General features: G+C 37.7%; 3 protein-coding genes and 1 long non-coding RNA gene across 9 annotated transcripts in view; 3 read left to right on the top strand and 1 right to left on the bottom strand.

The window, feature by feature from the left end:
- The window catches only part of ANKRD28 (ankyrin repeat domain 28), an 81464-nt gene extending 76680 nt beyond the window's left edge, over nucleotides 1–4784 (top strand). For both annotated transcript variants that reach the window (XM_072412454.1, XM_072412453.1), the window contains exons 25-28: nucleotides 789–871; nucleotides 1237–1319; nucleotides 2171–2262; nucleotides 2975–4784. In XM_072412454.1, the coding sequence (XP_072268555.1) occupies nucleotides 789–871; nucleotides 1237–1319; nucleotides 2171–2262; nucleotides 2975–3252 (536 nt within the window). In that variant the 3' untranslated portion in view covers nucleotides 3253–4784. The remainder of the gene's footprint in view (nucleotides 1–788; nucleotides 872–1236; nucleotides 1320–2170; nucleotides 2263–2974) is intronic.
- Nucleotides 4785–17433: 12649 nt separating this feature from the next.
- On the bottom strand, nucleotides 17434–40949 carry BTD (biotinidase). Of its 4 annotated transcripts, none has more exons than XM_072412457.1 (6): nucleotides 40842–40949; nucleotides 35243–35379; nucleotides 27825–27993; nucleotides 26378–26603; nucleotides 21134–21283; nucleotides 17434–18938 (listed from the first exon to the last, which is right to left on the bottom strand). In XM_072412457.1, exons 3-6 carry the CDS (start codon nucleotides 27830–27832, stop codon nucleotides 17772–17774), a joined length of 1551 nt encoding a protein of 516 aa, XP_072268558.1. In that variant the 5' UTR covers nucleotides 27833–27993; nucleotides 35243–35379; nucleotides 40842–40949; the 3' UTR covers nucleotides 17434–17771. The 4 variants fall into 4 exon arrangements, with proteins under 4 accessions (XP_072268558.1, XP_072268559.1, XP_072268560.1 ...); XM_072412458.1 differs by lacking the exon at nucleotides 40842–40949 and adding an exon at nucleotides 37054–37284; XM_072412459.1 differs by lacking the exon at nucleotides 27825–27993.
- On the top strand, nucleotides 30976–35947 carry LOC140331429 (uncharacterized). Of its 2 annotated transcripts, none has more exons than XR_011920928.1 (3): nucleotides 30976–31161; nucleotides 31242–31389; nucleotides 35263–35947. It is a non-coding gene; the product is annotated as an uncharacterized lncRNA (long non-coding RNA). The 2 variants fall into 2 exon arrangements; XR_011920929.1 differs by having other exon boundaries at nucleotides 30985–31161; nucleotides 31269–31389.
- A 101-nt stretch (nucleotides 40950–41050) lies between the features above and the next one.
- HACL1 (2-hydroxyacyl-CoA lyase 1) lies at nucleotides 41051–59658 on the top strand. The gene is made up of 17 exons (XM_072412456.1): nucleotides 41051–41176; nucleotides 44738–44842; nucleotides 47357–47397; nucleotides 47529–47609; nucleotides 48068–48140; nucleotides 50304–50381; nucleotides 50641–50735; nucleotides 51208–51320; nucleotides 51659–51794; nucleotides 52245–52350; nucleotides 52975–53058; nucleotides 54054–54155; nucleotides 55181–55335; nucleotides 55756–55914; nucleotides 56005–56112; nucleotides 56919–57105; nucleotides 58012–59658. Exons 1-17 carry the CDS (start codon nucleotides 41105–41107, stop codon nucleotides 58042–58044), a joined length of 1728 nt encoding a protein of 575 aa, XP_072268557.1. The 5' UTR covers nucleotides 41051–41104; the 3' UTR covers nucleotides 58045–59658.
- Nucleotides 59659–67278: the final 7620 nt, after the last annotated feature.

Below are 67278 nucleotides of genomic sequence, written 5' to 3' on the forward strand. Positions count from 1 at the left end.
TCACTAGTGTGTCAACATATTTTTATTAAACTTTAGCAAGAACTTGTGCATTCATGTTAGTCTTCCTGGTAAATGTGTTGGACACAAGTTATGCAGCATCAGCAGCAAATAAAGTGAAGCTAAATGTTAAAAATTAGAAGCTTGCAACCAGGCAGGTTTTTGATTCCACCTCCTTTCTGGGGAAAAAAAAAGTAAATTAAAACTTACCTGACTACAATTTTTTCAATACACTCCCCTGTCCTGGCTTAGTTGGGGGCCCCACCTCTTGTAGGATACCAGATACTTATCAATCTTGATTGACCAGACGCAATCACCAGAGATGGGGGGTGGGGGTGGGAGGAGATGGCGGCGCCTGTGATGGGATGTGGACAAGTGAGTTTATTCAAAAAATTGTAATTGGGCAGCTGAGGTTATTACGTCACCTGCCCAGTTGCATCCATTGTGGTTGCCGCCACAGGTTGTGTTTGAGCAAGTTGGTTTTCTTCCACCTCAGTCAAGTTTTGTCAGTTTTGTGTTGATAGGCAAATTACTGTGCTTTTGACATCAGTTTGGGACACGTCTATAATTTAGGTTTCATTAAAGGTTTATTTGACCTGAAAATGACAATAAATTCTGCCAGTGACCTGCTTCAAGCTGCTTTTTATTCTGTAGACGTGTACAAGCTTAGCATGTCTGACACTTAAACTGCTTATTCCATAAATTCATGATTTATGTAATTATCACAATATCTTATTTTACATATGTCATCCAAATAACATTCTGTTGTTGGTTGTAACTCTATTTTTCAGAGGTGTTAGTTAGCAGTGCTAAAGCTGATCTCACGTTGCAGGATAACAGTAAAAATACTGCACTTCATTTGGCATGCAGTAAGGTAAGTCACTAAGAAACTGCCTTTATCTCCATCCCTCTGCCTTCTGTAGATTTTGTAGAACATTTCTGTGATCCTTCCTTTATTTGAAATAGCACTAAATATCAAATATAACGCTCATAATTATAAGATCTGTTTTAAGTTGGATTTGTGCAATTAGTGGGTTTTTTTTCTGGTTGGGATAAAGAAGGGTAGAACAGCTATCTGTGTCTAAGCTGATTCTGCCAGGTACCAGATCTATGATGGGGGATGCTAAGGTTGCTTTAAAATATATCTAGGGTGCATGTCAATGTCTGCAATTTTTTTGCATTACCTAACCTTTTAAATCCTAGTCATTTTTTTTAATATAATATTTTTATTCTTTATAGGGTCATGAAACCAGTGCCTTGTTAATACTAGAGCAAATTACTGACAGAAACCTCATCAATGCAACAAACGCAGCTTTGCAGACGTAAGTGGTCAGCCAGTAAAGCTGCAGATGGACACTGTCTGTCTTAAATACACATTGCTCTTTTTTATACCTAGGATTATGGAGAGGTCAACATTGTAACAATGGTAAATAAAGGCAGTCTAGTTGCTAATTGATGCCTTAACAAATTAGACACTGCAACCCTACGCAATCACTAGGTTTTTCATTATTGATTTTAGTGTACGAAAATGAATGTTTTCCTTATGGCTTAGTCGACATGCTTGCTCATCAACATATTCCTTGTAAGCTGCAGCACCAGTTTGCTGCTACTATGCTGTTCCTTTTTTTGTAGTCACAATCTGTAGCATGACAGGAGCACTTCCAAGATTGCAATGAGCAGTAGTTCACTGTTACGTTATGATTTGCTTCATGGTTGTCTTGAATCAGTTGTCTGCTGAACTGATGCGACCCATACTTAAAACACCAAAAACTTTCAGGATTCAGGAAAAAAAGAGCTTATTTGGATGCAGCAAGTCATACGGTCACTAATACCAAATAATTGTTCAAAAACAGGTTTACACTTTTTGGTGACTATCTTTACCCTTTTAGTTGGCAACAATGATTAATGCTTTAATGTTCAGACCAAATTTAACATCGCCAGTAGATCAGTTGTTGTGGCAATTCAATAAATATTTTGTCTACACAAGTAGCATATACGTACAAAATGCGATTTTTAACTAGTTTTAACACACAACCATAGGGTCATATCATAACTGACATTTGTCATGTCAAAGCTGCCAGAAAGGGAAGCAATAATTTAAAAATTGTAGACAAAGATAAACAATACAATCTAGTTCCTTTGGAGTGTAATTTTATGTGTTTCTTTTCTGTAGACCTCTCCACGTGGCTGCTAGGAATGGGTTAACAGTTGTAGTCCAGGAACTCTTAGGAAAAGGAGCAAGTGTATTAGCTGTGGATGAAAATGGTACGTTTCTTTCACTTCATGTTCTAGAGTGCATATAAAATCGATTTCCTATAATATTCACTATGTCAGAATGTAATAAAATCCATTTTTTCCAAGTGAATTTAGAATACCCTAGCACTCTGTGACCTGCATGTTACATCACATATAGCATTTTCAGTTTCTTGTTTTTCTGCATCCCCTTTAATAAAACTGAAATAGTACCAAAGCTGTAATAACTACTCTTTTAAAGCTGCATAAAGAGCAGCAATGAAAATCCATTGTGCTAAAGTCTGTATAAATACTTGGTCACCTTCGATACTGGCTGGTCCCAAAATCTTCTTTGCATTCATGGACCAATCCTATTCATTTAAACCAACAGCTTCTACATAGATATCATTAGGATGTGTCCAAACATGCTTAAAGACTCTTGTTGGAAGAGAATCCAGCTGGGACTGTGATTTTTCTTTTTTGCTAAGCGGATAGTTGAACTGTTGACTTGAGTAATTTTCATTTTACCATGGCTGACTATAAAGATTTTAGTCCTTTAAACAGCTCCTGTGGGGTTCTGGGGGAATGGTTTCTGCAATGAAGGTAAATATTCTTCTGTTGTGTAAAGAGCAGGGACAACTGTAAAATGCTCTTTAGCATTTAGTCTTTCTAAGTAATAGGTTTGATTGTTGATCCGTGATCTTCTAATATTTTTTTTTTCTATTTTTCCTTTCTCTGACTGCAGGCTACACACCAGCATTGGCTTGTGCTCCCAATAAGGACGTTGCTGACTGTCTGGCTCTGATATTAGCCACCATGATGCCGGTCTCATCATGCAGCACAATGCCAACTCTGACTTTAAACCACTACACCAACCCCTCAAAGACAGTCACTTTTGACTCATTGCCCCTCATGAGAAGCGAGCACAGTTCATACTGCAGCTTCAACAATATCGGCAGGGAAGATGGTTATCCATACACGGAGGACGACGAGCTCAATGACTCTGACTCTGAAACCTACTGAGGGTTCTGTTGGAGCCCAGATTTTAAATAAATTCACGTTGTTCTACCAGACAGAGTTCTCATCTCTGTGCTGCCGAGGTGGCCACAAACATATGTTAACTTATCGAGTTTATAAGAAAAAGTGGGGTGTTTTTTTGTTTTTTTGTTCTTTACCCTTTTAAAGTAAACACTGATGATTTGACTTTTCAGTTATTTTAATCTGACCACTTTTTTGTTGGATAAGAAACATTTCTACACCCCAGATAATGTCTTCTAGAGTTAGGTTTGGAGCCTGTGATGAGGACTGTTCTCATACAACACATAGGCCAGGATGAGGCCCTTTAAGCAGTCATTACTGTTTTATTTAATATTTTATTGTCTTTGTGGAAAGAATCTTTTATATGGCAGGGTCTAGCAGTCCAGATAGTGGGTGACTTTAACCATTGTACAGAAAACACTATAGTGAACGTTGTATAAATTGAAAAAACAAAACTTTTTTTGATGGCAATAAATTAATTTGGTACATCTGGCATTGTGTGTACATCCGTTTGCCAAAGGACCAAATAATTTTTTTTGTTTTACAAAGTGATTTAAATTGACTGGAAGCCGATAATCAAGTATCTTCATTTATAAGTCTTGTTTCAGTTCATGCCGAAAAATGTCAATTTTTCTGATATTTTTTTTTTCTTGCGGCAGTCATGCAGGAATAATAAAGAAAAAACTTAGACTCATTGTTTCATTATTACTTGTTAGCAACATACTTTTAATACAAGAAATTGTTGTATTGGGAATCAGTCGTTACCCATTTAATGTATCTATTCTTTTTTCTTATAACAGTATTGATCTACCCTATATTAAGGAACACTGGGGCCAGGACAGCCCCTGCTGTATATTAAAATATATACAAAGGTATTTCAGTATACATAGTGCACCTTTTGCCTGTGCACAAGGGGAAAAAAACATTCATGTTTTAAAATGCAAGGAATATCACATGGCTTAGTTTTACCTAGTGCCCATTCCACTAGCACAGACCACAGATGTCTTTATTGCTTACAGGTTAACTTCACTTCAACTCCTTTCCTTCTATTGTATTTTAAAGGAGTTTCCAAGAATAAAAAGTAAACTGAAATGCAGTTTCCGACCCGAAATCCCGATGATTTGGGCTCACAATTTCAGTGGTAATCTGTTATCATTGAACATGAATGAAAAACCTGGTTGTAGTAATGTTGATGACATTTGTGTGACCTTTGGGTACCGTAAGGTGCTGGACCTGATTGAGCTGCCCCATAGGAAGGGTAACTCATGTAATTATCTTAATAGCTTTATCACAGCAAAGCATTTATATTTTTCAGTTTGATTATTCTTACCTCAAATATAAAGGAACTGTCCCCCCCCAATGAAGATCTGTCAGCTGACCTGGAAGATTGCTGAGAACTGTGAAGTGTGGTGTATATATATTTCTTTTGAATATCATCTTTTTCTGTATATTTCATAAAATTACCAAATTCACTGAAATGTATATTTTTGTTGTAATAAAGCTATTTCTATTTCAAATGTGATAGGGTTTTTTTTTAAATGACCAGATGTTTATCAGAACAAAGCCGTGTTTTTATTAATCATTTAATTGTCTTAGAGGCAGAACTCGGTTGAATTGCCCTTTTGTGTGGTTAACTCTACCCAATCCTTGATATACTTCTGTCCAAAGGATTGGACACATTTTTTGAGAATCCTCAGACACAAATTATCGCTTTCTACAAACAGAATGGGCCCAACTTGACTTTTGAATCCTGGTATTCAGTTCAGGAGTCTGTGAACAACTTTCCTTCTAAACCCTTTTTTCCCTATAAGTAATTTGCTTTGTGAAATAATGATGGTAGTTAAAAAAGCAGATCGCCATGTCCATATGACAATTTGTTTCCCCAAGACCATCCTTGCTTTCTCTGGGTAGAATTTGTGAATATTTGTGATACTTCCCAATTAACACCTCATTCATGTCAGCAGACATCCTGAGGAATGTCATTTTCAATGCTCATTGACAGAAATGTACGGATATTATCATTATTTTAGGACTACAGATGTTCTAGTTTTCGTAGAAAAAGAACTGCACTAATAATGCTAGTGTAGATGTGTTAAACACTACTGTCAGTGTGAGCCTTTGTTACGATTACTTTATCTTGGAAATAAGAGGATCTATAGATTTAAGCGGACATTGCTGGTCTGGTACTAAACTATACAGCTTGTGTCTGTTCTAATTCTCTGACAGTAATGTCTTATGAATCCCTGACCCAGAGTTAGAATGCAGTTTTGGTTTTCAACTTATTTTCACACAGTTTTATACATGTTTGATGTTTTGGTGTCAGTTTGTCACACCTGAAACAATTTTACATCCAAGCAATTGGCATTGTTTACAATGAAGTCAGACGTCAACAATGACCGCTAATGTCCTCTCCAATGTTTCTGTTTGTAACAGTCTCACATTCACTGAAACATTATGTTGTGGAGAATCTTTCAGGCCTTTTATTTTTTTTTTTTTTATTTTTTTTTTTTTTTAATGGCACTGACATTGTCCACCAGGGAATATTTTGATGAATGTCAGATTCACTGCATTATAAATAGATATCTAAGTATAGATTTTTAAGAGCTCTTTACAGAGTTAGGTTTTTAAGCTCTTAAATCATTATTCAGATCCATATTGACAGCGTCAAACACAGATCCTAATATATGCTGGTTGTTGCTTTAAACAATATTACCAGACTGCAGCTGAAGAGTGCTTTGGTAGCTTTAAGAAAGCAACCTCTAGCTTTGTAGAATCCTGTTGTACACATTTTGTTTTTCAGACTAGCATCAAGCTAATGTGAATGAAGTTTTAAAGAGAAAACAGAAATGAGTTGGTGCATTTGGTCCACCTGAAAGCTCCCCAGTGATTGTAGCTGTCAACTATCAACTGTCAACTATTTCTTTAGTAAGAGTTTGGCATGAATTCAGTTTCTCAAGGATCTTACTGAGTACGCATTTGTAAGTTTCTAAATGCCTTTTTTATTGGCTGGTACTATATAATGCACATAGTGATCACACTGACTTTACTTTTAGGTATAAGTTTCACTTGGGTCCCTGCGCTTTAGGTTGATGAAAAAGGATACCCAAAAGCAAGATGGCTTATACTCTATCTCAGTGTATTTCAAGAGAACATGACCTTCTCTTTGAGCCAACTCTAATCAGCTTCCGAGTTTACAGAATTGAGTACTTATAAATGTGTACGTACCTCTGTATTTTATAAATGAAACTGTACTAAGGAAGTATGGAGGTTGCCAGCAATGACATTGTCAGCTCAGAATACCTGCTGTCCTCATTTAGTGTGGAATATTTTATCAGTCAGTGAGTTAGAAAAGGTATACAGATCAGGATTTCTTTTTTTATTCTGACTTTCCTGCTGATAAAGCATGGTCTGTGTAGATCTTAGTACTGAAGCAAATGAATCGGACACCTAGCATTTTCACAAGGATGTCATGAAACATTCCCTATTAATGCAATAGCGGCTTGGAAAGAACTTGCATTCCGGTCATTTTTAAATATCAATATTTTATCATTTGATTTATGGTATTGTTACTTTTTGTTTGTTTTGGGGTTTTTTTTTTTTTTAACTTGGGCTGTTTAAGCTTCATGGAGGACAAGCAGGAGCCGCCCCTCTATTGCAACCATTAGTTAAACAAGAAGTTGTTAGTGGTCAGTCATTATCTGCCACGGTGCATTGCTTTAATTTTATGAATTGCTAATATGGATTCTAGATTTTTCCCCGAGACCATACAAAATTATCATATAAAGAATAAAGAAGAGTCTTCATATGATTGTACTTTCATATTTGCACAAATTGTTTCAAACTATTTTGTCAGAATGCTCAATATAAGAGACAATTTCCTATATTTACCCTAAAGAATATTTCAGGTTAAATTATGTATTAAGCATCCTAAAATGTGGTACAGAATTTCTCTGTTGATAGAGGCTCATGGACACTAATGTGGTTATTTGTAGACTGAACACATAACTCATTTATATTAACACATTTCATACATGTCTTTAGGATTGGACTCCATTTTTTTCTATTTCTACAGGTATTTGTATGTTCCAAACTTTGAAAGGGGTTTTATTACTTCTTTTTGGGGAAAAAGTTGAAAAAAAAAACTTCTTCTTCATATTGAAAATATGTTTTAATTACATATTTCTGGCTACACAGCAGTATTCAAAGCAAATAAAGTTACCGATCTTTAATACAAATGAGAATTCTGGGCTTTTTCTCAAATTTGACACTAGATTTTTTTCTTTGTGTTGAAATAAAATCAGTTCTTTTTAATTTTGGTAATGTGAAACTGGAAACCTTTTAAGTTGTAAATGGTCGGCTGGTTTTATAAAGAACGTGTGAATACAAGACAGTATTTTGATCTCTTTAAAATGTTTTGTGAATTTTTTTTTTTAAGACAATATCGGCATGTAAATAGAAATAGTGACTGCTTGAATACTGTATTTACCTGCACTCTTTCAGTACATTGAAATTACTGTATATTTTATGGAGTATAATAAAATGTGAGTTATGTTAATATTTGTGCCATGGTATTATGTTGACATATTGATTTCTCAACACATACTGGTGCTGCCGTACATTCTCTGACTGGGCACAGAACACTCATGACTGTGAAAACCCTTCTATGGTACTTATGCTTCTTGGCTTTTGATCGGTAGTTGACTATTTGTCAAAGCAGACCCTAAAGTAAGGTAAATGCTTAATTGTAGTGTTTTTCTTTTTATATATTTTTATTAAGTTGAAATGTCTCTTTAAACTTGATTGAAAAAAAAAAGCACCGCACTCCCCCTTCTTGCTTGTCAAAGCCTTTTTTTAGGTAAAGAATGAATGTCTAATTACTGTTTGTCACCACCTAAATCGGGTTTTCTTAACCAGGGTTCCTCCAGATGGCTTCCTTGAGGTGTTGCTGATTGCGTGTGCCTATTTCTTGTTTTTTTTTTTTTTTTTTTTTTTTTTAAAGTGACACAGACAGTTAAACCCGAACTGTCCTAAGAGTGTTTAAATCAGTTCTGATTACCCTAGCACAGGGGTCGGCAACCTGCGGCTCGCGAGCCACATGCGGCTCTTTGGATGGGAAGCTGCGGCTCTTTCTCTCATCCTATGTGAAACTATGTATCTGTCAGCCTCGCTTTTCACTGCACCCCTCCCCCGTGACACTCACTGTCCTCAGTCTGTCGGAAGCTCACGAGTCATTCCGAGCTTCCGACGGACTGATGACGGGGAGGGGTGCAGTGAAAAGCGAGCTTCCGACGGACTGATGACGGGGGGAGGGGTGCAGTGAAAAGCGAGCTTCAGTGACTAGTGCACGGGGGAGGGGTGCAGTGGGATGACAGGGGGAGAGGTGCAGTGAAAAGCGAGGCTGACAGATAGATAGTTTCAGATAGGATGAGAGATAGATAGATAGATGGCTGACAGACAGAATCGGTCCCTGATCCTTGTTTCTATGACAATTTGGCGTCTTCACCAGTGCTTTGGCTGTGACATATAGTTTGTTGTTTCAATAAAAAAACAAAGTAAAGGTAGGTAACATAATAAGTATTATATTTTTAACACACATATTACCGGTATACATATTTTTAACATACAAATAAGATACCGAACTACTTTTTTGAAGTCAATTAGAATTGTCAAAAAAGAAACAAAGTAGTACTGTTGGATATTACCGCGAAAGTGTTTTTATTAAAATATATATTTAATAAATTACCTATTTTATTATTTATCTATTTTATAGCTTTTATTATTTAAAAATTAGCGTTAAAATAATAATTATAAGTGTAAGTACCTATAAATTGTTATTTAATAAACCTTAATAAAGTACAAGTTCGTGCTGTAAGTAAATGTTTAAATGGTTTAATTTTTTACTTACATAATAGGTAATTATCTAATAATGCCATATATATCTAATTTGTTGTGAAAAACACTACTTATATATGAATAAATAGATATTTTTTCTTATGAATAAATAGATTAGTTTTTTTATCAAAAAACTTTATTTATGCGAGTACTATTTATTGTTGGCAAGAAAAAATTTTGCGGCTCTTTAAAAACTTCGAAATTTGGTAAATTGTAATTTTTGGCTCTTCCGACTTAAAAGGTTGCAGACCCCTGCCCTAGCATGCTGCTACTGACTGTAGATGGCACTATAACCCATTGGTTTTCTAGGTGATTTTCAATGAAAGATTGTCTCTCAGTAAATAATAATTTTAAATAAGGTCTTGCCAAAAATATAAAAAAAAAACAATTAGCATCTTGTGATGTTTGACTAACATCTGATGAGCATTTTAAAATGACTCAGGGAATTTTGTCCACATGATGAACCTCTAAGTTGTAATTTACTTTAATTTATTTGGAACGTCAATATGCAAGCCTTGTGTATATCTGATGAAATAAACAATTCCAGCATTTATAAGGATGCCTACAGATCAAATATAAATGCCAAATGATTACAGTTGGTAAACTACACAGAGCCATTTGCTGTATGTTATTGTTGGAGAACATTCAATATGTAGTGGGTGTAAGGAGTTCTATATATTCCCGAAGATTTTCACGATAACCATTTATCTAACATCAGATTTTTAAAACTCTTACAGAAAATGTATGTTACAACCAGGACCGAGCAAGCCTAAAATATATGTAACATGGATCCTTCCTCTCCACTACATCTCCCAACAGCGGTCAGACATAGCTGGAAACATTTGATGGGGGCAGGCTAGAGTGCAATACCACCAACTGCTGCTGATGGGGGAGTGGTGGGCCAGACAGATAATCCTCTGTTTCTGTGGTGCCCCCAAAGAGACACCTAGCTAGACATCAATAAAGGGCAGAGAGGATGTTTTTGTCCATTCCCATCCCCCTGTAGATGGATTTGAAAAGGCTCAGATGCTGTACAAAATCCCTACTATGAGGCAGGGAGTGTAAGATGTGTGGCTGCTCTCCAAAATCCCAACAATCTTGGTTCCCAGAAGGGCAAGTTCCCTGATCTCGAGCCACATATTTCTGCTTAAAAACAGAGGCTCCATACACCTCCATATGCTGTGATGTAGGAAAACAGGATGTTTTCTCCCAGGTGCAAAAGAGAGGTTGCCAATATTGGATACAGTGGCGATTGGGAAAGTAAGATATTCAAATTGGCGAATACCTTCTGGTATACCTTCCATGTGGGGCCTATTGTGATTTCGGAGGATAGAGATCTAGTTGGGACCAAACCAGGGCACTATCTGCAGTGATTCCAAGTTAGTCAACACTTTCAGTCTGACCCATTGTTTGGGCTGGCATTCCGCAGCTAATCTGCCACTCTGACCAGGTAAGAGGCTGCGTTATACATATAAATGTCCTGGACTCCCAGCCCTCCCAACTCCGGATGGAACACTTGTCTATCACCCTAGATAAATTGGATGATCCTTGCATGTGCATTTGTATTTGGGGATCCAGATGGGAAATCCAGACTTGGAGTAATTTATCTTGGAGATTTACAGGGAGCCATATTCTGGCAGTTAATTTATAAAAATAAGGTAAGGATATGATTGTTTTGGTGACCACAAGCAAGATGTCATCTGTAAAGGCGGTGATCTTTTGTGATGTTCTCCCCAGCACAAGGCTCATTATGTCAGGGTTGGCTCTGAGCGATCTGAGCAATAGTTCCAGGGCCAGTACAAAAGTTACTGGAGACAAAAGATACCCCTGACACAAGCGGTTATGGATGCGGAAAGGCTCTGACAGGAATCCAATAATGCGCACCACTGCCATGAGGTGAGGGTACATTGAATGTATCCAGGACATCATGAGATTCCAATCCGCCCTCTCAAACACCTCCTCCGCGTTTGTCAATATTAGGAAAGCTGGTGTGCAATGTACGATTACTAAGTGGATCCAATTCAACAACTTTAAGGTGTTACTCTGAGCCCCCCTCAATGAAAAATCCCACCTGGTCAGAGTGGACTAACAGGTATGACCCTCTGCAAGCTCATTGCTATGACTTTTGTAAAATTAAAATGTAAATCTTGGTTTAGGAGTGAGATTGGCTGGTAACTGTTGCAGACGGAGGGGTCTTTCCCCTCTAGAATCACCGTGATGTTGGCATTTAACTTTGTTGTAATTTTGTTGAATGCTTGTACCATATGAGATAGTAATGTTCCTGAAAAGTCTTAAAGTATGGAAGGGTGAACCTGTAAGGACCTCAAAGCTTTCCTGTAGGTGGACTGGTTTCAGCTCCTTGTATCTCTTCGTTACTAAAGGGAGACTCAAGGGCCTCTGCCTCCTCCATTTGGAGCCGGGGCATTTTGACCCTTTCCAGATACAACCAGGCCGCCTCCATCATTGAGGAACCCAGGACTGCTTAGAATCATTAGCTATGTTATGCAATACCCATATAAAAATTACAGAACTCAGAAGCAAATCTGGCGCAGCTTCCTGCCTGATCTGCCACTATGAAGTAAATGAACGTCTGCTCTCTGGCCTCCTAATGCTCAAACCAACATTCTGCTACACTTGTTCCCATATGAATAATATGCCCGTCTACATTTTGCCACCATGGGCAGCCAAGGGATTCCTAAGAGTCCAACTCTTGCTCTGCATGCGACGCGATCCCTTTTATGTAAGCATTCCAATTCACAGATTCAGACGAGTAGGTCCAAAATCTCCTGCTTCCTAACTTTCTTTAGTCTGATACCATATTTAATAAAATTCCTTCCTGAGCACTGTTATATGAGCCTCCCCAACCAGAAATGGGTCACTCTCAGGTGTAAGGTTCTGTCTGAAGTAGTTACTAAGTTTAGAGCAAGGTAAGCGTTTGACCTCGTCCATACCCTCAGACAAAACAGCCATTTAACCCTTGCAGAACAGATGAAGCCCCACTGGAAGGATAAGGTTTTCTCCAGCCTAGAGTTCAGCATTAAAGAAAGTTGGAAAGTTAAATAGTAAAAGACAGCTTATCCTTCAAAGTTTTTAAAACATTTATATAGAATAAAAAATAAACCCAACTTATAAACTGACTGTATTTGTGTTTTTTTTACTTATAACCAATAGGTAAAATATCACCATAAACAAGGAAAATGGAAGAGAAAATGTAAAAAAAAATTCAATTTAGTGTCCTTGAAGCATCGTGAGTAGTTCCTCCCACACAAACTATTACAGGTTTTTAATATTAAAAAAAAGAAGAAACACAAAACAATATGGTGCCTACTAGATGGATCGTGTTTAGAGGCAAACATATAAATAACTAGATACTTGACGTGCTCTTAGTTCTGCTCAGAACACTCCACTCTTCATTACTCTTTTAGAAAGCTGCGAAACTGTCTTTTTCAGTGTTATTTTTTCCCTAAGTATTGTATACTCATACAAGAGATGACTAATCTGTACTTTATAAAGTAGAGGACTTGGAGGAGAATACATTTTAAGCCACTCAGGACATCTGACAGGGAACAGTTCTTTAAAGGCAAAACTGCAGTCATTAAAGTGTATGTGGTGGAAAAAACATTTACATGAACATTTTTCTATGTTTATCTTTTGAAACAAGTACAAAGAAATATCTGTTGATATACCAAAAATGTGGTATATTGTTATAATTTACTGTTTGAGATAATGGGCCTAATTTATTAAAGTTTCCAAAGACTGGAGAGTATACACTTTTATCAGTAAACCTGGGTAATCCAAAAAATCTGCTGGATCACCCATGTTCACTGATGAAAGTGTATCCTCTCCAGCCTTGGAGAGCTTTAATAAATCCGGCCCAACAACACAGTGCTTCTACCTATGAGTAAAGAATAATGAGATTGTGAGTCACTTCATCTGTAATGTTATCAATATTTGTTGATTATACTGCCACCGCTTAAAAAACCTATGCAAATATTTATGTGGAAAGACAGAAGTTTTTAGGCTGTGAAGATCAAACCGAAACATTGATGTTCAATTCAATTGAAAAATCATAAATACAAAAAAACTAGGTGACACTAAACAATATAGATATTTTCTAACTGCTAATATGACTATATGTAATTTGTACAGTACAATGCAAGCCAAATATATCCCTGAGCCTTGTTTTTGGGCAAAATGCGCTGGGTTATTTAAAAAGATGGCTGCAATACTTTGGATTTAATGGATACTCATCTATCTCCAAAGGCATTGGTTGAAATTTGGGCATTATTAAGTTCCTGTTGCATGCATCTCAAATCTAGATGTTATTGTTTAGTGCCACTTAGTGGCCAAAAAAGTATTTTGATGTAATTTGATGTTTGAACGCTTTTTCTTAGTGTGTTTTTGATCTTCAATGCCTAAAAACTCCACTGTCTTTACACTTAATTATTTCTTTGCAGTGATCACCTATCCTGTCTATGGGTTCCCAGAAAGTCCATGCCCAAACAGTTGTAGGAAAGGGTACTTAAAGCGGAACTAAACTAAAAACAAAAAAATTACACCTTTATTCCGCAGGTCCCTCGATGGCACTGGTCCTTCCCACGATCCGGTCCCACGTCGTCCTGGAGTTCTTCTTCGACCCGTTGAAAAAGGAGGAAGTGCCAGGCGCCGCCATCTTCAATCTTCACTTTCTGAGAATCCTCTGTTTCTGGGGTGCCTCCTAAGAGACACCTAGCTAGACATCAATAAATGGCAGAGAGGATGTATCTGTCCGTTCCCATCCCCCTGTAGATGGATTTGAAGGGGCCCAGATGCTGTACAAAATCCCTACTATGAGGCAGGGAGTGCAAGAAATGTGACTGCTCTCCAAAATCCCAACAATCTGGGTTCCCAGGAGGGCAAGTTCCCTGATCAGGAGCCACATATTTCTGCTTAAAATGTGGGGTCTGTGAGATTGGCTGGTAACTGTTGCAGACGGAGGGGTCTTTCCCCTCCTTTGGAATCACTGTGATGTTGGCATGTAACTTTGTTGTAATTTTGTTGAATGCCTGTACCATATGAGATACTAAATGTTCCTGAAAAGTCTTATAGTATGGAAGGGTGAACCTGTAAGGACCTCTACGCTTTCCTGTAGGTGGACTGGTTTCAGGACTGGTTTACACTCTCAGGTGTATGGTTCTGTCTGACGTAGGTAAAAAGGTTAGAGCAAGGTAAGCATTGGACCTTATTCATACCCTCAGACAAAACAGCCATTTAACCCTTGCAGAACAGATGAAGCCCCACTGCAAGGATAAGGTTTTCTCCAGCCTAGAGTTCGGCATTAAAGTTGGAAAGTTAACTCTTTTAACCCTAGGAGGAGCAGTCAGAGCCTCCTAAGATGCGTAACATAGGTATCCCGGGAGGCTCTGAGCTCCCATTAAGTTTGATTGATGCGCTGATTAAGACTTTAGGTGGTGGTGCTAAAAAAACAAAAACAAAAAAAAAAAAAACTTTTTAGCTTAGATAGAAGGTTTATCTACCCTTATATGTAAAGTAAAAAATGTTGAGTTTAGATACACTTTAAGGGTAGTGTAAATATAGTTCTGGGGGTGAAATGAGCTCCCACAGTACCCTGTGCAATAAATTTACAATCCTGTAAACTATGCCACAAGAAGTAAAAAAATCTGTTTCTTGTAGCGGCCTGCAGTGTCAGCAGAGACAGTTGTGTCACTGACCATAAAATAAAGTATGGCTAGATCAAGGAAAGGGGGTAGGAAAGTTTTAAGCACACTGGCTACACGAAACTATTGCTTAGGATAAAAAGGTATAGCTGCAGTAGTATTAATTATAATCATAAATATAGTGTATAATATATTACAACAAAAGTATAAATGTTCTGGCATGCAGCTACCCTATTACCCCAATACAAACTCCTTTAAACTCCACCTATTTATAAGCTTATTTTATACCAAACTACAAACCTCAGAAATTTTGACTGCATTAGGCATACAGTAAAAAATTAGTCTGTAGCAAAAGTTCTCTTTTTCTGTAACAGACTCCCTAAAGCTGCCCCCACTTGTACCATAGGTGTGCTCTATGTATACCCACTAAAAAAAATACCACAGTACACAGGGAGTACAAGACAGGCCCTGGCCTTCACCCCTAGCTTCCGCTTTCTCCTTACAGCAATTCCCAGCTATCAAAAGAACAGACAGACCTAAAGCAACATTTTAGTTCCACATCCAAAAATTGTGAGCAGGCAGGGTTCTTATTGCAGAAGGGACAGGCAATATCTGTGAATTTAAATAAAAAATTGTGTTTAGGCCAGTAAACTTATTTTATTGCAGGAGGGACCTCCCCTGTCCCTTCTGCAATAAAGGACCTGCCTGTTCAGTTTTCTAGTCTTGTTCTGCTTTATTGTGTAAATACAGTACCCGGCTCTACCCACTGCCATCTAATCACATTTACAAACACTTAAGATTTGAGAATCAAAAATACAAAATAGGATTTTTTTTAATTTAATTTTTAAAAATGTTTTTTTTATGTATTTGCATGATTTTATTTATATGCAGTTAAAAGGGAAGCACTTCAATGTCCATACCATGTCAGTTAAAGCAACCTCTTTAATTTTTCCTATGTTTTTTATTTCTATCTTATATAAGTAATTTTTGTTAGTTTATGCAAAATTAAAAATAAAATGTATACTGTTTATCCACAGTAACACTTAAAAAATGTGATCAAGCTTTAAATGTGAAAAAATGTAGTCAAAGTAAACAAAAAAAGCTTTTGTTTTACAATTTTTTTGTCTATATATTACATAAAAAATGCATGGCAATATCAGCAAAAGAAACCTTTTTATTCTTTTAAACCCTTGTTTTATTTTATCTTAAATACCAAAGTTTTTCTCTCAATCAACAGGCGGGATAGTGGGAATATAAATTCAGGTACATAAGCGGTATACAGGTAGAAAATTTGAAGTGGTAAATTAAGCTATTAAGATAAAACCATGAAATGTAAACTGTGCATTAGTACATTCTATCATGTCACCAGGAGAGGGTAAGTGCAAAGAAACTATTAGGTTGTAATTTACATGAGAGCCTAACAAGTGAAGTAGAATGGGTGGAAATGATTCATGTTCTCTAAACAGTTATCTTAGTCACCCACCATTTCTGCTTTTATGTTGCAGTTGGAGACTGAAATGTAAAAATCATCAGTGTAAATGTCATGTTTTCATTTGTAACACTGACTACATCGAGACAAGTGAAGGATGCAAATTACACAACAGAGGTCACTGAAAAACAGAAAACCAAAAAAGGACTTTTTGAAGATTGTTGTATTCTACATATTTGCATCTAGAATTTTCCAAAATTTTTTTAGTTATGAAATCCTGATCCTGATGCACTGCAAGTATAAAAAGTCTTAGATATAATCTAAAAAAACATAACTTATTGGTGCAGATAACCCCTCCAACATCTACTGACACTAAGCTCCCCTTCATATCACAACCTTACCTACCTATAAAATACTGGAGATCTTCACCCTGCAATGTTTCACTGTAATATTTACAGATCTTCAAACTACATAAATTAGATCCACCTTATAATGTCACCTAGGCAAAAATTCTCAGCCTTAGATAATCTTTGTCTAAAGCAATATTCACAATGTTGTTCCAGTAATACCTGTAGTTGTGGACCTAAAACAATACAAGAAAATTAGAACAGAGAGTGCCTAGATCAGTGTTTGTCAACCAGGGTTCCTCCAGAGGTTTGCTAGGAGTTTCATAAGCAATAAGCACTTTGTTCCTCTCAGGTCAGTTTAAATAACATCAATGATCTTTTTTACTATCTGAAAGGGTGACATTCTTCCCACTGACCCCCAAGTTAATGTACTGTGAGCTGTGGATATGGTTACTTTAGTAGGGATTCTTTGAAGTTCTGAAAGTTATTTCAAGGGTTCATCTGTGTTAAAAAAAAGTCAGGAAACACTGATCTAGAATATAATTCACATATGTTACATTGTTGGTGGGTACATGTGTGATGTTAACTTTCCAGATTCACAATGTTCCTCTCCTAAAATGTACACACTCCACATATAATTCTTTCAATGATGATATCCAAGCACCTCCATGTCCCATTACAGTTGTCAAATCCATGAATGGACCCATTTTCATGCTATGCGGAATGCTTCATTGTCATATAAAAACATATTCAGAAAAGCCTGGCCTCTTTAGCTCACTTTGAGTATCCCTGAGGACCCTGAAATCCCTTGGCATATTCCAAAAAAGGCTTTGACACTTCCTGGTAGTAAAAAAAATGTTTTTCAATGGATTTCCACTTTATTTTAGAATCATAATTTTAGCCATTATACTAGCAATATTAAACAATAAATTACATTGTAATTACAATAGTTTAATACAAGTCTGTAACACCATATTAGTTTTTTTAAGGCTATATTTTTAAATGTTTCATCCAATAATTCTGCTGTTTTTTAATGCTCAGCTATTTGAATCCTTATGATTTCAATTATAACAAGAGTACAGCAGTCACAATAGTAAATGCTGAATTTTCTAATGTATAAACAGCTGAAATATGGCTGAACTGGCAGGTGAATAGTTTATAAATAAAACCCCTTTGGGATCAGTCCCTTTCATAGTATCTCCCGTACAATGCTGCTGTCACCAATCCTAAATCCATTGTCTTTTTCCTCATGTAACAATGGTTATCTTTCCAGCCCCACCAGTCAGGTAGCTGTAAGTTGACTCCCGATGTAACAATCATGGGGAATACATACTTAGTGCTGAAATTGCCCCAAAGCTTAAAGGTAAAGACACCATTTGCATCAGTCACTTCCTGTCCACACGTTGTGGCATTAAGACTCCCACATTTTACCAGGGCACAAATCTGAAGAGAATATTGGCCATGAACAGTGTGAAGACCATCAAATACCCCCAGAGCATACAACTCTTTAGTTGAATTTTGTTTCTGATATGTCACATAGCAGCAGAGTTTCCCACCACACACCTGTATGGTTCCCTGACTTGTATTCAGAGGGACAAATGTAAAGTTGTCATACATCATCTCGGCATTAAATGAACCATATTCCCCTGCTGCTCCTCCTCCACAATGCCCGTTCCTATCCTCTGAATGACATGACTGAGAACTGGTATAGATGACATTGTCTTCAAATGTCTCGCTCTTCAAAACAGAGCCCCAGTCTTCATCTCCTTGACACAGCTCTTCTGATGGATCCACTGGAACCTTGGCAATGATCAATTGACCATTTTCACTTCCCATGTCAAAGTGGTAGGAAGAGCTCAATGGACTGAATATTCCACTACCAGACATTCCCAAAGTTGTGTGGTGAATGTTAGCTGCTAGGATATTAATGTTAAACCCGGTGGCAAAGGCTCTATGAATCTGAATGGAAGACAGAAGTGGCAACTGGTTCATCCAAGCTGTTGGGTACACGAGGTGTTTTACTTTAAATTTTTCAATAAGAGTCACAACTGGTTCATAAAATAGGATATCAAAACAAGTAAAGAGGCCAAACCTGGCAAAGGGGGTATGAAATATGACATGTTGGACATGTGGAGGGATGTCAAAACCATACTCAAAATACAAGTTTTGTTTAAAGTATCTGGCTATCAATGTGCCATTGTCACTAAACACAACATTTGTGTTGAAGTGGTACCTCCCATCAGGTGGGCACTTGGGGTCCTCTTGCTCACAGGGCACTTTTGTTCCTAGATTTGCCACCACAAACATCCTTCCTTCCTTTGCCATGCAACTAAGCCGCTGGAGGACCTGGGTGAGATAGAGGAGGACAAAGTACATGAAAAACAAGTAATGGTTTGTCAGGAATGTGTTTAATGTAGTACAGGGTAATCTGGCTAATATTTAAACTAAAATCTAGATAAATGACATATCTTCTGCATGGAAATAACATCTTTGTAAAATAATCTGATTTGTGTTTAAAACACATATGGACTTCAGATTTCAAAAGAAATTACTGATGAAAAGATGTCAGAAGGTAAAAATCTAATCTTTGTTTATATTTTAATGGTCAAGAATATTGCCCCCTGGGATAACACTAGTAATAAAGAAGAATACACGAGAATGAAACCATCTTTGTGTCCTCTAGAGAAAATTCTGGTGGTACAAGTGAGGGCAATAGAAGAATGAGGGGGCCAGGGAAAATACGAATGGTCAGACAAGTCTTCTGTACTATAGTCTTGTTTGCTGGGCTGCTGCGTTCCTCCTCATAAATACAGAATCATCAAATGATTCAGCCAAAAAAGTGTTACAACTGTGACTATGAGCTCATGTCTAGGAGCCCCTTAAAGCTGAGCTCTAGTCTTGCACCATTGTATAGGGCTCTTCTGTACTGAAAATGCTTAGTCTGACTTTACTGCACACTGTGACCTTCTCAATGTAGAAGTAGGAAATTAGATAGAGCCTTCTTCATTTCCATCATCATCCAACTCATCCCTCCTCCTCCTGACTGTCCCTGGTTTTCCTCTTTCATTCCCTGGAATTCAGCTTTTTTCAACTATAGAAGCTGCAAGGATGGCCATTACCTAGGATTGTCTCCTTGCAAACGTGGTCTGCCTAGGAACTACAGCCCTGCATTCACTTAAGTCAATTTGATATTTGCACAATGTCTTCCAAGAGCCAGCCTATTGCTTGCATTGGGACAGATACCTTTTAGGAGGTGCACTGAAAGCTGTAATGTTTTCTCAGGAAACTACTTACAGCACTTAGCCAGTCCTTATTTGCCTGCATTGCATGCAGATTGCAAAAGCACTAATGGCATTACTGAATCTGAAATAAGATATGCAAGAAAACAGAACAATTGTATTCAAACATGTTATTAGCATGTTGATGGTGGGGGAAAGTATGCAGATTAAAATGTATTTTCAATTTATGGGCATAGCAAAGCCAGCTATAGCCCATCAAAACTGCAACTGGAAGTACAATACAAAGTGGATGCTTCATCAGTGTTTACATTTACTTCACTAAAATAATGGATTTACACCAATTTTTAATCATCAGGGGCCACACTAGATGTATTAGGAATATACATATCTATCTAAAGGTTAAAGATTCTCTAATGATTACACTTAAAAAGACGTCTCAAAAATGCTGGCGCTCAAGAACTAAAAAGTACCTAAGATCCTTTCACAGAATATGAGAGCTTGTCTGTATCTCTTTTATCTATATTTACTTAAACAAAACCAACAGCGCATACTCAACATCCAATTAAACTCATTGAGCTTGTAAAGTACTTACTCCCTTTCATGTTGATAATGATATCAGCAAGCATGCTGTCACCAAATCAAAGCTTGTGAAGTGTGTTTACAGCCTGTACAATACCAGGCTTTTAGTCTTCATAATATGAGGCAGCTTTCTACAGTTCCCTGTTTTCCTAAGAGAAAACAACGATGGCAGACAAGGTTTTCCCCTTTACCCTATTTAATTGTATACATACAGGGAAAGTGATTTCCTATTAACCTGGTGATGCCAAGCCATTGTATAGGTCTCAATAAGTACCTACAGTCAGGAGATGACAGTCTCAGATCTTTCAGCAGAAACCAATATGACTACCAGTTGATGTCAAGAGGTTCTACAAATCAGAAGTCCTTGTTCCTTATGATAAACCTACACTGACACTACCCTGTGGTGTCTTATCCACTCCTGTCCCCAACCCTTACTTGTCACATAAAGAGCCATGTTTACAAAGAAGATCTTTTACCCTAAGGATGGTTAAAACGTGTCTGACCATACAACTACTCTCCAGCCTAACACTTCTCTAGACTTCGATAATTCAAGACAGGTCACTTACAACAAAGTCACTGGAGTCATTCTGACCCATATATATACATTTTGAACAGCTACAGGAGTAGGGAAACAAAGGTGTTTTCCATAAAAACCACCAAAACCCATTTCATTCTGTTCTCTCATAGAAGAGAAATGAGGTTGGGTGACTTCCCTATAATCACCTCTGTATCTTGGAACTTATTTGGCTCCAGACAAGGATTCCATGTCAGTGAATAGGAAGAAGGAAGGAGATCCAGGTATGGGTAAATCGACATCCTGCTGTAGTTAAAGCCATGAATTCCATCTTCAGGAAAGACAATGATCTGGACACCCTGGAACCACAGACAAGGAAAATTAATATTCAGAACATTACAGAAGGAGGTGTATATTATGGATGAAGCATAGACATGTCAGAATAATTTACAGAGAACTAGTTATATAAGAATCCTGGAGGACTAAATTGTGAAGATGTACGATGTTAGTCATTCAACGCTGCTAAAAATGGTGGCGGTAATATTATCAACATGCACTGAATAGTAGGAGCTCACAATCCAATATTGCTAAAAGTTATAAGTCATTACCATAACAGTCTAATAACATTTTTTTTGGGGGGAGGGGGGTACCATTACAGGTATTTCTGTGGGATGTGAATGGAACTGTGTTGCCAGATAAAAAAAAAAAAAACATTCAAACACAGTAAGAACATGCAAACTCAATGTAAATACCGTGTTTCCCTGAAAATAAGACAGTGTCTTATATTTTTTTTGGCTCCCAAAAACACACTAGGTCTTATTTTCAGGGGATGTCTTATTGGGCACGTGTGCAGGCTTTTTACTTTCAGTTTGGCTCAGGAATAGACACGCCCTGCAGCCAGCATCAAAGACACACACGCTGCAGCCAGCATCAAAGACACACACGCTGCAGCCAGCATCAAAGACACACACGCTGCAGCCAGCATCAAAGACACACACGCAGGATCAGATATCTGGAGCTGTCTCGGTGAATACTTTTTTAATTTACTGGTATGAATGCTTTTATTTTCTTTTTCTCCTAGGTCTTATTTTCGGGGTAGGTCTTATATTAGGGCAGGTTTACAAAATAGTGCTAGGTCTTACTTTCGGGGTAGGTCTTATTTTCGGGGTAGGTCTTATATTAGGGCAGGTTTACAAAATAGTGCTAGGTCTTACTTTCGGGGTAGGTCTTATTTTCGGGGAAACACGGTAATGTCATGACTGAGATGTGCACCTTGACCTTAGTGGTGCAAAGCCATTTAATGTCCATGCTGCCCACACATCTGGTGAACTGAAAGGTCAATCTGATCTGATATTTACAGATGTTCAGATCTGTCCCTGTATCACTAGCCTCAGGGTAGCTTAATAATAAATGCAATAGAATTTACCATCCCTCCTTTGTAATAAAGTGATATAAGAATGATGCACATACAATGATGATGTGACTCAAGTTCATGCTATTTGCCTTACTTTTTTTTCATTAACAGTAATGTAATCTTAACCGCTAAAAAAAAACCATTTAAAGAAATAGCTCAAGCAATGATAACACACACATGCACATCTGAATCATCAAAAGAATTACTTTTCCCCTTCCTTCTCTCCCACTGCTCAGTATATCACTGTACAGATTTACAATTAAAGAGAAACAGTCCGAAAGCAAGAAGCTTCTGCTGATTTTTTTTCCTCCTTAAAAACCCCTAGAAATGTCTCACTAGTACCATGGAGATATCTGGTGTTAAATGCGTATTTGTAAAATAAATACGTTATATGAAATATATAAAAAGTACATTTAAAAAGTATATAAGACCCAGAAACTAAATTTTTTCTATAACTAAAACAATCAGTCCCAGGATGGAATGATTACATCAGACATACTAGGACGTCTGAATAAGTTTCTTTATTTGTGTTACTGCGGAGTTATTCATCCTGATTCTTTGCTCTATGCGATAATCATTTTTTTACTGGCTGGGGACCATGGTCTGTTTCTGTTGATGACAAACATGTAACATTTAGCTGGGCTTATAGCACAAAGTACAATATGCCCACATTAAAGTTCCAAGAAAATAGAGCTGGGAACATAAAATCTATCCATGTTATGAGCCAAGTATAGATAAGTTATTTCTGAATTTCATGCTAACTGTGGCATTTTCCAACAAAAAACTGATGAATACAAAAATATCAACAGTTATTCCACACCACAAGAGTAAATATAGCATGTCTTTAGCAAGTACACGATTCATGCTGCTGAAAAAATAGCTTTTTCATAACTTTTACATTTCTTATTTTTACATTATTGGTATTGGTTGTGTTTAGGAATCCTCATATTCAGCCCTAAAAGGAAGCTGTCATTTTTTTTTTTTCTTTTTGAATAAAGATTGAGATATATATATATATACATATATATATATTTTTTTTTTTTTTGAGCCATATCTTCAATATAAATACAGTACAAAAAAAAAGAAAATTAACAGCAGGCAAACAAAATTCTCAACAAAGTTCTCATAATGTTCATTGGTACAATAATAATAACAGCATTTTGACACTTGACTCCATCTGAAATGTTTTAACTCAATTTTTGAAAAATTGTTTAATTCTAAAGTAGGAAAAACAGAACAGAGAAGAATAAAGCAGTAGGAAGGTATAGAAAAAAGTCAAGTTAGTAGGTTAAGACATGTGATAAAAAGGGTGGAGGGTATCGGGGCTGTATATTGATTTCACTCGTAGTTGGGCCATGCCATCATTGAGTGGCTCTGAGTGGCCAGTTCCTCGTCATTAGGGGCAGCCTGTTGTCATAGAATCAAACTGTATTCTGTGGTAGTACTGAACTGTATCCAATAAAACCATGTTTGTGTGAATTTCTCTGCGTTTCAGTCTCCGGTCACTATCATTACTTCCATAGCATAGATGTCTGCCACACGTTGTAGCTATTGGCCAAAAGTCGGTGAGGTATCTGTTTTCCAGTACTCTGGTATACGTGCCTATGCAGCATTTAGTAGATGGCTTACCAAGGACCGTTTATATAGTTTTTGGATGAAATCCGCCACATGTAACAGTAAGGAAGCTGCCATTCTGGACTTTCTTTAAAGGTGCTCTGGGATGGTCCACCTTATTCACTATATAGGGTTATTGGAAAAATGAGTTTGTGGAGATAAAGTTTTTTAGCCTTTATTTAGTGAAAAATCATAGTGTACATCCGGCAATATACAAACACCATCACTTATTTTACACATTCTGTGCTAACTCATAGGCTACATTGATTTCAATAGAAAATTTAATAATGTAGTAATAATGTAATTATTGTAATAATGTAGTAATGTAACGTGCAATATTTGTTGTTGGAAAGGAACTTTCACAATCCTTTCCGATGACTAACAACTGCACAATGCATGAATATACAGCATATACAGCACTTCTACTAAGATCGTTCGTCGTCCATGGATCCGCCAGGACGTCGTTTGGACGATGGATGACGGGCATGGTACACACGCCAGATTCTTGTCCGATATCGGCCCTGAGCTGATTATCCGACGAGGACTATTGCACGTGTGTGCGTAGCCTTAAGGGCTTATCCCTCATCTACTACTTTGCTTCCTATAATTAGATACATACTTTAATATAGAATATTTATTTTCTTGTTTTCCATTTATGGGTGATTTTGTAATGAGCCAAAAGCATGCATATTACTATGGTAGGGACATTAGATTGTAAGCTCCATTGAGGGACAGTTGGTAACATGACTATAGACTTTGTAAAGGGCTGCGTAATATGTCGGTGCTATATAAATACTGTGTAATAATAATAATAATATTAGGTTATGTCATCTGAATCTATTACAAGTCTATTGGTTCAGATAGGGACAGTGAAGTACAGCACTACAAAACAGTAGGCACAGCGAATACATGTAATTTGCAAATATGGCTGGCTTTGACATACAGTTAGGTCCATACATTTTTGGACAGAGACAACTTTCTAATTTTGGTTCTGTACATTACCATAAATAATTGTAAATGAAACAACTAAGATACAGTTGAACTGCAGACTTTCAGCTTTAATTCAGTGGGTGGAACAAAAAGATTGCATACAAATGTGATGAATTAAAGTCTTTTTTTACACAATCAATTCATTTCAGGGGCTCAAAAGTAATTGGACAAATTAAAATAATAATTCTAACAATACGTGGTTGAAAACCCTTTGCTGGCAATGACAGCTTGTAGTCTTGAACTCATGGACATCACTAGATGTTGGGTTTCCTCCTTTTTATTGCTCTGCCAGGCCTTTACTGCAGCGGCTTTCAGTTGCTGTTTGTTTGTGGGCCTTTCTGTCCGAAGTTTAATCTTCAACAAGTGAAATGAATGCTCGATTGGGTTCAGATCAGGTGACTGACTTGGCCATTCAGGAATATTCCAATTCTTTGCTTTAATAAACTCCTGGGTTGCTTTGGCTGTATGTTTTCCGCCATGTTTTACAGATGATGTGGTATGCTTTGGATCATGAGCTGTTCCACGCCTTCTGTCCAAAGAATGTTTTTCCAGAACTTTTTTAGATTTTTTTTTAGCAAAGTCCAATCTAGCCTTTCTATTCTTGAGGCTTATAAGTGGCTTGCACCTTGCAGTGCACCCTCTGTATTTACTTTCATGCAGTCTTTTCTTTATGGTAGACTTGGATATCAATACGCCTACCTCCTGGAGAGTGTTGTTCACTTGGTTGGCTGTTGTGAAGGGGTTTCTCTTCACAATGGAAAGGATTCTGCGATCATCCACCACTGTTGTCTTTTGTGGACGTCCAGGTCTTTTGGGGTTGCTGAGTTCACCAGTGCTTTGTTTCTTTCTCATGATGTACCAAACTGTAAATTTGCCACTCCTAATATTGTAGCAATTTCTCGGATGGGTTTTTTCTGTTTTTGCAGTTTAAGGATGGCTTGTGTCACCTGCATGGAGAGCTCCTTTGACCGCATATTGTCTGTTCATAGCAAAATCTTCCACATACAAGCACCCCCCTCAATCAACTCCAGGCCTTTTATCTGCTTAATTGATAATAACATAACAAAGGAATTGCCCACAGCAGCCCATGAAATAGCCTTTGAGTCAATTGTCCAATTACTTTTTAGCCTCTGAAATAAAGTGATCGTGTTAAAAAAAGGCTTTAAGCTAGGTACACACGTGCAATAATAGTCGTTAGAAAACAAATGAATAATGATTATGCACGATTATTTTGAACAATTTTATTGTGCCCAACACATTGGTATCCACCCAAAAACAACCGGGTGGTTACCAAAAAAATGTGTATGTTTAAGGATGGTGACAATTTAAAATACAAGACTATTTAAATGTTGAAAGGTATTTAAGACTCTAAAAAACAGAAATCTACTACAAGTGACATCAATATAAAATGCTTCAAAATAATAAAATGACTCACCTTTTTTGAAGCAATATTCACCTGCTGTTCATAAATATCTAGGTTTCTGAACATAAATTCCAGAGCCGATTTTCGGTCAGACAGAGCTGTAGGGTTGGAATTTAGTATTGAATGGTGTTCATACACTGCAGCCACATAATATTCTATTCCAAAGCCAATCTGGACCATTAAACAGTAAAGGAATGCTTGGATCATCAGTCTGATAATTACAGAGGCCATCTTAATACTATATGAGAAAAAAATAAGAATAAAAAGAAAAATAAGAATAAAAGAAAATAAGAACAAACTTACTTTTAAACGCATTTTTGCTTATAGATATAAAGTCTGCAGTCATCTGTGGCTTAAGATTGCAGCTGAGCACTTAGGGCTCCTATACTGAAAAATTATATTTCTGATTTTCTATAGTAGTCCAAATCTGAGCCACAAATATGCTGATATTCATTTATAGAGCACTAGCCTTTGTGGTTCTCTGGGGGATGCAGGAAATCATATGGTAATATAACATAAAGCTGCAGTCTCATCTAGTGGCACTGTGAAAACTGAATGATAAGAACTATGAAAACCCAGATTATAAACTTAATCAAGAGGATTTTCTCCATTTTCAGCAGTAAAGTCAACCGCCCTACAAAACAAATAATGGATGTTTTTAGGCTGGGAATATCCTCTTCCTTGATGCTTCATAAAGCAAGGAGCACTCTCTATCATCTGCATTAACATCAAGGGCAGACACCGTGGTCTGTGATGTCCTGTACTTACAGTATAACCTTAGTGTTCTTGATTTTTTGATGCTAGGTCCAAAAGACTGGGAACATCTAGTGGTGAAATTGAAATATAGTGGGGAGGGGGTGTCAAAGTCCAGATTTTTTATTTAATATTTTTAATATTGCCAAACAACATTTGCAGTAGTAGGGCTTCAGAAAAAAAAAAAAGAAAAAACCTGTGCCTATTCCAGAACAGGTGATTTAAGTGTGTGTGGGAAGGAGGAGGAGATCTCACAGAGTTATGATTCAGGGGTTCAGTAGTAAGATCAAGTGGGGGGGGGGGGGGGGGGGGGGGGGGGGGGGGGGGGGGGGGGGGGGGGGGGGGGGGTGAGAGTTGGGAGGGGGAAGAGTTGGTATGAAAGATGTATGCAGAAGTGCTTGTACTCAATTTCACCACTAGATGTTCTCGGTCTTTTCTACCCAGCATCAATAAACCTAAAAGACTGAGGATATACAGTAAGTAGAGGTCAATCTGCCCCACATTCAGTATTTACATACTTCCTACTAAGCCTGTAGGAGAGTCTGGAGTTTGGAAAGTCCACCTCCTGTTGATCAGCCCCTGAATCACTTGGCCAACACCAACTCTCCTCAAAAACCCACCTACCTTTTCTGCTATCACTCTTCAACCTGCTAGAATGGAAAATAAAGTTGTATGCAACTATTCCTTTTCTATAAAATGTGCTAACCTGGGCATTGGATTTTTGCTCTATTTTGAGGATGTTGTCTCTTGCCAGTGTTTACTACATCATTCATCACACATCACTGTGCCCCCGCAGCATTTGCACAGTCATCCAGTGATAACCATGCTACACAGTAGTGGCTACTTGCAAATGTTCTTAGCTGCTTTGAGATATCCTAAAATGGCAGCAAAGCAGGCAAAACAGGGTATTAAAGTTATGTTATTGAAGAACTGATACTATTTAACCATTTTTTTAAAGACTGACACTGACCGTATTAAATGCCATCAGCCATAATGTTGCTCAATTTCTTTTTATTTTTTAGCATGTGCTCTACCCCAGTCCTCCAACTGCCCTATTATTGTTTATTAAACTCTATTTTACTTCCAATATTCTTCTATTACAACAAGTATAGGATAAAAATATACATGGATTCATAAAATCAGCAGAAATGGCAATAACATTACCATAATGCAAACCCAAACTTTCTAAGTTTGGAGAAAAGTTGTTAAAATCTCTTAAAGTAAGTTTAAATGAATATGACCCACACTTACTTCCTCTGTACACGAAACAGTTCTATGTCATTTCCCTTACAGAACGTACTTTATAATCTTTCACTATTATCTGTAAAATGTCAAAATGGTCTGGAGAAGGTTAGCTATCAATGTACAGTACACTTCAGTTTCCATCTGGTGAACACAAGAGTTTGGTATAATTTATAGTGCTTATTACAGAACTTTCTTCTTTTAAGGCCGAACAGCTGCTCTTGTCCTTGCTTATCTTACAGACTCATATACCAAATATAATTGTGTTTTGGCGTTCTTATTCTTAACATCCAGTAAGAAATTGTTACTGTGCTATTAAGAAGATATTAAAGTGTATTTTCAGCCAGATAATTTTAGCTATTATTGCCATGTTTACCCTAAAGTAAGTTGGATGTGACTTTCATAAGTTAGCTTTTCATAATTATGTTATTTCAGGGTTTTGCAACCTAATACTTGTGAGCCCAGGCCATCATGAACGAGCTCCTGAAGGTCAATAGTTAAATTGGTCTATTCCGTTTCCTAAGAAGAAGAGGGGGGGGGGGGGGGGGGACAAAAAAAAAAAAAAAAAAAATAATAATAAAATCACAAAAATGAAGTGTAGAAGCACAGTTTCTGCACTTGCTCGGTCTCTTGTTTAGTTAGAATTGAATAGAGTATGGAGTGGGTTTTAGCCCATTTCCTTCTAAGGAAAATTTACATTTTTATTGAATTCTTACTTCTTTTAGTTAAATGCAGAGATTTGTTTATTAGTTCAACTTGTACACATAAGAAGCCACGAAAAAGCCAGGGCTGTGTGTTTTATGAATGGCCAGGAGGAGAAGGATGCAGGTAAATGGCCATTGCATTGGATGAATGAGAGCAGCAGTGCTGGTGGCTTTGGAGTACAGCAGGAACTGTAATGATCTGGAAATATTAACAAAAATTAGAAGTTCAAAGAAAATGCAAGGGACACTTCTGAGGAAGACTTAGGGAGAGAAGATCCAAAGTACAGTAGCTGGAAAATGTTAAAGCCAAACTCCAGCAAAAAAACTTTTTTTAACAACAATATAGAAGTAATTTACATTTCCTTTTTTGTCATTCAAAAACCAATGTGAATTATATATATATATATATATATATTAATATTGCCTCTGTCCTCCTGGGATGCCAACATTTACACTTTAAAAGAGCCCCTGTCTTTAGGTCACAAAGAGATGGAAACATTAAAAAAAAACCCTACAATAAAACCAAGAGAGATAATAACAAAAAAGACTTTTAAGGCACCCAACACACCCACTAATTGAACAAATATTTATTATAATAAAAACAATATATATTAAATTTAAAATCAATGCACATGAACATATGATGTGCAATGGTCCCACTCTGCAGTGGGTTCTACGCGTTTCACAGACTTGGATCAGCTTCCTCAGGAACCACTCTTGAGACAATTTATCCACTTTATGTGAATGTGGACAGGTTCACACTGTTCTCTGAAATACCAACCAAAAAGGGGAAGAGACCAGAACAGCAAAAAAAAACTATTTCTTGATGTATAATAATGACCTGTTTCACTTTATTATATAACCATATATCATTTCTCTACATATGCCCATCAGGAGAGGTATTTCCCATCCTCTTCAAATACAATATTTGATTTTCCCTTTCTTTCCACCCTAAGTTTTTCCAGCTACCCAGTAAAGCCAGAACATGTCTCACGGAACATAAACACAAATAATCCACCGATTGTACATGGGTAGATTTTCTGTTCCCACTATATGTGGATTATCTGTGTATATGTTCCGTAAGACATGTTCTGGATTTACTGGGTACAAGTTGCTGAAGAGTATCAACTGTTTTCACAGACGTCCACCATGGAGCTGGTGGCCAAGTAGGTGCCTTCCAAAGATGAAGCAATGACAAGTCTTGGACCTGTCATCACTGCAGGGCAGCTGCTTCATGCTACAATCAGCAAGTATACTGTACATACTTTCTGATTATGGCAGAAGCTCACTATCAAGTTTAGTTCCACTTAAAGTCCAAATTCTGTTATTCATAGCATATAAAGAAATAGATGAAGTTACACTGTAAATTGCCAGTGGACCTTTAATACGCTTTCTGGATTCTGGCTTCAGTTGATTGTGCTAAAATCAAATTAAAGTAGACTGGTTGGTCCTTCTGATTGAAGCACAATGAAGGTCTCCACTAGCTGTAGCACCATGGGGGTAGATTAAGGTTAATGTATATCTAAGTACTAAAACATCTATTAGTGAAATGTGTAAAAAAACATCTTGTGTCTACATTGTATGGAATCCACACTTCTATTTGAAGTCAGTACATAAATATATTTTGTTTTGGGTGGAAAGACCATTGGAGCTCTCCAAAAATCTTCTACATGGTGCCTTTTTTTCTGAACTCATTAGTTGCGTGGGTTAAATACGCAAGTATACATTTTGCTAGCAGTAAAATTAGTAAAATTACAAGAGCCTTCTCTCAGAATAGCATCTATGACGTAAGAGTGAAGCACCTCTCCAAACACAAGTGGCCTCTCAAAGTTTTATCAAACAAGACATTTAATAAAACTTACTTTTATTCCCCCGAGTACACCCTGAATCCTTCATAACATTCTCAATGGGCTGTAATTGCTGCTCTATTTGTGGGAGAACAAAGCAGGTCAACTGATACGGCTCATCTGCACACATATTCAGTGTGGGAAGCGGATTGCCATTAAAGCATATAAATTGAGTCAGTGAATCTGGCTGTCACTCTGTTTAGCAGATGACAGGGAAGAAGTGCTGGACAACGCATCCCTTTTCCAGAAGGTAAGAAACCATCAGGGAGGGATCCAGACACAGAGTAAAATCTGTTGGGAGATTCTTTATATTCTCTATGGTTTATTTAGATTCTATTTGTACATTTCTTTTCTCAGGATGAAAGAAACTTATTTTGTGGCAGCATATGTAATATCTCTACTTATTGCAAGTGTAGCTGCTCAGTCATCCCGAGAGAGAGAATGGAAGTCTTTGGGAAATCCGTACAACAGGGACTTGGTAATGGCTGTTTCAGTACTTTAATGTTTAATGGATTGTAGATTTCAGTCTGATGTTTTTAGTATTGTCAGATATTTTACTTACTTATTCCAGCAGTATTTAGAAAGGAATTTTAAAGGGTTCTTATACTGAAGGAAATTGTATTCCACCAATGCGAAACTACTTCCAAAAAAAATCCACTTCTTGAAAAAAAATCCTTCTGGAAAGTGATCATGCTTCTTCAGTAAATCAGTGTTGAGTTGCTATTTTGTATCTAAATTGTATCTAAATATTAGAATATTTATTTGTACTGAGCAAACCTAGGTCTACTTATCTAAGCATGAAGCAAGCAACCTCCAAGGTCACTCAGTACAAACTTTCTTTAAATACCATAGAATTGGTATGAACTGTGTTCTATTATATTTGAATATAGAAATGATTTATCTAATATTTAGATTCAAAATAGCAACACTAATTTACTGAAGAAGCATGTTCACAGTGCAAGGGGAACATTAGGTAGCTTAGTAATTGAGCTAAAGCTGTGCTGCCTTCTATCAACCAATCATGTGCCAGAAATTCAGTATGTTTTTAAAATGTTTTTAATTTTCAATTCTTTTTATATGAATGGATATTCTTTGCAAAGTGATTTTTTACCATATTCACTAAGGCAAGTTACAATTTCCATTGCAAAGTGAACAGCTAGTATTCTTTAGTAAATCAGGATCAATCTATAATCATAGTAATGAGAATGATTAGAGATATAATAATCTAGAGACAGCTGCTTTTTTTCTATTCTGCTCATACAAAAACATATAATGGGAATCACCTATAAAACTAAACTGAAGTGGTTTTGTTACCACCCTGGCATAGTAGGGATATCAAAGGTAATAGGTGACTTGTTGATTTGGACATTTTCCTTTTTTTATAAGCATTAGGTTTGTATTTTGATTATCAGGCGTATATGAATAAAGAGGAATATCACAAATTATTATTGCACATTCTGATATATAAACATACAAGTAAGTAAGGTGTTTGCAAGCTAGCTATTGACAAATTTAGCAATTGCTGTCAGACATTATATATAAAAATGATGTATTGTGATCTTTATTCAAAGTAAAAAAATATACCTGCAGGTGTTACATTGTCTGCATGTACTGAGCAAACAAAATATATCTGTTGTTGGAAAAATGCAGGTTTATGTGTAATATGTGTAATTATGACTTAGAATTTTATTAAGGCAATGTTTCTCAACCAGGGTTGCTGCAGAGGTTGCTAGGGGTTCCTTGAGCAATGAGCAGTTTTTGCATCTATGGCCAAATTAACAGAAACTAATTATCTTTTTGGCTATCTGTAAGGATGGCATTCCCTATGGCCAGCAATTTAAGGCATTCCTCCTACTGGCCACCACACTAATGTACTATGAGTTGTGGGTTCCCTGAAGCCCTGAAAATTATTTTAAGGGGTTCCTCCAGTACATGTTTAAAAGGTCAAGAATACAATGCAATAAGGTGTCCTAGCTTGGTAATCTTGGCATCTTTTTCAAAGTCAATAGTGCAAAAGTGCAATTTAATGCATTTGAATGATTATATGGTAAACACGTGCAAATGGGATGCAGAGTTTCACATATTTATGCATGATTTACAACTGCCAGCAAAGTAATTTAGGGAAGATGGAAGAGACACACAGTAAAGCTGCATTTTTAATTATGCAACTGTGAAAGCCATGTTATCTGACAAGTTTGTGTTTTTACTCAGAGTGGGTGGTGGATTCTGATATATTTTGCAATGAATATATAGTCTTATGACTGTACTGACCTTCATGGTCGGTGTCAGGATTGAGACCGGCATAAGATTTGTGTACCTCTTTGATCTCTCTTGATCTCTTCCCTTAGGTATGAACCTGGAAGCATTTAGCTCAGAGTACCAACTGGTTCAGAAATGTCAAACCCAGGCTGATCTGGTCTGGCAAGTAGCTGATTTAACACAGTCTGTGGGGTATCATATTGGCCTCCTTTAAGCAAAAGAAATTACTAACATGTTGTCAAAATCCAACCCAACCACATGACTCCCATCCCATAGTGCCAGTGTACCAACTTTGATAAAAAAAAATATTATCTATTATAGTCAATAGATTTATGTATGTATGTGTTTCCTGGCTTCAAAAAATAACCCCATTATATATATATATATATATATATATATATATATATATATATATATATATATATATATATATATATATATATATATATATAGTAAATAAAGAATCAATACAGTTTAATACCAAGCAAGCAGCTTTAAATCAAGATCAAAGAAGAATGCACAAGGAATCTTTTATGGTGTTATACAATGTAATACAGACAATCATTGAAATATTATAAAATTTATTCATAAAAGCAAATTCAAAAGATATTATTGACATTAAAAATAATGAACATATCTGCCGCATGACAATGCTAGTATATAAATCACAGATATGTACGCATTCATCGTATTTACCAATGCATTTTTAGTGCTCATAGAGGAAAATATATATATATATATATATATATATATATATATATATATATATATATATATATATTTAGGTGGATATTAGGATGAATTATCTGTATTTTTTCCTTACACTATATCTTTTGCCTATATCCATTTTCTTTTGCTATATATCCTAGTAATGCATTGGAGAAAATGTAAAGTATACAGATGGATTTGTGACGTTTATACTAGAATATTTTGTTATGTAGCAGATATATTTGTTCTTCAAGTTAATAGGTGAGGAACCTCATGTATTTCTCTGTATCTCTCATAACAGTAACAACATACTTCAAATACCATTAAATAATTCAAACTGTTAGCAGAAATCCCCCTTACTATCCAAAGTTCTGAGCTTACCCATGGGTGGGCCAACAATGGGTGTGGTAATTTAGGTATTAGGAGAATCCCCAAAACCCAAACATGTACAATAACCACTGGTGTTTATTTTTGAGTAGACCTGGCATTAGGTGTAAACTTGCCAGTAAACTTGCCTCTCCCTGTATTACTAATACTTCTTAGTTTGCCTTTACCTTGTTTTCTTCCCAGTAGACGGGCAACCATTTATTTACAGGGTTTCATCTATTTGTTTAATTAAGGTGGCTCAGAGATGACAGAATTATGAAAATGTTAGGGGTATATGTATAAAGCAGTGAATGTGATTGTCACCAATATTTTCTGATGATAAATCAATCACGTGCACCTGAAACTCCTTAATTGAGGAGCTTCTGCTGATGCCACTATTGTACTGCTCACTGATCTTCTCCCTGGAGGCTTTGACATGAGGAAGCAATGCCCTGCCTTTACCATGATGGCCGCCTCCAGAGACACAGGGCCTGATTTATTAAAGCCTTCTGGAGAGGATACATTTTCATCAGTGAAGCTGGGTGATCCAGAAACCTGGAATGGATATGGTTCAGGATTCAAAACATTTGCTAGCAAATAGCAAATGACTTTGAAGAAATTCTTTCTAGGTTTGCTGGATCACCCAGTCACTGATGAAAGTGTATCCACTCCAGCTGGCCTTCAAGAGCTTTATTAAATCAGGCTCTGCAAAAACAAGACATGACAAGTCAGTAATTGAGCATAAATCAGCTATATGAAGCCCTCAGGAAATACTGGGGGCTACTTCTTTGTACTTGTTACTAGTTGCCATTTAATGTCTGTGCAAAAGACCATGTTCTTAGCTGTGTGCATGTCTCAAACAAATTCAGAGGGTTGCTGCTGCCTCTCATTTTTTCATTGTATAATTTAATTACACTCACAACCTCATCTTCTTCATAGCTAAAATAAATACCAATTGAAAAATAATTTAATTTATGCAATACTATCTCTGCTCTTACCATTGTTATCTACATCTCAGTTTTTCAAATTCCTGAAGTCATATATCACCGGGAGAGGAACACATATGATGAATCCGGGAATCAAGGACAAGCTTGAAAGTGACTTGAGAGATAATGGAGAATCCAAATACAGCAACCTGCAGCAATACATGAATAACAATGAGATAGCGGACATCTAATTCACAACGCCTGGCAAAACATCCATTTCAAAAACCATCATAATGCAACCGAGTGGTGTGTGGCTTGGGTAATAGTGCTATGATCTGCTAAATAGTTTAACTATTTGTGCAGCTCTTCAAAGGGGTTTTCCTACTTTTAAAACATCTAAAATTGTTTACCAGCTTTTTGTGCATTTTACATTTTCAACTGTTCACTTATATGTTAAATCTCTAAGATACAGGGATGTTCTCTGTTAGCCAAAAACACACAAATACATTTCGTTTTTTCTCCAGCAACAGTAAAAAAAAAAAAAGATTGCACAATAACAACTATAGATAAATAACCACATGAATAAGCTTTAAAACACAATCAGTTTAAAGCAAGACATGTACAACAGACCAGCATTGCAAAGCTGGAAAACTTTTTAATTCTTTTGTCTATAATTATTATTGATCATGTACATACCATGTGTTTTCTCTCACATTCTACATTACTGGAAACATGTTTTTTATTCATCTGCTGTATTAAAGCTTTACTGTAATTTTACATTCTTGTTTTTATTATACATTTTGAACTCAGATTTTTGATTTGTAAGGAATACATGACATTTTGTTTTCATTACAAAAATGTATCTATATGTAGACTATCAATGAAACCATATTGGACCTTGAAAATGTGCACATCAAGAAAGAGTTGTGCACATTTTAAATCATCATATTTGTGCTGTGGGGATTTGAGCTGCAGAAACACTTTTATTTTAGCAGAACTGAAACAGTATTTGTTCTGGTATATCCATTCCAGGCCATAGAACATTTCTTTCACAATGAGTGGCTAGAAGTATTTGGTTTAGAGATGTCCACAGACATAAAAATCATCATAAATTGCTACAAAATAATTAACAGTCATTCTATGACAGTGATTTTCCTAAACATAGTTTGGCAATCCAAAGTTCTCATCCCTTTATGGCCAAATCCAAATGAATATCTGTCTGCCAACCCAACCATCTGAATTGTCTGGTGTGTAGTCTGCTTCATCAGACTGAATCAACTTTTTATTGTGGAAGACTTCAAAACATTAATTTGCATTCTAGTTTAAACATCATGAAGAAATGGAGGCAGCCATTGCTGAGCTATCTTTGTACCTGGAAGATGCCAGCAGCCTTGCTGTAAGATGGATCTGCTTTAACCTCCCTGGCGGTATGAATATTAAGTATTTTTAAATGTAAAAGCGGTACATTAAAAAAAACGAATTTAAAATTTCCCTCTTGGTCCCGCCTTCCAGCCGCATGCTCGCACGCAGATGCCTGGCCAGCATCTGCGTCCCCTGGCCTTGTGTCACCAACATTCACATGCCGGGGACGCAGATCCCAGCTGGGCATCACCAGGTTACACAGACGCCTGGCGAAGCCAGGGGAGGAAGATGCTGGGCATTGCTGGAGGAAGCCACAGGCACCGATTACCCAGTAAGCTTTGTAAGTGTGGCTCGGGGTTACCACTTTTTGTACTGAAAATAAACCCCAAACCACACTTGGGATTACTGCCAGGGAAGTTAATATATAAATAACAAGTATGCAGGTGAACGTTTCTCCAACTTATAAGAATGCATATTCCAAGTCAAATATGGTAATAAAGCCAGCAAGTCAGGCCAAGTACCTCACAAATACAGTCCTGGTATTTCTCTCAATGATTTGCTATTAGTTGGCAAATGTTTTTTCAAAATTGGAGCAAATCCATTCCAAGTTTGCTGGATCACCCAGTTTTCTTATGATAGTCATATCTTCTCATGTCTTGGAGAACTTTAATAAATCAGACTCATTGTGTGTGTCTCTTCATTTGCTTGGTATTTTATCATTCATTTTATTCATGGGTGAGCCGTGTGCTCAGTGCTCAGGTGGCTGCAGAACCCTGAAGCCAGGGAATAACAAATAAAACAAATTAGAAGAAGAGCCTGCTCATGTGATCTTTTAAAGCCATGTTCTTTCTGCTATGTTAAAAGGGAGCTTTATGATATACTTCAAGCTCCATACTACGGCCTGATTTTATAAATGGGCAGCAAACACATCTCATTGCTTCTGGAAAAAGAATCAAAATGTCATTTCTGCAGAGGTGTCAAAACAAAGTGTACAAGGATGGCGGTCACAAGGGAAAATGTGGTGCTGCATACAATGTACCAATAATTGACAGCAATAACCTCACAGTCCATGGGTTATAAGAATCTACTGCCAGCTTCCAAAAACATGCAGTTGGGTTAACTGGATTCCTTCCTCCCCCCAAAAAAATGACCTTAGCCTGTGTTAATGACATATGGCCATGGTGGGGACAATAGATTGTGAGCTACTTTGAGGAACAGCTAGTGACATGACTATGGACTTGTACAACGCTGCGTAATATGATGGCGCTAAATAAATACTGTATAATATTAATCTTCAATGACATTTCTGGATAGAGGAAACAATCATTTATTTTCTAATAATGATAAACCAATGATGTAATTAAAGCATTTCATCATATTGAACAAAGTTTGCTATCAACAGAACAACATGGCATGGACAAGTATACTGAATATTGGTCCAGCTACTTTCAGCGACTACTTCCACATATGGCCCAGGAGTCCAGCAGTACAATATACAGAAGATTGACCACCATTCTGTTAGTGGCTTTCATAGTCACAAATACAAGAGGATTTAAGGGCCATTTTAGACTGCAGTTAGCTCTAGCATTTTGCCACGGGCTCAACTGCAGTCCCAACCTCTCCCATCTAGGTGGACAGGAAATGTTAGGTCAATTTTTCTGCATATGGATGTGGCAGATCACAGTGCAGTTTCTATATGTGATATGCTGCTTTTGATCATCCGTTGTAGCCTGAAGGTCTGCATGCAAATCTGTTTGGTGCAGTTTGTCTCTCCTAGCAACACAGCAGCAGTCGGTTTTGCACTGAGGAGCTACCCAGCTGCAGACTTTGACCACAGGTCTGAAAGGTCTCTAATTTGTCTGTGTTTAGACACAGTTTTATTCCAAAGGTGTCACCCATCATTTCTAAAAGAAATGGAAAATGACCATGGGATTATTATGAAGGCGCCTGCCTGCAGGAGCTTTAGATGCTCACATGACGATCATGGCACCTCCTGAACCCCAGAGCACTCTATATTGCCTGATTGGTAGAGTTTACCACCCCACCTCACACCTTCTTATTGACCCATCTCTATTATAGGAGTCTTTATTGGCCAACTAGAAGGTGTGAGAAGTGATGGGTCAGGCTTTCACACTACCCGAAAGTGTTGTAGAACTTTGGGTTTTCAGGGTTTTAGCAGCATGACCTCCTCTTAGTTGCTCTACTTTAAGCTACGTACACATGTCAGATAATCAGTGCTGCTTGTCTTGGAGAAAATCTGCCATGTGTACAGCAGTCCCTCAATGTCATTTATCAATCTCCCATAGTGGACTGCTGAATGACCAATCAGAAATGACCACTCTGCGTTCATTCTTCTGCACCACCTCCCCTCTCCATAGAACTGAACTGTGCTGTATGCACAGCAATCGTTCCATCATCTGTCACTATGCTCTGAGGCTTTAGTCTATTTATATAAAGTGTTTATTCTGCTCAAATAAAGTTCATACTGGATGCTGGAAATAAAGTGCTATCTGGTGCATCCTGCAGTGTTATCAGCCCCAGATTACCTCCCCTATATGCTATACATATACATTTCCTGTCTTGTGGTGACAACACTCTTCTCTCTAAACACACACTTATTGTGTGTGTTTAGAGAGAAGTGACACACTTAAGTGTTGTCACTCCAGGACAGGTAAACAAGTGTAAAGAGAAAACTAAAGCAGACATGCATCTAAGAATCTGCAATCTGTTACATTTATATTCTTCAAACACAACTTAAGGGGCACCACTGTCCATATAAACCCCCTTCAGTGTACCTACTGATGTGAGCACACTTACCTTACACCCGGCTCAGCCTTGTACAGTCGCTGCCTATAGTCCTGGTCAGGCTGCATGTAGTGCACATCACTGGTCCAATACATTCCCATAGATCAGTGTTTCACAATCAGGGTTCCTCCAGAGGAACAATCAGCAAATTGTGCCTTTTAGACACCAATGATCTTTTTGGCTAGGAGGCATCCTTCCTACTGACCACCACACTAATGTACTGTTATCTGATTTAGTAATATTAGCAGGGGTTCCCCCATGTTATAAAGGTTGGGAAACATTGATATAGATCAGCGGCCGCTAACCGGTGCTCTGCCTAACACTGGTGGTCCTTGGGAAAATTTTGGTGGTCCGTGGCTATGGCCGGAGCACCCCCGAGCGGGGTCAGGAGCTGCACCTCTTGGGGGGGGCGCACTGCCCAGAGCTGCAAACCATGTCCCCCCTACGGATTGCAGGCTCAGGGAAGTGGGCAGGTTCTGGCATCATTACATCACTATGGGGGAAGTTTCTTCCCTTTTGAGTGACACATGGCTACCTGCGCATGCGCGGTCCGGAGCCGGTAAATTTAGTGGGTCTGAAAAGGTTGGCAACCACTGATATAGATGGTGCCGTACTTTTAGAGGACCCCACCTTGTCTATAGTGCAGGATCCCCTGTGATTTATTAGTGTTGCACCACCTAGTGGCAGAAGCCATGGTGACAGGGTCACTTTATGTACCTGCACTACATGTATCAGCAGAGTTTATATGTGTAATAAATGCAGTGCGGCTTATAATTGACTCCTGTACTGCAAGAAATAAATACAAAGCCACCAATGCTGACAATGCAACCTGCTTGTCTCTGGCTTCACCATGCATAGGAATTGTATGCAGATGTGGAAAGTGATAACATACAACCTGTCTATGTCCTAACCTATATATATAAAATTATATGTATGTATGTGTATATGTATGTATGTGTATATGTATATGTATGTATGTATGTTCCACCATCACTGGGAAATGCATGGAGACATTTCAAACAAACTTGCTATACATATGACTGAGACAATATGATGTGAGTGCACCTGTCATCTTTGTACAGCGCTGTGCTATATGTCAGAGCTATATTTGCATCTATGTATGTATGTATTGATCAGCACAGTGTGCTTTTTGCTTATAGTTTTTCATACTTTTTCTTGGACTATAAAATAAGCTTGCAATAAATAAATACCCGGGCAACGCCAGGTAATCAGCTAGAGCCATAATAAAGGAACACAGAAGCAAATGGGTTACCATGACAGCCAGGGAATTGTTGAGGGGCCTTTATAGCCCCTCAACATGAGGAAAGAACGATGGTTGCCATGGGTAACACCCTCTACCCTTCTTATAATCATTTCTAAGTACTGCCATGTGCACCTCACACCTGCAGCCACCATTACAACTCACTGCTGATACCGAACGGAACGTAAAAATGAAAACAAATTCATATCAAACATACATAAAGATCGCTATCTGCACACATACCCATCACCTCTGACACGCTTCTATCTGGACATTGGACCGCACAATTCCGCCTATCACAAACAAGGGAGCGGGGCGTTCTATACCTCCAATCAGAGTAAAATACACTATAACGACACGCCCCCAGCCTTCTTCCAGTGGGAGAATGTAGTGTGTGGGCGGAGTTATGCTGCAGCGAGGTTTTTGATAGGCTGTGCGGGTTGTATAAGGAAGTGAGTGCTGGCACTGGTGTTGTGGGTGCAGGGTTCACTTATTCTGCAGACAACATGGCATCAGAGGGGGGCAAACAGGAGCCGGTGACCGGGGCACAGATCATTGCAGAAGCCTTGGTGGCACAAGTAAGACTCTACCTTGTTATGTTATTCACACAGCATGCAGGTTACATGAACATTCACCTTGCTGAGGTCACTTGTAGGATTGGCTCTGCTGCAGCCTGGCATGGGAGGTGCTGGTAGTGCCACTGGTGATCTCATCTGAGAATGCTGCTTGTCTGGCTGTCATGCTGATCCCTGGATCTAATATTTAATGTTTGGAGCAGGGCAGCATTTTCAGGAGAGATGGATTAAAGTTTAACAATTGCAACCAATCAGGTTCTTCATTACAGAAGGGAATAGAGAGATGCCCCATCTGCAATAAAATAAACTTCCCTGCCTGATTGCAATTTTGTAATTACACTCTGAGCCCATTGCACCCCAGGCACCGCCATCTTCACTGCCTTCTTTCAGATTCCTGATCTTCAGCCATCCCCCACCTCTTAGATTGTAAGATCTTTGGGTCAGGGTCCACTCCTCCTGTGTCATTATCTGTAATTTGGAACCCCTATTTAATGTACAGCGCTGTGTAATCTGTTGGTGCTTAATAAATACTGTTTAATAATAATCTTGATTGGTCATGCAGAATGATGTACCCCTACTCTGCCCCAGGGGATACCTAGTGTATGCTGGCATCATATAATTACAAAACTTTTAGCGTGAACAGCTGTGATCACAGTTTTTATTTGCAAAGCTATAGTTACACTTTAAAGTTAAACTCCAGGATAATTTTTTTTCCCCCAATGTCACCACCCTGCAAGCTCAGTCAGTTAATCCTAATTATTATTAAGTGATCAGCAGAAATCTAATTATGTATAAACCATTATGTACATGCAATGTAAGTCCCGAGGCTGTGAAGGATGAGTAGACCTGTGCATGGTGACGGGAGTTCTCCTCTCCCCTGTCACCGTACCTGGAAATCTGCTTCTGCTGTCTTTGTTTGCATAGCTGTAAGTTTCCCTTTTCTCCTGTGAGAAAGGCAAGATTAGAATTGGGCCACGTTCAGATTACCATAAAACACCATACCATAAAGTGGTACTGCTTTAAAAAACTGAAGCGTGAACATGCCCTTAGATGTGGTGCACAGTAAGGTCACTCTCTGTCCCTACTAAAAAAAAACATTATTTTCTATGCCATTTTTTTACATTAATCGTAAGAATGTAATGGACATTTAAATTATTTGATAACTGTTAAAGTTGTTCTGGTATATTGGTTTGTGTTCCAGTGAAATAAATGAAAAGCACAGAGCTATAGGAGAAGAATTCGAGGGTGGCAGCCCCATTATTATGATCCAACTCTTCAATAACCACCCAAAATCAGGCAGGAGGTTACTGAAAAGTGCTGGGTGGTGCACCCAGCTAATGGGGGCTAGGGAGAACACTGCAATAGGAAATGTATTTTGCCCCCCCCCCCCCCTCCATTACCGGCACATATAGAATATAATTCTCAGCTATCCAGTGGACAGTGGTGCAGTCTTTCTCTCCGGTGGTCCCCATTGTGACGACCAGGTCCCCAAAGCTGTTCTTGCTGATCTATAACAGGTCTTGTTACCACCCCTCTGCCAATCACCCCATGTACAGTGCAGAACAAGCTGCACCCACCGATCAGAAGTGTCTGCCCTAATTCCAGGTCTGGAAAGAAGAGGACCAAACCTTTCTGTCCTGAAAATATTTCAGATAGTACAGATTGGTGGAAAAGAGGTTGAAGATGTTTGTAGCCCATCAGACCGGCAATGAGGAGGACTCGGAAAACCAAACTTCAGATTCTGATACTTCCTGTGTGGAAGGTTAAGGGCCCAGTGTGAAACCACATGGTTGGCTGCTACTTGGTGCCCAGAAGACTACTGCTGTGAACCCAGGAGCATCAAAGCACACAGCAGATAAACTGTTTTGCACATGGCTGCCATGCACATCTTCAAACTGCGACCACAAAGACCCAAGGAACGTGTTGCAATTTTCCACAGCTAAACACAAAAAATGGTTCCCATCTCATCCTACTCATTTGAATAGGAGCAGATGAGATTGCAGGTGAACCTATGGCGGAAAGTTGGCAGTCACTGCATGTCCGAAATGGCTGACCTGTGCAGGCAGGTCTCACTGAAGCTTTGCATTGCACTGTTCTTCTAAGACTGGTAACTCATTTTTGTAGTATTCTTGTGTAGGAAGGGGGCGGGGGGGGGGGTAAAATCTCCTCCTCTGACACTGTTGGAAGACCTGCCTGCCCTCACTTACAATGCTGGACTACTGGTGGTCACTGGAAGTGACTTTAGGACTGCGCTTCGTCACAAAGAGAATTCAAGAAACTGGTTGCATTGGAATCAAGGTATAAGGTAACGGTCTACACCAATTCCCTAAACAAGCTGATCCCTTGCAGTGCACGGTAGGTGGTTTTATATTTTCCTTGAGTTTGGCTATAGGACAAGTTTCCTGGAAAATTCTGCAACACCTTGGAATTCAAAGCTATAGTTTTTCTGGCCACCTACACTAAGCTTACATGTTATTCACCTGTGAACTTCGCTCATGTTTATTGTTGGCATACTGATGATTTTTTTGAGAACAGAGAATGTATTTATGAGGATAGAAGGAGGAGTTGATATGTCACATATAACCATCAGTTAGATGGCAGCTGTCATTTGGGTTGCTATGATATTGATAGCAGGGTTATGTTTGCTCCAATTTTTAAAAATGGGGTCTGGCAATTCAAAGAATATGTGCTATCTCAAAACAATTGGTCAGTAATCATATTTCTGCAGTTTAGAAAGAAAAAATGCCAATGACATTTGTCCTTTGTGCCTAGTAATGAATGGAGGGTATTCTAAATATTTTCGGGAGAGAAAAGAGGTTTGGTCCTCTTCTTTCCAGACCTGGAATTAGGGCAGACACTTCTGATCGGTGGGTGCAGCTTGTTCTGCACTGTACATGGGGTGATTGGCAGAGGGGTGGTAACAAGACTTGTTTTAGATCCGCAAGAACAACAGCTTTGGAGACCTGGCAGTCACAATGGGGACCAGCAGAGAGAAAGACCGCACGACGGTCCACTAGATAACTGAGCACTATATTCTTTATGTGCTGGGAATCAAGGTGGGGGGCAAATACATTTTCTATTGAAGTGTTTCTCCCAGTTCCCTTTAACTTGGTGCACCACCTGGCACTTTTCAGTAACCACCTGCCTGTTTTGGGGTGTTTATTAAGAAGTTGGGTCATATTAATGGGGCTGCCACCCTCCAATTTCTTCGCACTTGGCTTAAAAAAAATCCTGGATTGAACATTGTTTTGCTTTCAAAAAGCCATTTAGATGCTTTGTTGATTTGCATTCTTATGGTCTGGCATGTAGAACAAAAGCAGCATAGATACAAACAAAAACGTATTTACCAGACCTAATAGGAATGCTGTTATAAGAAACATACTTTACACGAAAACTACCAAATAATTTGCAACAACAGTCCTCATCTATACATACAAAAAGATAAAAAAACAACACTTTGTTATAAATGATAATAAAAAGAACACTATATTATAACGTACAATATAAAGAGCTATTTATTATAACTGACACTAAGCTGTTTATTGTTATTTGTTTTATTTCCAGAATGTGAAGTATATGTTTGGCATTGTTGGGGTTCCTGTGATTGAAATAGCTATTGCCGCCCAGGTTGCAGGAATCAAATATGTTGGCATGAGAAATGAGCAAGCTGTAAGTACAACTAAGCAATGTAGCAATATTTATGTTAAATATAATATTGTATAGAATACATTTTGTATCTCTGTGGCTAAATAATTTCTGCTTTGTTTTCTGTGTGCTACAGAAATGGATAGTTACCTGTATTACAGAAAAAAGCTGCATATGTCATATTTCATCTTTACAGGGAAGCCTTTCTGTCCCCAGCAGCAGTGTGACTTTATCTGTGGTTAAATTTGCTGATCCTCTTTAGTCTGATCCTCAAGTCTCAGGGCTAGTACATGAGCAGATTTCACTTCTGATCCTTCGTATAATGTGATAACACAGTAGGGTCTGAAGTGAATGTTAATGGAATTCAGTGACTCATTGATGTTTTTTGATTATGATTGGTTATGGATAGATCAGATGTCATTTAAAGCAGAACTAAATATTAAAAATTGTGACCATGCATGTCCTTTATTGCAGAATGGACATTCCATGAATCCTGCCTGCTCTCAATTTTGTAATGCAACTTTAGTTCCACTTTAAATATGTGAATAAAGGATAAACTGCATTCTATCATAATACTAACCTTTTCTTCCTGGGAAAACCAATTCTAAGGGCAGATTCTACACACTGATCAGTCAGTAATCACAGGTAGTTGGCTGCACAATTATCGGTGGATCTGCTTTTATGTAGGTTTTAGATTATATGCAGTTTAGTATTGCTAGTCACTAGACTGAAATTGCATTTTCTAAGGCGGATCTACAAAAGGGGTCCCTTATTCCTTTGTGTCAGGTTAGCTTCAATAAGCCACAATTCTTTAAAGAAAAACCTGTAATATTAAAAATATAGGTGCTACTGTTGCTTATCTGTTTCCTAAAATAATAGCTGTTAAAATATTGTGATTATCAAGACACAATGTATTTTGAAAGTTAAGGTAATCAAGGACAACTTAAATATATTGGTCAATATAGGTTTTGTATCCAGGAAAAGCATTGTATGGGATGAAGCTGATCATGGAAACCTAACAATCAAATAACTTTGCACAGACAGAACTCTTGGGAGTCCTGAAACAAAACACGTCATTGCAGAAGTTGGATTTTACAGTTCACAAAATAGATGATTGCTGCAGTATGCAGACGCCCACAGTGGATGACACAGAGCCTTATGAATATGTGTTACTTACCACCCACCTTGATTATTCTGCTACTGCAAAGCGTTTCAGCAACCCATTTTTTCATGTGCAGCTGCAATCTCCCTCTAGATTGTACCAGCTTAGAACATGCCCACAGACCTATTACCCAGATGTCATCTTCATTTTGTTTCTTCTGAAATCTATTTAAACATATAGGTGTATAACCTGATGCTTTATTAAGCTTTCACCTAAAAATAATTTTAATTTAACCAAAACAATTTTAAACCTTAGACATGTCCTTTATTTTGGTATCCTTTACATAGTTAACAATCAGGCAGGGTAAAGTAGGAGTCAGGTAATAGAAGCAATTGTTTGTAAATGTTGCAGGATAAAAATATTGCCACTCTATAACAGGGCAAAGATTTTTATCCTACCCGCCATAAACCTATATGTAGGCATCCCATTGGTTTCAGTCACAGATGAAATGGTAGAGAAAGCAAGGTGCAAAAAAGCGAAGGGTAAGGCGTTAAAGGGACATGGGAGGGTGGAGAAAATAGGGGTTAGAAAAAGGAGTGAAGAAGAAAGTGAGAGAGTGTTGTCCTAGTGGGATAACCTCATATTACAAAGTTGGCTTTGATTAGGATATCCATGTTTGTCATATTTTAAACCTTTGAATAGGAGTTTTTAAAATTGCTGATGGCTTTTTATTCCATTTATGCTGTTTTCAAGTTTTAGGAGCTTGAAGTAGGGCATTTCTAGCCTCTAGTCATTTCAAGCCTAGTGGCTATGAGTATGTATGCTATAAGAATCCTAACTTTTGAAAAGTTTTTAGATTAACTAAACCCTTTAAAATGGTGAAGTTCAATATTCTCCCCTGAAAGTTTTTAAGCAAGGTGGGAAGAAGCTGTAGGGGGGGGGGGGTTTGTCCCTTTTGTGATCTAACTTTTCAGTAACCACCCTAGCACAACTGAAAAGTGCTGGGTGGTGCACACGGCTACAAAGGGCTGGGGAGAAACCTGAAGTCTCCTTACATTAGTGGTTAGTAAAGAAATAACCTGTTTTATTGGTAGGTGTTTCGTGAAAAATTGCCCCCTTGCATTGTTATAAGAATGACATTTAATTCAATATTGCTTATTGCTCGAAGAGCCCCTAGAACCTTTGGAGGAATGCTGGTTGAAAAAAGATGGTCTAATCTGTAGATAATGGAAATGCCCCACTATGATGTCATGCATTTCAAAGTATTTCAAAAGTTTTTATACCAATAATTGTGAGCTGGAAGTGAATATCTTTAAATCCATATTTATTCCATCAATAAGTGAAGCACCACATGGGATTTATTCCAGAAGGGGAAGGTAGGTGGAAACCAATCAATAAAACATATTTTTTTTTTTCTATATTGTGTCTCACTTTAGGCGTGCTATGCTGCATCCGCCATCGGATACCTTACAGGAAGGTAAAATCTTTTTTTTTTTTTTTTTTTTAAACTTCTCGCATATTTCAAAACTTTCAGCTAACAAGTGGTTTATTACATTGTATTAAAAAAAAAAAAAACTTATGAATATGTGTTTGCTTTTTATGCTTCAGGCCTGCGGTGTGTCTTGTGGTTTCTGGACCTGGTCTCATTAATACCCTTAGTGGGATGGCAAATTCTAATATGAACTGCTGGTAATGTGTTTTATAGTTCTCATATCTTCTAATATTCAACTGATTAATATTCATAAGAACTGTGTAGAGCTTTGGTGGAGACTTAGGGGGTCTGTTTATAAAGCAGTGAACCTGACATTCACTGAAATATTCCCTGGTGGACAACTAAAGTAATGTAACTTGCTGTGTTCTGTATGATCACCCAATATCTTTCCCTGAAAAGTAAATACAATAAAGAGAGAAAATTCTGCCACCACACGTTGTCTTTCTATCTCTCTCTATACTAGGCTCTGACCTATTTTATATATTCTGCTGATCAGAATTGAGGTCGGAGACTATTCAGTTTTCTGATCTGAAAGGATAAAAGAGCAGCCAATGGATTCATATGTAGCTCTTTGTTACTGGTACATGAAGACTACCAACAGTAAAATAGTTTATGATGTGTGTTATATAATAATTATTTGATTCCCTTTTGTTAGGCCTCTGATTGTCTTGGGTGGATCTTCTGATAGTAACCAAGAAACAATGGGAGCATTTCAAGAATTCCCCCAGGTAGTGTGGGTTCTGGGTAAATCTTAATTTATGTGATTTGACTGTTAAACTGTTATGTGAAATAAGGCTTGTTCTGAGTACTGAAAGCTTTTTACACAATCACATTAAAACCACCGCCAACCTTTCTGACAGCAGGGCCCGGTAACAAATAATAAAATTTTGCCACAGCCCGGTATATGTACAGCTTACATTACTCTGATATTCTCAGCAGCTCGGCCTCCTGTCAGCACAATAACTGAGAATAGCAGAATAGTGTAAGAGAGTTGGTGTGCTGTCAGGTGTCAGAGCTGCTGGGAATGGCAGAGAAGTGTAAGCCTTACATGCAGCTCCTGTGTGAGGAGAGCGGCCGCAGTCCCGCTGGTTGCATTCCCACTGTCACCAGTGTTAAAGTAGTGTAAGGAGGGCCGCCAACGCTACTGCTGCAGGTGCCGATCTGTGGCCCAGGTGTTGGGAACCTCTAATCTACAGGGTGGAGCTAGAGAGGGGAAGTTACACAACACAATCTACTTATCCTGGTTAATTCATCTTTGTTATACAGAACCACCACCACCACCACCATGTTATGGGATAATGGGAGGTGCTGGTGTTATGTAGCCCTAAAACCATTATAACAGAAAATGCGTTAATGGTAGGGTCATTAGGTGAAGTTAAAGAGAATAAAAATAGCCTTAAAGAATTATAGTGTAGCCACCACATCTAAGGAATGGGATAGTGCATGATGATACAAATTTATCCCTAGCATTACATACACTTTATGTTAAAGTGAGTTTGATTAATATATTGATATACAAATTTCATCTTCCCTGTTCTTTTTTGACCTATTTTTATTAAAACTTATATGCAGTGCCCCCTGCCAGAGAACTATGATATTACAGTTTTGGATTCAGTTACAGAGGTCCTCTTTTGTGGTATTTCAAGCAATAAAATAAATAAGGATAATGCTACCAATGATACACCTCCTCTGTCAGTAGTCTTATCTCCTCCTTTGGTTTACACCACCATCTGTATGCTGATGACACTCAGATCTTTCTGTCCACCTCTGACCTGTCTCCCTCAGTCCTGGATAAGGTCTCAAGCTGCCTGTAGACCATCTCATCATGGATGTCTGACCGATTCCTGAAACTCAACCTGGATAAAACAGAACTCATCATCATCCCCCCCCCCCGCCCTCTCAAATTAAAAATCTGCTGTTATTTGGCCCTCCCTTCTGGCACGCTGCCTTGGCATCACCTTTGATTCTGCCCTCTGGACTACTGTAACCTCCTCCTCTCTGGTATTCCACTAACCCAACTGTCCTCTACAATCTATTATGAGTACTGCAGCCAGACTCATCCATCCTTCCCTCCGCTCCTCTTCTGCTGCATATTTTTGCAGTTCTTTACACTGACTTCCTTTTCACATTAGAATCAAGTTCAAGCTTCTGTGATTTGACTTCAAATCCCCCCACAGTTCTTGCCCCACTTACATTTCTGACCTTGGAAAAAATTACCCCCCCCCCCCCCCCAGCTGCTCTCTCCGCTCCTCCAATGACCTCCTAATGACTTCCTCACTCATAACCACATCACACACACGCCTACAAGACTTTTCTAGAGCTGCCCCAACTCTCTGGAATGGTCTTCCTCGTCCTATTCGGTTTGCTCCTACTTTCTGCTCATTTAAAAGAGCACTCAAAACCAATTTTTTTTTTTTTAAAACTTGCCAACCCGTCTTCTTAAGTCTTTTGAAACAGTCACTACCTTCCACCACTACATATCTCCTCTCCTATTGTGTGCTGAATCTCCCACCTACTGCGTAATATGTTGGCGCTATATAAATCATGGTATTAATAATAATAATAATATTAATAATAATAATTGGGTTGCATTTAGAATACTTGGTGGCAATTGATCTACCCCAGGTAGATCAGAAATGTCAATTGGTGTTTATGAAATTTAGCCCTCCCATTTCTTCTGTGTCCTTCAGTGGCTTAAGGATACATAAATTGATAACGTTTCTTACTTTTATTATCGTGCAGCTAAATGCTTAAGTGTTAAAATGTTGTATTGGGTGTGTTTTGTTTTTTACTTTGTAGAAGTAGGGAGTAGGGAGCCCCCCAAAAGAATAAATCCCATAAATTTTTGGTCTGATGTTCTATTTCATAATATGTTTTATTTTGTATTTCAGGTGGAAACTTGTCGACTTTATAGTAAACTCACAGCCAGACCAAGCAGCTTGGAAGCTATACCCATTGTAATTGAAAAGGTATATTCTACATTTTGTTTGTTCATGCAGTATATTATTAAACAGGATTTATATAGTGCCATCATATTATGCATTGCTGTAGTACATCTGTTAATACAGGCAATGTATGGTTGGCTGGTTTCATACTGTGTAGCAACAGGTTGTGTGTAGTTTGTGACTGATGCTGATTTGGGTAGCTCTAGTCTAATCAAGTAATAGAACTAATAGAAGCAATCAAGTAATAAAAGAAACAAACCTTTTTTTTTTTTTTTTTTCTTAGGCTGTAAGAACAAGTATGTATGGCCGCCCTGGTGCTTGCTATGTGGATATTCCTGGAGATTTTGTTAACAAGATGGTTGATAGAAGTTTGGTCAGGTAAGTCAAAATCTTGAGAGGGTGGATTTGCAATGTAATTGTAAAATTTGGCATTTCACAAACTTCATTCATTTGTGTACTGCATCAGGAATCATGCTGTAAACAGTTTAGAACTGTCTGGCGAGTTTTGTCTTCACAATATGGCAACTGTGTCTTATGTGCCACTGCCAGCCCTGCCATATTTCTCCTTTTTAATCCTTGTGCCTTTGTGCTCCTGCCACACCTATCCACCTTTAGCAATCCAGCATGAATTAAAGACTCTGTCCAAGTTGGCATGCTGAGCCCATAGCAAAATGTTCTTTCGTTCTATGAGCTATTCACAGTTCTATCCCCTACTGCCTGGAAGTCATGTCTAGAATTAGCAAATTCATATTTAAAACCGCTTTCAGGAAGAAAAAAAACAACTGTGCTGGCTGGGAACACATTGTCAACACTTTGTCATGTAGTTAAAGATTTCTCTGTCTTTCTCAAGGTATACAACTTGTTGTTTGCCCCGTCCCATCAGCCTGGCTGACCCATTAGAAGTACAAAAAGCAGTTGCCGCATTAAAAAATGCTCAAAATCCCCTAGTTATAGTAGGGAAAGGTAAGTTATGTTTATATAATATAAGTAATTGAATGCCTTAATAGAACTGTGTACAGTAGTGTAACCATGAGTATGCAAGTAGTCGTGTGATTTTTTTTTTTTTTTTTTTTTTTTTTTTTTTTTTTTTTTTTTTGGGTAAGTGAGAATATGAGCAATGCTGCAAAAAGCCATTTCCTCGTGGATTTTTAAATGCAAAAAAAAATTTGTAACTAGTTCATAATAAAAGATTGTCCGAGAGGAGGTTCATAGGACAATGTTATGATTGTGATAAAATGGCAACATCTTGATTGTTATATCTTCCCCCTTTTTATTATATATTCTATGTTTCTTCTTCAAAGGTGCTGCTTTTTCACGTGCAGAGAACATTATACAGAGATTGGTGAATGAATGTGGCCTGCCTTTTTTAGCAACTCCGATGGGTAAAGGTGTTGTACCTGATAATCATCCATTTAATGTTGCTGCTGCCAGATCCAAGTAAGGATATGACGTATGTGTTCTCATGTATATGGTAATGGTATATGGTTCTCATGTATATGGTAATGCTCTTTAAAAACCAAACCTGGAACCCCAGGCAAATAAGAAATATTTCCTCTAATTTATTTATGCTTTCATCAGTTCCAGCAAATGTGACTTAACCAGACGAACAGGTGGGCACATTTAGCTGTAACATGTTTTATAAATGAACATTCAGCAAAAAATAGGTAGTGAATGCTCATCTTATTTCCTGTTTTATAAATATACTTTATAGATTGGACTAAAAGGCACAGAGGAATCAAAATGTGGTTACAACCTATATCCTGCTTTACTGCTAATGACTATTCATTGCTCCTTTTTATCACTGTGTGTTTAAAAACTTTTTGTTATGTTTCTGACTATACTGTACACTTTCACTGGTTCTTACCTGAGAACATTTTTCCTGCACAGTGCATTGCTACATGCAGATGTTATATTGCTGCTGGGTGCCAGACTGAACTGGATTTTGCACTTTGGACTTCCACCAAGGTTTCGGCCAGGTGTGAAGATCATTCAGGTAAGGTGAAGCTTGTGTTTTAATGCTGTAATGATATGTTTTGCATATGTCCTTATTATCCTGCATTTTTTGAAGTGCCAACAAATTACGCCGTGCTATACAAAGTCGATGATCAGATCAGTAGAGTTGCCATAATTCCCCTAAGATTGGCAAACAGACAGTCCATTCAGGTGAGCAGTTACATCTAAACCCCATTTATTTTCGCTGCTTATCGCCACTGGTGGTAGTATTACAATGACTGGTAAATAGTAGTGATTGCAAGCTGAGCTATGAGTTAGTGATTGTTTATAGATGTGTCATATGAATGGTATGAACACAGCAGCTCCTCTTTTTACTAAAATAACAGCACTTTTATGGCAATTTTATGCATCTCCCCTTTATAAATCATCGCCTGAACTGGGAGAGCTATTAAGATATGCATCATACACAGCAGGTGATTCAATTTTGATAGCTATAACTCAGTCTAATGTATTTAATATACCAACCTCCTAACACCCCATGAGCCATCTATAAAGCTTCCACTAGTTTCATGGCCTAGTTTTGTCAGATCTGGTATTATTAAAACTTTATGACTGAAATAATTTTAATAATAAAGGTAAAGTTTTTCTCTTCTGTTCCTGACAGGTTGACATTTGCCCAGAGGAACTTGGCAATAACGTTAAGCCTGTAGCAAGTCTCCTGGGTGATATTAATGCAGTGACTCAGCAGGTAAGATGAGCCGGTTATGTTCTATTTCTTGTGAATGATCTGTCCTGCAACAATCACGTTACATTTGGTTAGCCATTTTAGCACTGTTTATTTACACATGCTGTTATCTATAAATGATTTCACACCTCTGCATTTTCCCACACATTTCTGCAGTATATAGTAAGGCATAGCAAATGGTGCATTGCAGTGCCATTAATTTTGAATTCACTTTTAATTGACACCACTGCATTGCGACATGCACACCCAGGTAATTTAAAAAAAAAAAAAAGGGTACTAGGGTAGCTTTCGTGATGGTTGATCGGCCTTTTTAAATAAATTGATCTGCTTAACACCTCACATTATAACACACATGCAGTATCACAATGAACTAAATAGGTGTGAAAGAATGCATACCTATTTTATTTAATATTATTCATAATAATTTATATCATATTAAAACTATTTACAAGCCTTTTGTCCGTATTCACTTACCTGTTCCTAGTTGCTCATTATCCTGGGGTAACCAGTGGCAGGTCTGTGCTCAGCAGTAATTTTCTGTTCTTAATAAACTCTTTGTAAGCTTGCACACACCTAAATGCTCTCTGGCTGTGCTGCACTGCCTGCTAGATGCGGGTGTAAATTTGTGTATCCAAATCCTGAGGCAAGAGCAACTAGCTGGGGATGCCGGGAAATTATGGTGTACACTGAGCTATGAAATTTCAGCTTAGTGTGCGCTTTAAAAAGACAATTGTGAACAGACAGGTAAGTATGTTTGATTACAGAAGGACAACGCCTGTCCCTTCAATTAAAAAAAAAAAAAAAACAAACAAAAAAAAACGCTCACTCTCATTGACAATTTCTTGAAATCATCAAGTAAAAAGTTAGGGGGTGATTCAGCCAAACTTACGTTACCCATAAATAGTATTTGATGTGCTACAAAAACCAGCATTGCAATATATAGTATTTTATACTGTAAAATAAATATGCTAAGGAATTGTTTTTTTGTAATCAATAAGCTTTTAGATGAATTGTTGAAGAGCTCCTGGAAGTACCCAACATCTACAGGATGGTGGAAAAGTCTCAGTACAAAGATACAAGCTAATGAAGAAAACTCAAAGGTGAAATGGCAGAAAGTTAGAGTTGACATGTCATACTCCCATAGTACTTTGTTGAGGGTATGGCAGTGGATATTATGAGCACTCTTCTGCACATACTACCCACTGCACACATTTCCCAGTTTCATACTCTGTGCTCTTTTGCACATACTGCCTACTGTCATATGCTCTGCTTGTTTCTCCTTAACAAACTACCAGCTATCATTCCATTCACAATGATTTTCATGTGATCATAAACTTTATTGCCCCTTTTCTTTTTTCATTGTTTGTTACTTTCCCAGCCATTCTGGGACAGGTGCACTTTTGCTATATAATCTGTAACAATTTTAGTGCTTTAAAATCTGGTAAATTAAGAAATATATCACGCATACATAATATAAATTATATATATATATATATATATATATATATATATATATATATATATCCTGTTCACACCAGCCTGTTGCATTTTGCTTCACACGGTTTCACATGATTTATGCATAAACGTGTTGCATTATGGTATCCAATTATTAACATCAGTGCAACAATATGAAATGTCTTTGGAGGGGGAATCGGATCCTGTTTCGAGAAGAATTTTTCTTTTTTTCTGCTTGTTTTGACACATTGGGCCTGATTTAATACAGCTCTCCAAAGCTAGGGAGGATACTTTTTTTTTTTTTTTTCCAGTGAAGCTGGGTGATCCAGCAAACCTGGAATGGATTTTTTCAAGGTCATTTATTATTTGCTAGCAAATGTTTTGAATCCTGGCCCAAATCTATTCCAGTTTTGCTGGATCACCCAGCTTCACTGATGAAAGTGTATCCTCTCCAGCCTTGGAGACATTTAATAAATCCGGCCCATTGACATTGCTGAAAGCAGATTTTCCTGTTTGCTTTTTTGGAACGTTTTCAGTTTATAGTATCCCCCGTACAGAATCATATTGAGAAGCCAATACTGCCTTTGTTCCATCCCTTTGGTAACTTAATAGTTTTACCATGTTTACTTTAGTTTGAATTTGTTTAATTTCCAAGTATTTTTGTTTGCAGGTTTTGGCATCACAAACAACCCTTCCAATGAACTACTATACTGTTTTTCACCATGTGAAGCAGGCTTTGCCTAATGATTGCATTATTGTGAGTGAGGGAGCAAATACAATGGACATTGGACGAACTATGCTTCAAAATAATTATCCACGTCACAGGTAAGCATTTTGGACTACCTGCACTGTCAGATATTTGTAATCCTTTGCACCAACCATGTCTAAAGTTGTGAAATAGATGATTAGTAATCACGTCTGATTACAGCAGAATGTTGAGGTTAATATATGTTCTAGATAAAGCAGCAGATGTCTGTTGTTGGCATCTTGAATTTCATATTCGCACAGCATTTTGTGGATTTTTTTTTTTCAAGTTCCAAAATATACTAGTTGGTTAATTCTCACCAACCCAATGCTCTGTGTGTTTTGGTAATCAGAATACACAGACCAGTTGTTAATCAGAATACACAGAGCAGTTTATTTACTGTAGAGCAAAGAGTTTTCACTGTCAACACATGTCACAGGGCATCATAAAGTACATGCATACGGAGCTGTAATTCATAATTTATTTATTTTTTTCTACAGACTAGATGCTGGCACATTTGGAACAATGGGAGTTGGCTTGGGTTTTGCCATAGCAGCTGCAATGGTGGTTAAAGATGGGAGCCCAGAGAAGAGAGTTGTCTGTGTGGAGGGTGACAGCGCCTTTGGTTTCTCCGGCATGGAAGTTGAAACAATCTGCAGGTATAAATTTTCCATAAAACAAAAATTCTAAACCATTTTTGACATTAACCAAAATGTATTAAATGTTTTAAATTTATTTTTTATTCCTAGGCATAATCTACCAATTATTATTATTGTGGTGAATAATAATGGGATTTACAATGGGTTGGATGAAGGCACATGGAATGACATGCTAAAGGCTGGAGACACGGCTTTAGTGTAAGTATTAGGATGCTGGTAAAGGTTTATACAAACAAACCATTTCTGAAAATAGCCCTCAAAATGTACAGGAACTCTGGAAGCTAATAAATAACATAATCAGTGAGGAAATATTTGGAGGGGGGGGGAGGAAAAATACCAGTAGCACCTATTTAGCAAACAAAATACCCTGGTGTGGCCAGTATACATAGGGTGTATGTGCTGTTTTAATTTGCACATTATTTTGAAGGTACAACATGGTGCTTTTCAGAATAAATAGAAATACAAGAAGTACATAAAAATGCATGCTGCAGTGCTATTCTTTGAGTCTGAATGGCACCCTAACAAAAACTTTTCCAGCATGCTTCCTTGCGGTAAAACACATTATGATGTATTAGGCTGCCGAAAATAGTGCTTTTTTTGTTCCCTCTAAATATAGAAAGGTATTGTGTGAGAATCTCAGTCGTAGCTAATTAATTCTATGGCCAACATATATACTTTTCCATACCTATGTTTGCAGCTAGGCTTAACCGTGCTTGCATACCTTGGTGTGATTTGCTCTTGGTTTGCACTTACAGGAAGGTGTACCTGATTAAGTGTAACGAATATACTTCTACACATTACTTTATATGAGTGTGCTGCACTTTTTGTGTTTATGGTTTTTTAAATTGCATACCACAATATTTCTTATTTAAAATCACTGTGCTACATATTCTGCTGCCTACAGTTCTGATTGGCTTCCTTCTCCACAACTGCAAAATGAATGTTTGAGTCAAAACACTGCCTTTTTTTTTCTTTTTTTTTTTCTTTTTTTTTTTTTCCCCCAGTACACCCCCCGTTTCTTTAATGCCAAATGCTCGTTATGAGCAGGTAATGACAGCCTTTGGTGGGAAAGGATACTTTGTGCAGACACCTGAGGAACTGCAGCAGGCCCTGAAATCCAGCTTATCGGAGAAACGTCTTCCATCTCTCATCAATGTGATGATAGATCCTCAGTCAGACAGAAAGAAGCAGGTAAATTATTTAAATTCTTCCATGCCTGGGAACACCATCCATGATTGTAAGGACCAACATTAGGTTTACAAAGTTTTTCAGGGTTCAACATATGTAATCAGTGGTAAAAACAAACTCAAACTCATTCTCCCTTTTTCTTGTTTTAAAGTCTAACTCCAGAATCAAAGGTTTCCACTGATAGTGGCAGAACAGCTTTGGCAGAATATAGTGTTTTTTTTTTTTAAACTATACTGTAAAAGGACATTGTTGCAACCTACCCAGTGCTTTGTTTTTAATTAGCAACCGCTCCAGATGGTAATTATGCCACATGTCACCCTGTGACAAGAGCGCAGTATACAAAAGAGTTCTACATTTATGTATACATTCCAAAGACATAAACAGATATAGCAATGTTTTACAGCAGGGAGCAGAATTTGGTGGTGCTTATGGGTGTTGCAAAGAGTGGTCTGGGGTCTGTATGCTAATTTACAGAAGATCCAGTGCTGTAGTGACACTTTCAGTAGGGCTAAGAAAAGTAAATGGAAAGAACAACCTGGACAATGCAGGGCATTTTGTAGCCTGGCACAGAACTTTTTGTATTTTTTTTAATGTTAACTGAAATCATTGAAGCTGGAGTAAGTCTTGGTCTCATAATAAAAGATCCACTTTTTATACCTGCATGTTTGTTCCAGGTCAGGTGTGACATCTGAGGGTCCGGATAACAGCCCTGCACCTTTTTAAACTCAAGTTGGCTCTGGGAGCTACCATTTTTCGGTCCCTGCAGGTTCACTAAGCAAACCTTACATATGTTTACAAAGTTATATAGTACCTACAAGAGCTATTTATATAATAATTTTTGTGTATTTCCTATTTTTTTATCTGGAAAGTTGGAAGACCAGATATTAACGTTATGATTTGCTTTTACAGGAGTTTCACTGGCTGACTCGTTCCAACCTGTAATTGTCACTGCATGATGGAGATGGAGGGTCTAAACCAAAAAGAAAAAAAAAAATGTTTCCCTACTATAATGCAAAATATTTTGTACAGCTGGAGGCAATACAGTTTAAGTCCCAAATGTTCCTAAGTAAAATATGATGGCTCTTGCCAACCACCTTCTGAAAATGCTAGTCTTTTAACTGCAGATCAGGAATGTTTGAGTAAAGTCTTTATCAACATACTGTGTTGGTGATGTAAAGCAGGATAAGAAAAAGTGACGGGCAGGCTACTAGCAATTTTAGATAGATTGGTCATCAAAGGCAGCCTCTGCTTTGCTCTCAGGGAAAGGTTCTTTTAAAGTATAACATTTAATCTATACTGAAAAGAAGAAGCTAGTGGGCCTTTGACTTTCACATTTTACCTAAGATAGATGGTTGGTTGAACAATAGTTTCTGACCAGATAACAGAAGACCTTCACCAGTGCCTATTCTTTTTCCAGGAATTAACCTGGATAACACTCTCCGTCCAGTACTCTTATACTGATCATTTGTCATAGCTGGTATTGATTTTATTCATATTCTGGACTTCTTGTTCTAGACAGCTGTTATTACAAAAAAAAAGTTGTACCTGTAAAAGCGTACATTAGCAAAAGGAAGTTGCAACTTAACTGCTTTACAGCCACAATTGAAATTACCAGTGGACCAGAACATATATTGCTTACCTACTGTTGCTATTTAATAACTGCAGTGCTCATTTTCTAACTGTGTAAACTCTGCCAAGTAGTTAATGTTTATGTGATTTCAGCTACTGTACAGTTCAAGCACATCTATAGGGGGACAATGTGCAGTCGCCTGCCTTACCTCTATCTCATAGAGCCCATAACCAGCAAAAAAGCATGGCTAAGAGTAGAGGATAAATCTACCTACTGATTCTCCCCCTGATTTGTGAACCCAGAAGAGCTAAGCTCTAAGCACACATGAGCTGTCAAACCTGAGCAAAGAATAGTTTTTGCTCTGGTGGACTAGGGTTGAAGGTAGGGGGGTTTAGGGACATTAATGAGACATCAGGGTTCTGTATTACCCCTAAAGAGAACTTGCCACACCTCCAATGCTATTACAGAAAAGGCTTGTCAGCCTCCTTCTGGGAGCAAAAAAGATAAGAGAAAAATATACGAAGTTTGATTAAAAAACTGTGTTTAAGTAATTACCATGTCTATCTTTTATCATGTGTCCAAAAAACAAAATCTCTAGTAATGAAACAACAAACACCCCTCCATGAGCCTGCAAGTATGGTGTGATATGGTCCAATCTCCTTTCACATGCAATGGATGAAATCCACCTTTCTCTTGTCTATACTGAAGTAAAGCAATAGCTTCACAGATTAAAGTGCCTTAGAATGTGCTGGAGGAGTCTCTGTAGGAACAGTAAAGGATTTTGTAGCATGGCAGCAGTGAGACTGAATGGTGATTCACAATGAATTAATCAATTTAAATATAGTTCTGTAATATTGCCCAGCTAATATATTTTTGAGTTATCAAAAGCAATATATTACTGTGTTAACATGCATCATATGGAAAAAAAAATACATATGTTCCAAGTAATTGTGGTACTAAGTACTAATAAAAGCTAATTTAATGTCCACGTGTTTCTAGTTTATTTGCATAAACACAGTTAAGAATGTCACTAATATATGTTTATAACTTGTAGAGATTGTGAAGGCACACACAAGATTAAAATGCAAATGTTGTGTTAAAGATGAGTTTATGCCATATCTAAACTTTCATTAATTTTAGGCTTGCTTAAAAAAAAAAAAAAAAAAAAATTTTTCCTAATAAAAAAGTGCTTTGGTTTTGACATTCGAAAATATTGAACACAGAACAGATAAGCCTTTGTTGCATTATTTTGCTCTTGTGCAAAGGATTTTCGTGTTTCTCATCTGCAACAAGCTGTTTATTATGTATTAAAAACTGAAGAATACATAGGCATGTCTTCTGGATATCTACACTGACAGCTATAAATGGCATAGTGTATTAAGTTTATAAATTAGTGAAAATGCGGACTTGTTTTGTGGAAAAAGTAAGTACACTACTACATTTACTCCTCATTGCATATCCATGAAATCAGAATTATGTGCCAATAATTGAAAACTCTTTTAGAAGTAAACAGGTAAAACTTGTCATATTTAAACAACAGATATAAAGGATATGAGCTTTTTACTTTTCAAGAATGTGGTGCCATGATCATATGAGCTTTCTTAGCCCTTGGAGTAAAGATTGTGGGGATTCTGCAGCTTATCATATGTCTGGTAGTTGGGGTCATCTTGTTGAAAGTTGAAGCTGATCCAGTGATGGATCTTTCCATGGAATACTGATCTGAAGAACACCAACAAATCTCACAAAGGAGTGGTTCCAAATGAAGAAATCAAGCTTCATAGGACTGGTCAAAGCCCTGACTTGAATTGTGCAACAGAAGTTTGTATGGAGTGGTCAAAACTGTCATCAATTGGATGTCCAGGATTTATAGTCCTCCCTACACAATTATATAAATTATAATATATACTTACTTGTTTTATTTAAAATTATTTTTCCTGTTTAAATGTGGAAAAAAAATCAACAGTGTGTACCTACTTTTATAGGTACATACTGTGTGTGTGTGTGTAATACATATATATATATATATATATATATATATATATATAGATGTGTGTGTATAAATGTGTGTGTGTGTGTGTGTGTATATATATATATATATATATATATATATACACACACACACACACACACACACGGTCACATACATACATACATACATACATACACACACACACACACACACCTTTTTAAAATTATGTTTTTAGTAGAGAAAAAAGTTAGGTTTATGGTAGTTTGTACCTGAGAATATCCCTTGCATAATCAAATGTGTCCAGCAGATGGCAGGATTATCACAGTATTTCCCCCAAAATAGGCATTAACCACACAGAAAAAAGAGCCCTTCTTCCTTGCTATGTATTAAAACATTAGATGCTCTGAGTTTTTCCATTTACAGCCTTGGCAAATATATAGCATGATGCTTCTTGTCACTTAAAGTGAGGATGTTTTTCATCATTAGAAACAACCTGTGTTTAGTGAGCCCCGGGCAGGTGGGACTTATAATAGGGAAGTCTACCATTTACATACAATAAAAGAAAGTTACTTTTGGTCCTAGAACAAGCCTGATTGAAAGGTTACCCCTCTGGGTCGGCGGCACTAATGTTGTTAGACGCAGAGAAGGCCTTCGACAGTTTGGAATGGCCTTGGCTGCAGCTGGTGTTCCGGAAATTTGGACTTCAAGGCAACATAGCCTCATTTTTGGGGGCCATTTATTCTAGGCCGATGGCTCGTGTGCAGGTAGCTGGAGTACTATCTCCTTATTTTCCCTTGGGCAGAGGAACTCGGCAGGGTTGTCCTCTCTCCCCACTGTTATTCAACTTGGCCGTGGAACCATTAGCCACATCGTTTTGTGACTGTAATGTATTTGAAGGCATTGGCATCCAACAAAGGCAAATTAAATTAGCCTTGTTTGCAGATGATGTGATGTTGTTTATGTAGAACCCCACCAGAGATTTACCAAATATTGTCACACATAATAAAGGTTTTGGTATATTCTCCAGTTTCCGTATTAATTAATACAAAAGTGCATTACTTTGTCTCAATTCCAATATCCCCCCAGAGGCGGCAGCAGGTATCACAGCTCTTGGCATTAAATTGACCAAATATCATTTGACTTATCTGGGCATCAAAATCTCCCGCAGTGTTCCTGACATGTATGCCCTTAATTAGTCCCCGTTAATAACCAAAATCATAGCAGAATTGACCACTTGGAAAAATCTACCTTTATCCCTAATGGACCACTGTCACTTGCTAAAAATGATAAGCTTTGCTAAAATTCTTTACCCATTACAGACCCTCCCCTTTCTTCTGAAACATTTGGATGTGCAAAAAATCCACTTAGCCTTTACATCTTTTTTGTGGCAGGGGAAGACACCACATAAAGCCAGGGCCAAACTATCTTGCTCCAAGGAAAACATAAATATTAATTTTCCTGATGTGCGTATGTATAACCTCTCTTGCCTCCTCAGACACATTAAAGATCGGTGGCATGGGACATCTCACTGTACCGCTAGTAAACTTGAGTCCTTAATACTTCGTCCTTGGTCTTTGTTAGGGTTATTGAACACCTCCGATATACCCAGCAATATCTGAGACAACTTATTGTTTAGGGACACTTTACTGGCCTGAGAAGTTAAGAAATTACATAGCTGTAGCCTTAAAACCACGTTAGCAGCACCCATCTGTTCCACCCCAGAATTCCCCCAGAGCCACGCGTACCAAGCCTACACTTTTTGGGCATAGAGAGGGGTTAAATCCCTGGCTGAATTGCTGGATGAGGATAACCATATATGCCCTTTAACATCTTTCAAATTAGGTACGCTATACCTAGACATCACTTTTTATACTATCTACAAGTGAAATCTACTTTTTTTGATGGTCAGAGTGGGCGTTTAGGCCTGAGACTCACCCCTCCGGTGTCTAGGATGGGAGATCCCTCTGTAAAGCATTCAATTTCTCATATTTATCCGATGCTAATGGGGCAAGTAACAAGCAAGGAAAGCACTCACTCCTTTGTCAAACAATGGGCAACTTATTTAGGATGTAACTATCCTGTTACCCTGAATATGTTGGAGGCCAGTTGGAGTAATGTACGCAAATGTATAGTGAGCAAACAATGGAGGTAACTGCAGTTCAAAATCATACATAGGGCCTACTACGCTTTCAATATGAACATCAGACCACAAATGGCCTCTGATCGTTTGGGATCGAGTGTTTGGATTTATAGAAAGAATCTCAGGACAAACTAGATGCCTGTCTCCACATCTTGCTCTGTTCCATACTGAAGTACCTCCTGTGACCCACAAAACGACTAGTAATTTAGTGGTACTTACTAAATTTGAACATCTATTAGCCACAAAGAGAAGCATTCTTAAGCAATGGTTAGAACCGAAAGCCCCTTCGCGCTCACAATTTACTCCGTATCTTCATTTGCTTATGGTAATAGATAAAACTGAGGCTCTCCAGCACATGGACACCCATCCCCAAAGATTTTTTAAGACTTTGATGTCATACTTGCAACACTCCCTTTCACCGACACAATTACAGGAGCTGATTGATCTTTTCAAACACACAACCTGGTATGATCAGAAAATGCTGTTCTCACATTGATCATAGATGGCTGGAAAACCCATTCATTTATTCCTTTATTTAGTTCATATGATTGTAGCAGGAGATAGTTTCAGATTGTAAGCATTTAACATAATATCAGTTGCCTCATTCTAAACACACTTACCTGATCATCCCCTGGAGTAGTGACGTCTACTAGTACAGGAACGTTGTAAAGATATTTAACCCCTTGGTTTTAGTTCTGTTTCAGGGTTTTTGTTGTTTTGTTTATTATTTTTAAGTGGGAATCTGTTTGGTTATGGATAAAGGAGGAGTATAACTATGATGTATTTGATGCCAGATACCTTTGTCTCCTCAGAGTCTGTATGTTATTTCAAAAATAAAATATAAAAATGTGACAGGAAATGTTAATGAGCCAACAACCGTTAGTGACTTGTCCATGTTCTCCCATGTGCATATTTTGTACAATCCCATGTGCATATTTTGTACAATACCTACCTATGTGGTTACTTGACACCTGTGGATGGTTTCCTTTGTATTTTGTAATTCCTATTTCTTATCAATAAAATATTTTTTAAAAAAATTGTTTTTTTTTATATCTCATTTGTGAGATAAAAAAGGTCATCAGATAGCAATTAGCAAACCCTGATTGTGTCAGAGCAATATATGGCTAATTATAAGTAAACAGATGATTAAAAAGCATTCACAGAAATAAGGTTTTTCTTAATATATATTTAAAATATAAATATACTTAATATATATTTAAAATATATTTGTTAAATTTATATGCATTAGTACATATCTAAAAAAGGGCCCTCTTTAATGTATAAATGTCTGGTCACTTTTAAAAGAAATGTGTAGATCTAAAGGATTATATTTTATGCCATAGACCTTATCAATTCAGACAGGTGTAGTTACAGAACTATGCATGCTGATGGGAAATTTGGGACGCCCCAATCGCCCCTCCAATTCTGCACCCTATCTACTCACAGTAATTCTCAGACCATCCAGTGGCAGATCCTTAATGAACCATAGTGACAGACCCCCTCCCCAATGTTGGATCCTCAGTAGCAAATCCCTACTGACCCAGTAGCAAACCTCCCCACTCCATCTGCTTCTCTTCCTGAGGTTGGGCTTTCTTAGCAACTGGCTAGTTAACAGAAAAGGTAGGGGTGTGCATACAGGACCCATCATCATACCGCTTTCAGTTTTTTAACCATCTTGCCACCTGCAGTAACAGGAAAAGCTGTAACTGTGAACATTATGACTATGTTACTACACCAGTGAACCCAAGAAAAAAAGAAAAGGCACTAAACCTTATTCTGGCCTATGAAAAGCAAAAATACATCCCTTTGCTCTGTTGAAATTAGGCCTGTTCACTTAGAAAAGTGAATGATTACTCTGCAAGGTAAAGTTTAGTTTAGCAAATAATGTGAAGCTCTCCTGACTTCAGCCATCCAATCGATAAAGCAAAAAATTCTGTTTTTCTACATATCATTTTATGCGATTTGATATTCTTTGCAAACATACCTGTTTAGATCCCTGAAACGCCTATGCAATCAATGTTGTAGAGCTACACATTAATTTTAAGCATATTTAAGGGTAACAGGAGTGCAAAGAGTACTCAAATATAATGGCTCTTAGGTATAGCCAAGGAGCTCTACCTTTTTGCTTTAAACAGAGCCTTGAGCTGAAAAACTGTAAGAACCTGACTAGGTGACTTATGTGATTGTTGGGTATTTCAATGACGTATTAAAAAGGTATCCATTCTGTATATTATTCATTTATAAATGAAGAAATCATTTACATTTCTGCACTATGCTTTTACTAGCACTGTCAGGACTGTTTGGAGATCGAAGGTAAATTAGGGTAACCTCATAAAGACACACATATCGTCCTGCCTAGCGCCTACCAATGTGTTTTGGACACTAGCCAGATGATCACTCAGCTAATACTATCATTTGTTTTTCAATGTCATGAGCTTGTTAGAAGGTAGCAGTGAATTAGAGCAACTACAGTAAGGGAATTTAAAATTGCAAAGCTGCTCAGCTGTCAGGTGGCTCTCTAAGGTTTTTCATATTGTACCCAGCACATACACAGAGTCCTCTGCTGTCATTACACGTTTGCTGACAGCATTTATATATAGTTTCTAATGTTGACCACTTAAGCTGTATTTTTTTGTAGAAGGCCACTAGACATAGGAAATTAATTTATATTTCAGATAATTTTACCTACATTTTACTAGATTTTTTAATGCATTTTTCCAAAAGAATGGCCAGGGTTTGCATTGTTCATTAACAGAAGAACTTAATTAGCTTCCACAAATGTAATATTACAATTTTACCATTACATGTTATAATTACTTTACATTACATTTTTAAATTTATTTATATACACTGGTTTGAGTCTGAGCATATCTGGTGTATAGACATACATAAAATGTACAGAGATGGGAATTCTCAGGCTTTTATCTTGCAGCTTTGGCTTTTCAGTCTTATTGCCAGGTCACCAGAAATGTGCAAACAACTTTTAGCCTCTTGACATCCTCCACCTCTACTTCATTCCTTCTGTGCTTGCTCCTTCTTCATTTCAACCTTACCTTCACTACTATCCTTGCTTGCACTTTTTTTTTATCTGTCTTCAGCCTCTACCCCCACCTCTTCACCAAGCGCTCTACCTCCAGTTTACTCTAGACCTTCACCAGGTACCCTAACCCATAGATTGTCAGTGCACGTTCCGATAGTGATCATTTAATTGTGATTTGTCTGTCCTTTGCACTGTGCCCATCTGCCTGACAGATTTTAAAGCTGAACTAAAGCCGGCAGCGCAACTTGCCTATCTGTGTTCCATCATAGGCCATGCTGCCATCTACCTTTGTTCTTTAGCCACCTTGATTGGCCATACTGGGATATTGTAGCTCCTGCACACCTACTAATATTCATTCAACCCTGGCACATTCCAGGGATGCCAGGATTACTAGGTTTCCCTGGGGAGCTTAGCTTTTTCACATTTTACTAGCGCAATCCAGTAAGACTGGTTACTGCATAGGGGACATTCCCTATTCCTTTCTGCAATAACCAGCTGGCTGATGCTTTATTTTGTACAGTGGGACATTTGCTTTAATTTAAGTGGACACTGGGTCCGCAAATCAACCTGGGAGCCAAGGTGGAACTCTACTAGGGACAGCGGCAGCATCAGGGTCATTGGACTGACATTGTCTATTCAGATATTCTCTCAGGAATAGAGGTAACTACAACAGAGGATTCTTTAATTTATCTGCAGATATAACAAACATCCGATAAGTAAGTTCACGCTGCCCTCTGTGGAGGATGGAGTGCCTCCAATCTGCTTGCCTATTATTGAGCTGGACTAATTCACACTTATGTCAGTCCACTATCACAAACTTTTGCCCTCATTGAGTGGATATGGAGCTCTCATGTTACCTGCTTATAGAGGTGGCTCTTGTGGTTCCCTTGCAAGCTAACACCATCTATACTATGTACTGCTTTGTCCTTCTTCTTGGACAGAAGAGTGAAACCTCCCACAGCTCTTCTCCCATTCATTAAACCTATAGGACAATCCTGAATGTATTCCTGAAGAGGATGCTGGTTCTCTTTGTTGGTGGAAATCTAAATCTAAGAATTTTTAACCGTGCAAAGTTTGATTTCTTTGGAGTATCTGAAAACTAACCATGGACTCCTCCACACTTCGGATTTCTCCAAATTTCATCATATATCAGTTCTAAAATTAAACCTGCCTACCTTGCTACCTTATGCAAAGACTTGCTTCTCTTAGGTCTTTTTCAAAGGTCAAATCTCATTCATAGATAGTGTTCTCTCTGCTCTTCTAGTAGTATACATGATCCTTACATGACTCGACGGAATCATTATTTACATACCTGGGGCATTTAGTTCTGAAGGTCAGTAGGAAACACGTTATCCTTAATCTTTAATACTTCTCTGATCAATGCTAAATTTCAGATATTGATGAGATGGTACATGGTTCCTACACACATAGCTAAGTTCTGTACTTATGTGACACCT

The sequence above is a fragment of the Pyxicephalus adspersus genome, chromosome 5 (genome assembly GCF_032062135.1).
Source record: "Pyxicephalus adspersus chromosome 5, UCB_Pads_2.0, whole genome shotgun sequence".
Lineage (NCBI taxonomy): Eukaryota > Metazoa > Chordata > Amphibia > Anura > Pyxicephalidae > Pyxicephalus > Pyxicephalus adspersus.

What these genes read in the sequence shown, in the direction of transcription:
- BTD (XM_072412457.1), bottom strand. An exon ending in TGAATATTGCTTCAAAAAAG is followed by an intron (nt 21,284 to 26,377) that starts GTGAGTCATTTT and finishes CTGTGGTTCCAG; the next exon opens with GGTGTCCAGATCATTGTCTT. An exon ending in ATAAGTTCCAAGATACAGAG is followed by an intron (nt 18,939 to 21,133) that starts GTGATTATAGGG and finishes TATCTCACCCAG; the next exon opens with GTCCTCCAGCGGCTTAGTTG.
- HACL1 (XM_072412456.1), top strand. Translation starts at nt 41,105, where the DNA reads ATGGCATCAGAGGGGGGCAAACAGGAGCCGGTGACCGGGGCACAGATC. An exon ending in TTAATGCAGTGACTCAGCAG is followed by an intron (nt 53,059 to 54,053) that starts GTAAGATGAGCC and finishes GTAATCAATAAG; the next exon opens with CTTTTAGATGAATTGTTGAA. An exon ending in GCTGGAGACACGGCTTTAGT is followed by an intron (nt 56,113 to 56,918) that starts GTAAGTATTAGG and finishes TTTTTCCCCCAG; the next exon opens with TACACCCCCCGTTTCTTTAA.